The 72,089-nt window shown below is 36.6% G+C and overlaps 1 protein-coding gene across 2 annotated transcripts; it reads right to left on the minus strand.

The window, feature by feature from the left end:
• Positions 1-7,031: 7,031 nt before the first annotated feature.
• Positions 7,032-52,277, minus strand: LOC140168460 (uncharacterized). 2 transcript variants are annotated; one of them, XM_072191857.1, is made up of 8 exons: positions 20,926-21,059; positions 17,325-17,600; positions 11,728-11,838; positions 10,892-11,128; positions 10,068-10,175; positions 9,532-9,780; positions 8,708-8,834; positions 7,032-8,323 (listed from the first exon to the last, which is right to left on the minus strand). In XM_072191857.1, the coding sequence occupies exons 2-8, from the start codon at positions 17,557-17,559 to the stop codon at positions 8,065-8,067; spliced, it is 1,326 nt and encodes a 441-aa protein (XP_072047958.1). In that variant the 5' UTR covers positions 17,560-17,600; positions 20,926-21,059; the 3' UTR covers positions 7,032-8,064. The 2 variants fall into 2 exon arrangements, with proteins under 2 accessions (XP_072047958.1, XP_072047959.1); XM_072191858.1 differs by lacking the exons at positions 7,032-8,323; positions 8,708-8,834; positions 9,532-9,780; ... (1 more) ...; positions 10,892-11,128; positions 11,728-11,838 and adding exons at positions 30,138-30,368; positions 32,500-32,604; positions 34,723-34,845; ... (1 more) ...; positions 39,544-39,741; positions 52,090-52,277 and having other exon boundaries at positions 17,490-17,600; positions 20,926-21,071.
• Positions 52,278-72,089: the final 19,812 nt, after the last annotated feature.

The raw sequence follows: 72,089 nt of genomic DNA on the forward strand, positions 1-72,089 counted from the left end.
GTTAATCGGTGATGAACAACGGTGAAACATGATTGAATCCCTAAATTGTGTAGTAGGAAGCAGGTTTCAAATACGTTACATCCCTGACATCATTTTGCAGCTACGTTAGGGTGTTCAACATTTTACGATGGGGTGTTTAACATTTGAATCAAATATTGCTCCTTACCCTTCGTTATAAATTCGCAAAGTGTCGAATTGAGATTTTTTTTAAATAAATTTAGTTAAATAATCTGATTATGATTTACGTGATATCTCATTTCCACCAAAAATGAATGCTCATGAATGTTTTCAATTTTAGAAAGACCGATGGAATAGTTCCAACCTTTTCAAACGTCGTTTACTCAAAACAGCGATTTAGCGTATTCGTCACTCGACCGTGTTCATAATAATAACAATAATAATAATAATAGCGACAAGGCACATATCCACTCAATTAACAGCGCTCAAGGCACTAAAACAAAAAACAAAAATTACATTAACAAGACAAAGAAAACTGGAACTAAATTAAGAAACATATACCGTAACTTAAGAATTACAGAATGTCTCTGACATAAGATGATAAGTGATATATTGAAATACAAATATTGACAATGTACGTGGTTAAAGCTTTTAATAATTGGTACAAAGTCTGTATATTAATGAATAATAGAGAGCTTGCGATTTCCAAACGTACGTATCATACGCCCTTGCAACTATTCAAAATCACTCTCATGTGACGGGATTTTGAATAGATGCACTGAGCGTATGATACGTTCCTTTGAAATCGCAAGCTCTTTATCACCTTAAATGTTACGTCTAACGCAGTTCCTGTATTCTTTAGAAGCCATGACTTTATGTTATGGTAAATTTATATCCCAAGCCGCTTTTTATTAACGTGTATTGGTCTACTGTATTGCCCTTCTTAGATAATTCGTCAACGATCATAATAGCAGTTGGTGTAGGAGTAGCAGTTGGAGTCGTTGTGACAATAGCTATAGGGGCTATTGTGGTATATTATAAAAGGTATGGAAAGCATAATGTTATATTGGACATAATATCATAAAGTGTGTTAATAGAGGGAGCAGGTGGACTTCACATTTAAGAAGAAAATACTAGTCATTATGACATACTGTATATACATACTACATAAAACGACTAGTAAATCCTGTCATCATGGCGTCAGGTCAATGTTTTATTATATCACGTATATTTCTCCAAATGCATTAATATTTGAGACCAATATCTATTCCACAAAAGAGTTACTTCCGGGTTAAAACCGATTGTTTATGTAAACAGACTGTAAGGCAACCGCTCAATCCTCACTATTTTATGTTCCAGTATTATGGTATGACGATCAACTGTACTATCTGGCGATTTGGAATCATAGGGTTCTCATTGTAAAATGTTGTTCTTTTTTTTTTGCTTAACTATTACACATGTGTTTTCGCATGTATATTGATTTGCAATACAATGCATTGATATGTATTAATTAATCAACTTGTTTATTTGTTTTAATATCTATTTATTTACTCTTTTTTATCTATTTGTTTATTTACATAGGAAAAGGAAACCAGAACCACAAGGGATATCGGCCTACTCTACTCACATACCACCCAACGTACAAAATCCAAATAATCCTGAAGAAGAACAATACGACGATACTGGGGTTGAAATACCTCTTGACAATATGGGTTATGAATCTATAGGAGCTGACAGAGATATTCAAAGCTACCAGGGGCTGTACGCAGATATTCCTAACTAACACTAATGGAAATTTATAATGAAAATTCTTTCAAAAGCGATGAGAATTGGACAAAACTAGTGAGAATTTAAAATATTCTCAAACTTTCTCTTACAAATGAATGAGAAATACTAGTTAATGCGTTAACCTGTCACAATGTTTTAAACGATAAAATTGAGCACGATAATTAGTATAGGATACCCCGATCAGTCCCAGAGGGTTTAACGTTTCATAGAAATGAGAAACATTTCAATTCTCCAAGTTTGGTCCAATTCTCACCGCTTTTGAAAGAACTGTCATTTTAAATTCCCACTAGTGTAAGGTGTACCTAATGGAACAGAAACACATGGATACCCTTTGTTTTTTCACAACATGGGTTTTAGAATCAGAGAACTACGAGTAGGGATGACCATGAAAATTTGAAGTTTTTCCTGTATTGTAGAATCATACCTTCTATTAAAGAGCTCATTAAATGGAGCATTTCAGTCTTTAAATGACCTCAATAGGATAAATGGTTCTGAAGTTATGGCCAATTTTATATGCGTGTTTTGAATAGGCAGTTTGGACAGATTATGGACACCAAGGAAAAATGGCACAAATTTAATAATTTCCAGTTTCAAATTCAGTATTTTCAAAAACACCTTTTCAGTAACCCTTGAAAATGGATTACATGATTTATACAAATACTCACAAGAAGAAATCATTTATAAGTACGGGTTTTCATAAATGCATTCGGAGATCTGGACTTGTGAAATTGCCTTTGTGTTCTACATTTCTTTGTACAAGTCCAATATGGCAGTCATGGAAGAAAATTATGAACAAATTTGACCAACAATGTATCACAAAATTTTAACAACTTGTTATTTAAGTCACAAAACATGTCATAAAGTTGATTTGTAGTGACAATTTTGTGTGCGAGGTTTCCGAATTTTGCATCCAAGGCCCAAAAATGATCAAAGTCCAAAAAAGTGCAAAATTCGGAAACCTTGCATAAAAATTCGTCACTACAGATCAACTTAATTACATGGTTTTTTTTTACTTAAATAACAAGTTGTCAAAATTTGGTGCTACATTTTTTACACATGAGACTCATCCATGCGCTCAGTTTCTCATTGAGTGTTAGACATATGAACTATACTGTTAATGACCGCTAGCTGAAGTGAAATCTACAGTATATCTGCATCAAAATTTGATTTTACTGCAAATTTTCTCTAAATTCCAAGTTATATTGGATGAGTCAAGTTTTGTATATTATAATAATAATATTGATTGTTCCCAGTGATTTCTCTCCCTATGGATAATATAGGTACACGGTCTGTAACACAGACTAGATGTAATGGGTGTTGACCTTGTTCATATTCGCTCTCTAGCTCATTAGCCATTCATCATAGAGATATGCGACCATTGACTTATTTGTAATTCAACTATATATTCCCCTAACCCCATCAGAAATATTGGCAGCATGGTTCATAAGTCACATCTACGATCCTCTTTTAAAGTCTGGAGAAGAGATTAAGAAATACCGGAAACTAGTTTCCCAGGAAATTAGATCAGATGACCATATCAGTCATACCTGATGAAGTCCTCCGATGTGAAGGACGAAATATTGTAGTGAGTAAAAAGATTTATAGTTCATTTGATAGAGTGGTCCGTGTAGAAGTATATCAGTTTAATACAAAATTAACATGAAATCATGCCACAAGGCCAAAGACTATAAAATAATAGTCTATTATGGTTATTTGATGTGAATATGTATTAATGTTTCTAACAAAATATTATATAATGTTAAATTCTAGACCTGTAGCTGAAGCTGTTGGTATTAGCTGTTGGCAAATACCAACAGCTACCACGCTTACATACATTTATGTGGTGCGATCAAGCAAAATAAGTCGGAACTCGGAAATATAGATTTTGAGATATAGCTAAACAAAAGCTTTGTAAATGCTTTTTATTATCCTATAAGAAACTGAAAATTTAATATTTCCGAGTTCCGACTGATTTTGCTTGATCGCATCACGTATATGTAGTTTTAACATAGATTAAAATGTTCATTTTTTTCTGTTTCTTTGTGATAATTTTTATTCGATTAACTGTTCACTTGTGAGCAAATTGAGGGCGCTATGTACATATATTTTTAATTTAGATTAGTCAAATAATATGCAAACAACGGACGAGGCGTACGCATCATACACTTGAACATTGAAACATTAAAACATTACAAACTAGCGCATAAGATCAAATTAATGATGCTTAACCGGTATTAACATATCAATACAGAGGAAAATAATTTGAGTTATTCCTTACATTTCATGATAAAATGTTTTAATGTCCTTGCCATTTGTTAATTTGTTTGTACGATTTTCCAATACCATTATACAGGGTGTCCCAAAAAAAAGAGGCCCCTCATTGCACCCTCTTTGTCTCCTATTTCTGGAAACTTAATCAAATATATTTTGGTATGTAAAAAAACCTTGAGTCGTTAGCTTTAATAAACCAAAACAATTTTATCAATCGGTTCACAACTTTTGAAGATATGCTCTTTTAAAGAAATGTACCCGTTTTTCACTCTGTCCACGGAGAAAGTTTGGCTACTTCAAAGATTGAAAAGGAGTACACATACCATGCATGAATATCAAACATTCCTCAATGATAACGTTATAAAATAACTTTATTTATGGAATGGGCTTACCCAGTGGGTTTATGGGCAATGGAATTTGTTAATAGTGTCATTAATTTGTGGGTAAAATGGATGCCGAATGGGACTTCTTTTGCTTTACTTTACTTACTTTTGTTTTATTATGTTTCTTACTTTCTTACTTTGTTGTTTCTTGATTTCTTTTTTTATTTACAACACAAGTCATTTCTCTTTTTCCCTAAAAGGCTGTTTGGTTTGTCTTTGGTTCTTCTGAACTGAGTTTACTGTGCTGCTCTGCCCTCTACCTGGTTGCCTCCTTGGCGAATACAGGTTTCAGCCCTGGTCCTCATTGCATCAATTGCGTTGCGTTCCATACTTTTGCGCCGGATACTTGTGAATGCATTCAGTAATACGTTTGTGAAGATCTTAGATTTTGCCACAAAGGAAAAAAAGTGGTGTGAGGTCTGGTGATCGTGCAGGCCACTCCACAGCATGAGCCAACCCAACCAATACTATGTTTGCTATCCGTGGACAGAGTGAAAAACGGGTGCTTTTATTCAAAAGGGCATATCTTCAGAAGTTGTCAGCCGATTGAAATAATTGTTTTGGTTTATTAAAGCTAACGATTAAAGGTTTCTTTACATACCAAAATATATTTAATCAACTTTTCAGAAATAGGAGAAAAAGAGGGCGCAATGAGGGGCCTCTTTTTTGGGACACCCTGTACAAGTGACTACCCCATGTAAAGAGGCAAACTAGATTCAAAGATAAATAGCGCCACCATTGTTCAAATTTACTTTTAAATGACTACAGTTTTACATGCCGCTTGTTCGGCATTCCACTTGTTGGACACGCAATCAACAACATATACGGAATTACGGTATTTTAATAGGGTTAGAGTTACGACAGGAGTGATATTCTTAGGGTTTTAATAAACGGAGGGCACGTCTAGTTCGGTTCTATATATGTGATGCGATCAAGCAAAATCAGTCGGAACTCGGAAATATTGATTTTGAGATATAGCCACACAAAGGAAATATTTCGCTTTGATTCCTATTATTTCGGAAACTATTTAATTGCTCATATCTTTGGAACTGGTTGCTCAATTTCATTGGGGGTTTTCTGCAAAATCCAGCTTTGTAAATGCATTTTACTATCCTATAAGAAACTGAAAATTTAATATTTCCGCGTTTCGACTGATTTTGCTTGATCGCATCACATATAATGTTATAATCATATTATTATTCAACTGCCACCTTAATTAAAAATTACAGCCACTAGTAGTTTAAAATCTGCTCCGATCTCCAATTTATTTTTCATTTTATTTACATGAACAGCTTCATAAGCATTGGTGCTGCTCTCACTTGTTTAATATTAATATTGAGAGGTTAATGAATGCGCATTAGTTGTTTTGAGGGTATTGTTAAATATCTAAACACTGTGCTTTGTAACCGAGGAATAGCTCCGAGGGATATTCCGAGGTCTTGAAGTACAAAGTTTATATTTGATTTTTACAATGCCAGATGTGAAGCAATTAACCTCATTTCATAACCGTCCCATTTTCTCCTTTTAAATTTGAAAACTACAATTCTATCTACATCTTTCGTTTTCCCTGTAAAATGGGATAGCCTGGTAAGGAAATACCGATACGACACTCGCAAGCAATCACGGGCTGTCTGAATACGGGGACCAGCGTCCGCGTAAATTGTTCGAATCCATGACACGTCACTCAATGCGGTCATTGTAACGCGTAATCTTAGTTACGTCACGAGACGCGGTCATTACACTTTTTCAATAACCTGCATTTGCGTCCGCGTATGATTAGATTAAACACACCGCGTATATTCATGAGGTTATGAATTTAGAATTAAAACATATATTTTACAAAAGATATAAACACATTTTGCTAAGTACATAATATTTACATCAATGAAAGAGAGCAAATTGTGCAATGAAAAGAAAGTTACAAACGAGACTTAATATTCTGTTTAAAACGTTCATTGGCATGGAACACATTACATGTGATGCGATCAAGCAAAATCAGTCGGAACTCGGAAATATTGATTTTGAGATATAGCCAAACAAAGGAAATATTTCCTTTTGTTTTCTTTTGTTTTGGAAACTCTTTAGTTGCTCATATCTTTGGAACCGGTTGAATGTTCAATTTCAATGGGGATTTCTACGAAATGCAGCTTTGTAAATGCTCTTTACTCTCCTGTAAGAAACCGACAATTTAATATTTCCGAGTTCCGACTGATTTTGCTTGATCAAATCACATATATGTATCTAAGATTTACTTTTTTAACAAAACACGTTTAGCTTGACAATTGGCATCCCTTTTGAAAACCTTATTTTATTTTATTTTATTTTCCAAAGGGATGCCAACTGTCACTGTCAACCCAAACGTGATTTTGTTAACAAATTTCAAAATATATATAATGTGTTATGGATAAACTTTTATATTCTAAAATCTTCATGTAGATTATTACATGTTTTTAATAGTTTAGTTATATTGATAATATCTATAACCACCTTAATTAGAGGACTGTCATTTTCTTTGAAAGAGGATCCCAAATATGTCTCATGCTGAATTATTTTTGACCCCGTCCTCACACCAAAAACGAGTTATTCAAAAATTGGTCCCATAACTCATTTTGGTTGTAACATTAGTAGATAACTTTATGACCCTCTTTTATTTGTGACCCTGCTCTTCCGAGGACAATGACAGCCCTTGGAAATATCTGCGTATATTTTTTTTAGATTTGTGTGTGTGTGTGTGTGGGGGGTAATTTGAAAGAAAAAAATCCTTCTCTAAACAAGTTTTCTGAAAATTGCTACACAGTGTAATACCAAAGAGTCTTATAATGCACCCCAGACCTGCCGCACATCCCGTACCCACCATTTTAGTATAGTATAGAAGTAAGAGGCCTCCATCTATATCTGACCAACTAGATACTAAGAGATAATCGAGTTCATGTTTAATCACTGCTGCCTAGTTGGGCCCATTTCTTCCATAACTCAATTGTCAATTGTCAATTTTTGTTGGGGGTTGATTTACATGTAAAGGTGTTACAGGTACGTGCGGGCCCTATTCTTAGATATTCCAGTAGCTCCGTAGACACCCCCCCCCCCCCCACGTTGAGGATCATGCTCCAGTTCATTAGCTCAACTTCCAAAAGTGTAAAACTATAGCAACATTTTGAGATCAATTTAATTTTATAGCTTGCTGTACAACCTGTTTTTCTTAGTTCACTCACTAGGCCAAAATATTTAATTCACAAGCCTAATTTTTGCCGAAAATCATCCGTTCTCAGTTCCCAATGTTCCTAAATTCATATCCAAAATGTAGGTTGATTCCCAGATTATTGTCAACAGCAGTGTGGCCTTTGCCGTGGGTTCCTCAAAAGAAAAGAACCAACCCCACTCGAAAATAAAATTTCACTCCTGTTAGGGTGTAAAATTGACCTGGTAAACACAAAATGTAACCTTTATTTGTGGCTAAGAAAGTACACAATTGAACAGTTTTGAGCGCTTCGCACGGTATTGTCGCGGTAACACACGGCTAAAATGCTGCCCATCGGATTTATATGTATTTGCCCTCTCAGACAACTGAACACAAATGAACATGTAAATTACTTAGATATTCCCCCATGAGTTTTATATAAAAATGGTCAATTGATATCGCCATGGTCCATATTTGTTAGAAACATCAGCGTACAGAGCTGTACAGCCCCTGGTAACTGTTTGGCACACCTCTGTCAGCGCCTAGACTTTCATATCCCATGTTGTCAAGAGGTATTTCAATTCCTGTATCGTCGTAGTGTCCCTCCACTGGGTTACTAGTATTTGAATATTGAGCCGTGGATTGCACCGTGGAACTCTGTGGTATAATAATTGAACCTTGCGTCGTGGACGGGGATGCTACGTAGGTGGAGTATGAGGATATACCTTCTTCTGGTTTCGTTTTTCTAAAATAAAAAACAAATACACATTTTATGGAGTATTTTGATACTGCTGTGTGTTCAAACAACACCCTAGACCCATTATCGATCTGATTTGTTTAAAGCATTATTTATTCATTAATCATGTCAGTTACATTACTAAATAAAAGGTATTACATGGTTGAAAACATCTTATACTGAGAGCACTATAGCCTGGGAGCCCAGATATTTATATAAAAACGTTTTCTGTAAAACTGCTGGAGTAATGGATGGACTGGCCAATATTTTGAGTAGTGGGTGACTGCGTAGCCCTTAAGCGATATTGATAGGCAAAGGACAAATTCGTATCTTATATTCTTATTCAGTGTAAGTACAGGTGCCCCCCCCCCATAAAAAATGAGTTTTCCATACCTTTTACAGTATATCCCAATAGCTACAAGAATAATGGTCGCAATAATTCCAACTGCAAAGGCAACTGCTGCTGCAATGACTATAGTGATTGTTGAAACCTCGGTCGCGACATTGGTCGAAGAATTACCTAAAAAGGTCAAACAACCAAAAGGATACAGAAGTTTGAAGATCGTAATTAAGAGTTGGACAGTAGTAACTCAAAACGATTTAACGGAAGGTGACCTGGTATATTTTGAAAATCAAATTCTTCAAAAATTACGTATACAACAACAAATGTCGTTCCTTTCAAGCATACATGAAAGAGGACATGTAAATGCTCACAATAACTCACAATTACACAGCCCCCGAAGATGTTGACATTTACAGAAGCTGAGATACAGAAATGTTGACAAAGTTTGTCCCGTACTGTGATAGGAATTAAAACATAGTTTTGGCAAAATGATTTGTTCATGATGAATCATTCCAACTTCAACATTGAAAAAGAGAATATCTTCAATTCGGGGGCCCTAGGACTAGGCCCATCTTGGTCAATGGTAAATCCGACCCTGCATAAACCAATGCTAGCGCCCACAAAAACACTGCCCCGAAAAAATATGTGTCTGATGTTTGCGAATAATACACATGAGAATAGGGAGATGGAAGAAAATGTCACATAGCTATAATTGAAGACCGAATTAAAAGACTAGTTCGCGTATGACGTCCTGTCAAGTAGACTAAAAATGCTGTACTGCGCAGGTCAGCAATCAATCACGTTGCGCCTTTCCTCTGACGTCAGACGCAAACTAGTCTTTTTAATTCGGTCTTTAATTATACAAAATAATTACCATGATTGTCAGCAATGGAGATGATCAATGAATAGGGATCTGCACGATTTCCTTTCGGATAAAGAGGATCCCGAAGAGTTAATGTAAAGGTTTCACTGCCTTCAAACTCCTCATCGTCCTCCGTGGCAATAGTAATAGTCGCATCATCATCGCCTGCAGGGAATACTACTGATGAAACACTTCCTACAGGTGCTGGAGAAATGGTATAATCATCTCCCAAATCAGCTGTCCCTTCATTGATAACAATTTCTGCATAATTTAAGACAATGCGTATTTTCCTTTATTTTATTATCTGGAAGGTTTATATAAACCTAAACCGCGAATTCTCAAAAGGTTAACATTATTTGATTACATTTAATGTATCCATCAAGACATGCATTAAACAAAACAATTACACATACATAAAGTCCGCACAAAAGTAAACACGCCTATCAGAACTAATAATTGTTTCCACAATATTTCTACATTAGAAAGAAGTATGATTTATTTACGCGCATAATCTGAATATTGTCTAGTATTAATCACAAATCACTCACCTACAGTTTTGCTTTGTACAGTTCCTACTCGGCTTATTTCAAATAGTCTGGAACCTCCTTCTGGTATGATAATACTGGCGCCACTTTCAACGACAAACCGAAAGCGTGCTGTTTGATTAAACAGACGAAAACGATTCACCTCTTCGATAAATCCCATAAGCCTTGCGGGTAGACCTCTGATGCTTTATATCTTCGATTAATAACACGCGCGAAGTATCTTTTGTGTACACTCGCGCTATTTGCGCTATTTTTGAGTTTCCTCACGCGGTACCTGACTTTGCGTCGATCCCCATAGGCAGCACGCCCTAGGCAGCACGCCATGATTCCGCGGTATGCTTTATACACACATTGGTTCACGCTCGGAAGTGACGTACTGTGTGTATTTCGCTGATCTCGCGCATTGCGCAGAGGGTACTTGCACGTATACAAGGGCGGTTTGTTGACACGCTTGCTGTACAACCACAAAAAGGCTCTGACGTCAGTAACAAACTTGAGGTTAACTTTAAGGCTTTTAAATTCGCACTACTTAAACGATGTGCATATCGGCATGGCGTGACGTCAAATGACGACATATCAGATCTACTAACAAAGGCTTATGTGATTTACAGAAAAAGTGAATTATCTGGTTAACATTTTGACTTGAACAACCACGCATGAAATCCGGTAATAATCCGCTCACTAAAGAAAGAAATAATCGTATCGGATACGATATAAAATCTCGGAAGTTCAGGGCATCCGGTGATCAGATCGAACCTAGCAACGGTTATTTATTGGGGAGGCTGGGAGAGTGTCATGTATTAGTCGTACTCATTATTTTGACTTACAATCATCATCGGTTATTACAACTACGGCCGATTCATATTGTCCATATGAACTGCATCCGTCAGGTGTAAGTGTACCAAGATTTACGTTGAATGATTCGGTCTCTTCATACCGTTCGTCATTTTTGATCTCCACGGCCCCGCTTTCGGTATTTGCGCTGTTAGAGACATCGAAGTTGACAGTAAATTGCAGATTGTTATAATCTGCCGAAGTAGCTGTTTTGTCCGTGAAAGTCAGCTCTGAAAAAACATGAACAGATGTGTTTTTGATGATGCTTGTAAGCCCAGGGATTTAAGTATCATGACTTTATGAAATAAAGTGTAGATGTAGTAGGCAGGACCAAGGGTCGGGAGCAGAGTGCCCCTCTGATATTTTTCAGGCTGGCCAGCTACATCTATTGGACAGAAATTGATCAGAATTTCCCTGTGAATATTCTTTTAGCCTGGTAGGCACTCTGACATAAAATAGTGTTGAATTTAACATTTGCTAACATTAACATGGGACACATTTCTATTACAACTAGTAATCACTGAGGTAATTTGATCTCTAATCGCGAATTAATGAACTCAGAGCTATCATCGATCACATTTTCTTTATAATGATCGATTTTTTTACTGAACTCAGAGCTATCATCGATCACATTTTCTTTATAATGATCGCATTTTGTAATCGATGAGTTTCCATCGACAAAATGTAACTGATAATTGCATCAAATTTTCGTGATAATTTCATGGAATAAATTGTATCAAATATTTTTTTTTAAATTTCATCGAATGAATTCTACAACTGACCCTGATTGATACACAAGTGTGTACATGATCAATGTATTTCTTATCACCTGCGCTTCCTGGTTGCATGGTGCCTGCTCCTGAACGTAGAATCTCTATAGCAACAGATCCACCTCCTTCAATCGTAGTAAACGTATCTTGGGCCAATGAAAACGACACAGCTACATGTAAGGAAGTAAAATACATCATCAAGAACGGATTCACATGACTACTAAAAGTAAAAAGGGGTCTGCTTGCCATTCGTGAAAAAAAACGTGAAAAAAAGTTATTTTTGCTGCAAGCAGTTGATTTTATTATCCCGAAATAATCTCGAGGAATCGCGGTACATTGTGATAATGATTATTAAAGTTTGTTTATCGTTATTGACTATACAAGCCTAATTACAACCAACAATACTGCTCACAGGTTGCACCTAACATTCCCATTAACATTGCAGCATAAATTGTTCACTATAAATATGCATTTCCTAGATATCCCCTGAACATCATGCTAAAAGTATGCCAAAATATTGATGGAATGGTAGTTCTTTTGGCGCCAAAAAAGCCACATGGGGTCAAATTTTAAAATTGTTCCAATCTTTTTAAAAACCATATGAAAGTATATATTTCTCTAGTCATTAGGATTCAGAAATGGTATAGTTATCTATGATCTACTATCATGGCCATCCACGAGTTATAAGCAAAAATGTTATAAAAAGACCCTATTTTGGGCTCTACAAAGGTCAATATAAAAAAAATGTGCCGATCTTTTTAAATATACTCTCAATTTGTTCATCCTTGGAAAACACACCAAAAAGAATAGTTTGCCATATCTTGGATGTTTCGTTACATAAACGGGGTAAAAGAGGTCAGTGACCTTTGAACTCGGTTGACCATGACCAAATTGTTGGTGTTCCCTTTGCAATTAAACATCCTAGACAGTGCAAACTATTATTTGAATAAATTATATTTGCAACCGAATAATGAGAGACCATTGGTTAAAATCAGATATTTATTTTTGCATTATGAAGCTCATATTCGACCTTTGACTTTTCAGCTGATACCTCAAGATACGTACATCACAAATAGTAGGCATATCACCCCAAAAATAAGCGCAGCAGAAACACGTTATTTAATGTTTCTACATGAATGAGCTTTATTAAAGAATCAAAAATCAAAAAACGGAATTGAAATCGGTCAATGCATTGTGATGTAGTGTCAATTTTAAGATGCTCGTAAATGGAATTAAAACCTGCCACAAATGGCTATAATGACAAAATTGGCACATTTCGAGATTTTGAAGGTTTATTTGGACCCTTGCTTGAAAAAGCAGCGTTAATTTAAGTATCACATGTTAAATGCCTATCTTTCTGTACTTCGTTAAAGAAAACAAAATTTAAAAATCTATCATTGAATAATTATAATTAATTAACCAAATATACTATTTTAGCTATTTCAGCCAATCTACAGACAAATTAAAGGTGAAAAAATGACTAAGTTCAGCTAATTAATATGCAAAATTGATGCCAATAGAAAACCGTACATGATATCAGGGTGCGTTTTTTTTGCACACATATCTATACAAAGTTATTTCAATTGATAACAAAAAATACACAAAAAGTAATTAATTATGCAAATTAGCTAATTACAGCTAATTATGCATTCATGATATTATTATGTAAATTAGGCATGAGTGGTTTTGGGTTTTTCAATATTTAATGAAAGTCTATCCATTCACCATAAATTTGTCAAGTATGAACCTGTTATGATGTTGAATAAAGAAACTGCAGTTAATTACTTAAATATAATACAAAAAAATACAAAGTTTGACATTTTGACGATGTCTGGAATAGAATTTTCATTTTTTCTGTAAACATGGTATGTGTCACCATTGCTCAAAGCTAAATCCGAAAAGTAAAAATAAAAATTCATTTGCAATGAGACTTTAAATTAACATTTTGTTATCTGGATTAACACGGGGAGACAAATGGTAAAAAGAACAGCCATTCTACTGTATCGCGTATACAAAAATAGTATGGCCTTGGGCACACACAATGGCTTAGAGCTATTGTGGTTTGGAAAATTACTCCCTAAAAATTTCTTTGATAATGTTTTGTTTTTAATTAGTTTACTCAAGGCAAGGGAAGAGTGTCATTCGTTGTCGACGGAAATAATTTACATGCTAAGAAAGATTAATATTTCAGCTAAATGGTGGTAGGTCCATTTATATCAATAGGCCTTTACTGATTTATGAGCGATCTTCAAAAGTCCATAAAAACAGGCAGTAGCTCTTAAACAAAACACTATTTAATTTTTGCGGACCCGATGGTAGCCTCGGAAAGGCTTCACACACCATATATTAAAAATTCAAACATTTTGGATAAATGAAGCATTGCGAGGAAATTCATTTTTTGACATGATGTTTTCTAAAATTGGTCAACTTTGAAGCGCGCGCTTTTCAATTCACTGTTATGCTTGCATGCACAGTGTGGCAGAATTATTGTGCAGCCACTGTGACATACCTACATTAAATTCTTATGAATAAGAGGAATATTTTGATATTTAAACAGATTAGAACGATTTTAAAAATTGACCCCTGTGTGCCCCTTTTCCGCCAAAAACTACTAAGTATTTCTTGGCCAAACACACGCACCCATAGCGCGGTACAAGAGAAAGCATACACGCGCCTTACATTGGACGTAACACGCATGTTCCAGTTTGGCCAAGAAATACTTAATTTTACTGTAGTAAACTTTTACTATTGTTCATGGGACATTTCTGAAATGCACAGCAGTGACAACCAATCTTCTCCAATTAGCTGATAGTCAAAATCCATTTTGACTGGATTTATTGAAGTCCAAAATCAGCGAAGGTTCTTGCATTTTTCGCGCAGTGTCGACCAAAGAATGAGACATATAAAAAGCACCACTGAAAATTAGCATGTTTCCTATTAGAGACATTGCGATTTTCCAAACGCAGAACGTAGCATGTACGTTTTCGCGTACGTTTTCGCGTACGTTTTCGCGTACGTTAATACGGTGTTGAATATTGCTAGTCTCGGTTCCAGACTGGATTGTGCTCATTCGTCACGAAGGAGAACAAGAAAGCCAGAATAAAGACTATAATATTTGATCTAATCTAACAGCTTCTAATCTAGGTCGATAGAGGGCATAGTGATGGAAATATAACAGTCCCGATCAGACGATGGTGGACTACATTATTCACTGTGGCAACAGCCAATATCGTAAACAAAACAGACAATATGACGGCAACACTGCCTGGACATTGGACGCCCCGTGTTGAGTTGTGTTTTTAGCTCTATTGGCCCCGTTACAGAAAAAAAATGCACAAAATATATTTCTCAGTGAATGTATAAATTTTCACATAAAAATAAATATTTTTGGATTCAAAATAAATGTGAAAAAAAAAAAATTATAGCCGGTAGTGAGCGGGACTCGATCTCGGGACCCTATGCACCGCAGGCGAGACCCATTAGGCCGTATAAAATTAATGTTTTGGTTCTCGTCCAGAGGATTTTCATGAATTGATGAGGGAGGGAGGTGTTTTTTTTGTTTTTGTTTTTTTTCAATGTAAAATTAGCATTGTCAGTAGTTTTCGGTCTTCTCCAACAGTGCTCGAGGAAACGATGAGGCCCTTTTTTTTTTTTTTCAAATGTGAGATTCTGAGGATAAACCCCTAGAGTACCACAAAAAGACTTGGAAGTGATGCTTGTTCTCTAATAAACTTATTTATATGTATGAAGATTTCATAAATCATTCCAAAGTCTAAAAAATTGAAAAATCTATAAAAAAAAAAAAAAATCTGACAAATCCCAGAAATTGAGGAGGGAGGGGACGAGAACCAAAATATTAATTTTACACGGCCTTACCATTAGACCACGCGAACCGTGATACACAATGGGGGAAATTTTAGGTATATATCATAAACATACCGTGCGTTATTCATACAAAACATTCAAAAAACAGTACTTACAATGAGGTTCACTGGCGAACCTCAACGGACTTAGACTGATAAAATAGTGCTTAATAACATACGTACAGTTTTGGAATAATTTGAGACATTTTTGTGTTTACGTGTAAAACCAATGACAACGTCAAAATTCAGCCAATCTTGGCCGGCCCCCCCTGAGTCCCTAAAATTTTGACCAACATGCTGATTAAACTTAATTATTTTTTTGTGCTCCCAAAATATTATAGTTGCCCAAAAACATATATTTTGGTAGATTAAAGATCACTACATACATACATCATGACTTTACTTTCAAAATGAGACTTTTTCGTCCTGAAAATTGGGCGCGTTGCATGGACTTAGACATGAGGTAAAATCAGCATATTTCAACGTAGCATCTGCGTTTTGTATTCTACGTTGGATCCAAAATGGGAAATCGCAATGTAATTTTTATAACGCAAAGTATCACATACATTTCAATGGGTAATTTCTGCGTGTGAATATTGCGTTTAAATTTAGTCCATTTTTAACACATCGCTGTACCTTTATTATAATGATTTGTTACAAACAAAAAGGATGATAATAATAATTAGACTTTCCTTCATATGTTCATTATCTTTGACTGTCTTTAATATATTGTAAAATGGACAAATGTTGTGCATTTTCAACGATGTATCTACGTCGATTTCGCACGTGGAATATCTTCAAAAATAGCTAAATACGTGACCTCGCTTCGATACAGGAGAGTGGTTTTGAATAGATCAACGTACGTCCGCTGTCAACGTTTGGAAATCGCAATGTCTCTATTATTATTAAAATAACGTATTGTACTGGTTGCAAACATTACTTATATCGGCCTATATGTTTTGTATAGTTTTTTTGGATTTCCCTATTTTGCGAGGACACACAAACATTATTACGTCATAACGATATCACGTGATTATGATAGCTATCCATGGGCATCAAATATATCCATATAGAGCATTTAATATAGAAATATGGTTTCAAACAGTCCTACGATGACACAAGTGTTCGAACTATTTATGACCGGGATTGTAGTTTGTACAACTTTTATGTCTTTGACAAATTCATTAATCGCAATAGGTGTGATTCGTCCATATCAAAATTTCAATATGTACGTCGAGGAGTAAGATTTACAATTAATTGTTGGTGGACATGAAAGATCACCAGAAATGTAAGAAGTATGCATCAACTCAATTTGATCAACATTATCAATTCGGCACTCGCTCGAATTCATACCGATACATAACACACAAATAAACATAATATCACAGTCACACAATTGAATTTGGTGATGAATTGTATTATTGAACTAATGTCAAAATCTCAGAAAGCGGTGGTCGTGTTCAGCCCATGCGCAATTGAGTCCAAAGTCTACTACATCTACAGCAACCGTCATCTGCGCATGACAACTTACTCAACGCTCCACATATAATTGAAGACCAAATTAAGAAGACTAGTTTGCGTCTGACGTCAGGGCAAAGGCGCGGCATGATTGGTTGCTGACCTGGGCAATACGGCATTTTTGGTCTGGTTGACAGGACGTCATACGCAAACTAGTCTTTTTAATTCGGTCTTCAATTATAGCTCCTAATTAGTACATAAACCTTTAAATTGTCTACATGATTTATATATTTCATGGATTTCAAATATTACGAAAAATGGGGAAAGAATCTTACTATCATCGTCAATTATTTTCACCCGAGTCGATGATCGTTCGCCAGGAATTCCGCCAATTATATTGCCAAGGTACACATTGAATGTCTTAATAGCTTCGCACACGCCTGGGTTATCGTCTTTTATGTTGATCGTACTCCATCGTTGGAAGTTTTGTATATTATGTTCGTTATAATAAAACGAAGGGGCAGTCAAAGGGTCGTTGAGAACTGGAACAAAGTCATTCAAGTCAGCCATGTTAGCGGGTGTAGGTAAAGCACCACTATCTGTGTAATAACCTGTGTACAAAAGGAAGGGATATATAATGAAAGAGAGTGATAAAAAGACTAGTTTGAGTCTGACGTTATCTGTCAATCAAACTGGAGCACGGTTTGTTTACAAGTGTTGTGATGATATTAGTTGCTGAATGCGGCGGTAAAACAGGGCGCCTTATTGTTGTTATTTTGCAAATTAAAATATACAAACCAACTCAAAAGTTAGGTCTTTATAGTACAAAAACTTTCTTTCGCGAAGGCACCATGTCAACAATGCCTTGAAAAGTTGCTGTTTGCCTTGTAAAACGTAATTTTTTGCCATTTTCTGCTATTCTTTTTATCTCTGTTTTCAATTACAGTGTGCTGGAGTAATTGTGAAATGGTCGAATCATGGTATAACCTCTACTGGAAATGGTCGTGGTTATATTTTCAGATGGGCTTGAAGAAGAATTTAAATATCACAGTAACTTTTTGTAGCTCTCGTGGTTCTTGCGTTATGATGTAAAGAGTATCGAAACGAAACATTCTCATAAAACGACCATTATACACGACGTCCATCCTGAGTTTTACTCCGATCACCACATAATTACTTGCACTGTTAAGTATGCCAAACCACCTCCATGGAAGATTGTTACAAGTTCTCGTCCTTATGGGAAACTGGACCCTGATTTGTTTAATCAACTACTTATTGATCGCTTGGTTGATTTCCCCTACGAATCTGATGACCCCAATGTCTTGGCAGAAGATTATGAGACTATAACGTCATCTGTCCTCGATGAAGTGTGTCCAGTCGTTACTAAAGAACGTACCATTACTCCGCAGTTATCTTGGTACCATGAGAATGTCCATATCCAGAGACGCGAGGGCAGAAGACTTGAACGAAAGTGGCGGAAAAGTCGGAAAGACGATTATGAAGCTTTTCAGATTCAGAAAGAACTTGTTAATAAATCAATCGTCACAGCTAAAACTGAGTACTTTTCGGATATGTATGCAACAATCAATGGACTTCTGAATAAATCAACAAAAGCTCTTCCTGCTTTGGAATCCAAATCTGAAACTGGTGGATGACTTTCTATCATTTTTTATATCTAAGGTTGAGAAAATCAGAGCTAATGTTGATTTTGTTGATCAGGGAAAGATCACTTGATCCTAATCAAGTTATTTGTGCAAATATGCATGGCTTTGAATCCCTAGAAACAGGTGATGTTGAGAAGATCGTTATGAAGTTCCCCTGTAAGGCCTGCTCTTTGGACACACTGCCCACCTGGCTAGTCAAGGACAACTTGGCTATTTTACTACCTATAATAACCAAGGTTGTTAACAGTTCTCTGTTTTCTGGAACATTCCCTGACACTCTTAAGCAATCTATAATAACACCTGTTCTAAAGAAATCAAACCTTGATCATAACATTCTTAAGCACTACAGGCCGATGGCCAATATCAAGTTCTTGTCAAAGGTCATCGAGAAAGCGGCGTCATGTCAAGTAGGTAGCCATATAGACAGGAATGACCTGGGCGAAAGAAATCAGTCTTCCTACAAAAAGTTTCATAGCACGGAAACTGCTCTGCTAAAGGTGAAGAACGACTTTCTCCAGTTCGTTGAGGACAGCAAGACTGTACTGTTTGGAATGTGTGATTCTGTTGTTTCCTGGTTTCGATCTTATTTTGAAAACCGTACCACCAAGGTTTTCATAAAGAATGCCTTATCCAATGAACATGTGCTCACTTATTCTCAAAGGTCTATCATAGGTCCTCAAGGTTTTATATTGTATATTTCATCAATTGCTGATATCATTTGCCGTCATAATATTAGTTTTCACTGCTACGCAGATGACATCCGATTTAATGCTGCTTTTGATCATAAAGTCCCCGGGGAGTGTGAGCGGACAATGGATCGTATTACCAATTGCATATCTGATCTTAATATGTGGAGGTTGCAAAACAAACTGCATTTGAATCTAGAAAAAACATATTTTTGTTGTTGTTGCTGGCCCATGAGTGTTAAATTTGGTGTCCAACTGATGCTTGATGGTAAAACAATTCAGCCTTCAATCTCTGTTAAGAACCTGGGTGTAACTTTTGATTGTTCAATGAACATGGCCATCCATATTAGTACCCTTTGTAAAGCTATCAATTTCCACATTCGCAATCTGTGGCGCATACGCCGTTTTATTTCTCAGGAAGCCTGCCATCATGCCGTATAGACTATGCTAATTCTCTTTTGTTTGGTGCTCGTGAAGCCGGCCTCAAACGGCTACAACGTGTCCAAAATAAGGCGGCCAGGCTAGGTTTTGCTTGTGGACGGGACAGGTGCTCTGCGGATCTCCTGAACTCCTTGCATTGGCTTCAAGTGAAGGACAGAATACAGTTTAAAATATTGTTGTATGTCTATAAGTGTTTGATGAATGTCGCTCCAACATATTTATGTGACCTGCTTACCTTGCTCAGCGACACGGTAACGCACGAAAATAGGCCCAGACTCCGCTCCTCGTCAGATACAACAAGGTTCCACGATCAAATAAGAGAGCTGGTGATCATTCGTTTGCTGTTGCCTCTCCACGGCTCTGGAATGAGTTGCCTATCCAGTTGACGGAGGCGGTGTCTGTGCCTGCTTTCAAGCGTTTGCTTATACAACACATTTGTATTAATGTTGGTTGTATTTGTTTCTTGCTTCGTTTTTGCCTGTAAATGTTGTATGGCGCTGTGCTCATTGTTTAGAGCGCCATAATAAGTGTTGATTAATAACACAATAATAATAATAATAATATACATCTATTCAAATCTTCAATGGTTTCATTAATCCCCTAATCGAGACATATTGAAAGTTTATAGCGACGATTACTATGGGCACAATACATACGGGAATTAAGCGTATATTTTCCGGCTTATGTTCAACATTTTGTTACATCATCGCAAAGTTTACGCCGGTAAAAATACCGAAAGTTGCCGTTATTGTGTGATTGGTAGTCAATCAGGGAGACTATTCGATTGATTTATCTAAAACAGGTGAGCGGTAAATAACTGTACATCGACTTCTAAAGGCTCCTCTGTGCGTATGAGACCACTCAACCCACCTCTGGGTTACCTCGGAACAAAAGGTGCCAGTTTCTCAAAACATAAAACTTCCTTTTATTTACATGTACATTTTGATATTCGCGTGCCGGGTTCAGCGGTTGTTGGTGCAGTTACCAATTTAATGACGGAACTCTTTTGTTCGAAACAAGAGGTATCACCTTGTCAGTAAATGAATTTGGTATCAAAGGAACCATCTGTCACGTAATCTATTAATTCTCCATGTTATATAACCTCCTTGCTCAAACTCTTTTTTTTATAATAAAAACATGCCCACCTGCCGATGTACAAGGTGCTAATCCAGCTGGGAGGTCTATTCCATTTGGGAAAGTTCGACGGTGCTAATCGTTACACCCCCATCATTTTCATTCACAACATACTCGTCTTGCCAGAACTGAACGGTAGTTTCACTGCCGTATGGAACTACAAAACCAAGAATCAAAAAGAAGCAATGATTAATATGGTAAGAGCCCTTTTATTCGGTATGCTGAAAAGGAGATGTTATGAAACAAGTGAAATATCGTATCCATTCCATCTGCATATCGTTGACCCTGTTTGCAATACTTGCAACAAATATCACATAATTTCACTGACTTCTGATGAAACGGATTCATAGTGATTACCGATCTAAAACACCCAAAACTCAGATGTGCGTATTTTAGAACAAGCATAGCTGTTGTAGTGGAGTAGACAAATAGGAAAGGTGAACGCAATCTGATAAGGGTCAAAATTGAGATCATAGTGAAGATGTAATACGACTACTTCCCCGAGTAGTCCTACTTCGATAGCCCCTTTTGCACGGTTGTTTGGTGTGATCATTATTAGATTTTCTAAGAAAAAAATTATATAATGTTCAATTCTAGACCTGGACAATACCAACAACTATCACACTAATCTATGCATATATTTTTAGCTATTTTTAACATATATTTCGGCTTTTTTGTGGTAATATTTGTTCTATGAACTGAACTGTATATTTGGGTGCAAATTGAGGGCGCAGTTATTCCTTACATTTCACGGTGAAAAGATTTTTTTTCAAAATCCCCTTGCTATTTGTTACTCCTTTTCCGATATTTCCAATTTAAGATAGCTAGCGCCATCAGAGTTCACCTTTTCTTAAAAATTACGTACGTAGTTTAACATATCATCAAACAACCGCCTGTTTGAAATTCACATTTCAATATCAACTCATCTCACAATGATCAAGAACCACTCTAATTCGAAAACCGTCGGACAGAGCGACCACTGGGGATGTATTGTGTTTTATGTATTAAAAAGCATAGCTGGGGTAAATTGTTTAATATCAAAAGCGATTGCAAAGCAGTCTATTCCGCGAGGCTGTCGGAATTGGAAACCACTATTTATAAATGTTAATAAATTTAGCAAAAATACAAAAGAATAATACTGCAAGATACCATTCACCAGCAAGCAACACAACAAATGGATGTAAATTGGTAAATTAAAAGAAACAATAACGCCAAGCACACTATTGAACATGTTGTTTTTTTCTAAAGAAAACAAATAACGCAGATAAAAGATGGTTAAGTAAATAATTTCATAGTAAAGACTTACAACTAATGGATTTTTGATATATATATGGCAAGAAAAGAGGCGAATGGGATGGGTAACGGACTGTCTCTGATTATGAAATCGGTTACGGGCTGTCTGTAGCGAAATTGCAATTCCGTTTTAGACAACCAGTCAGCAATTTCATACTTAAAGAGACATACTTTTACCCTCTTAATATTTACCCATTGATTACCCCATGCTTCAGGACTTGCCCTCTTTTGGGGGCTATTTGTGATGGACTTGCCAGCCCTGTGGGGCAACATTGCTTTTGAGCACTATGGACTTCTCACCCTAACTTATAAACTATGCCATAATCCTAACCCTAAACATAACCCCTAAACATATTCATATTCATATTCATATCTTATTATCAAAAGGTGACCCGAAGGTCAAATTACATTATAAATTTACAAAGATAAAAACAACAAACATTCAAAAATATTTTTTTTAAGAATTGCATCTATAAAACACATAAAATGGTATAAAATTTAATTTACAGAAACTAATATTGCACTTTTAAAATAGTATCATTAAATGTTAATAAAAAAAGGAAAGAAACACATTGCATAATACACTTCAGAAAAGGGGGTGATTGCACGGCCACTGTGCATGCAGGATACAATGAGCACATGAATAAAAAAGAAAAATTACACATTACTTGTTTAGCAGGTCCACAAAGAATAGTATGGGACTATTTTGGAAGCGGGAGGTTCTGAATCGCAGTTGGGTGAATTTATGCACATTGCGAAGGTTGCGACCATGAGCACTTTGTCTAGATGGAGGAAGAAGATCTTTGGTACGGTCTGAATCGGCAAGCCCTTCGGCTAAGCTTCGACAATGATCTTCTCTTCTATCTGACAAGCGCTCCGCCTCATCATATGAGGTAAATCTCTGGCCTAAAATGACCCTGCATGTACGTCTTTGGAGTTGTTCAAGTGACTTTGTCTGATTTGTTGTTAACGAGGAGTGCCAGGTGACATCTGCGCGTACTCAAGAATAGGGCGCACATAACCTTTGTACACAGTAATTAGTTCCTCGTCATTGAAACCAAAATTTTTCAGCAATTTTAGCATATTTTGTAATTTGTAATTTCATTAACATTTTTGTCCAGTTTCAAGTAATTTTGAAGGTAAACCCCTAGTAGCTTAGCCTCAGTTACATAGTTCAAGGGCTTACCAGTTATCTTAAGCTCAATAGGGCGGTGGTACATTTTTGAAACAGACCTGGATGGCCTGACACTTGTTAGGGTTCAAGCTAAGCTTGTTTTTGTTTTTCCACTCAGTGAACTCGTCCAGTGTATCTTGAAGCTTGCTTGGTTGGGAATACGGACGATTTTCAACAAGTGTCAGGTCATCCACGTACTTCCAACAGTTGATGCTTGCATCTTTGGTCTTTAAACTGCATCATTAACGATAACCTGGAAGCCAATTTGACTGAGTTTAGTCCCCTGTGGAGGGCACCATTGAGAACTTTGAACTCAGAGAGTGACTGATTGTAGCGGACACATTGCATACGGTTGCTGACAAAGTCACACAATCAGGGAACGATGGATCTGCGGACTCCTAAGTGGATAAATTTCTCAATGATGATGATATGGTCTATCATATCGAACGCTTTGGAGAAGTCCGTCAGAACCACCATTCCCACGCTTTACTGGCTTTAACTTTACTGAGTTCAGCATACACATCCCATGGGTAGAGCAATGGAGGGGAATCAATGGCCGGTAAGTAGGTCTCAAGATTGCAAAGATCCAAAGGTGTCATATGGGAGGAGACCTGCACAAACTGATCATTGATTTTATTCGCTTCACTGTCCACTCCTGGGACAGGTATGCTGACTTCAGATTTTGTATTTCCCGTCATGGTCTTGATCTGCTGATGCCACTTCCGTGGATTGGTAGCCTGAAGAATATGAACCCTGTTAGCATAATAGAATTGCTTAGCCCTCTTAATTTCACGTTGTACCTTGTTACGCAGCTTCTTGTACACCTCATTGTTACCTGTTGAAAAGGCAAGCTGTCTTTTTTGACAAGTTTTTTGATTTGATCAGACATCCAGGGCTTATTATTATTATGAACCTTTACTGTGGTTAGAGGGAAGAATGAATCTACAGCAACATGGGGAGACTCATAGAGAGCATCAGCTTTTTGCTGAGTGTTGCTCCTGTTAAGGACATTTATTTATTTATTTATTTATTTATTCTTTCTTTAACCAGGGTAGCCCCTTCAGTAACTGGTACTGATCTCCAAGGGGGCCCTGAGTGACAATTTACAGCACACAATATAATAAAAGAAGTTGATAACAATTAAAAGCAATGCATGGAAGCAAAAGTTACTTAAATACAGTATTTACATTGTACATCAGGTCAAGTAATAATTACATTATACAGAATAGATAACATTGTACAAGTTTTACAATCAAATAGTGAGTAAAAGACAAAAAAAATTATATAAATTTGTGGAATTCAATAAATCAAATAATTAAGTCAAATCACAATTTTGAAATACAGTTTTTAAAAGTATGAACGGTCATAGAATCAAAGTTTCCACGGATGTCTTGGGGGAGTCTATTCCAAGCATAACATGATCTGTAGTGAAAAGTCCTCTTACCAGGATTTATGTTCCATTTTGGAATGACAAGAGAATTGAAAGTTTGGCTTCTAGTACCATGAGTATGAAGAGATTGCATATAAGAAAATTGAGAAAATAAATATGATGGTGCATTATGGGTAAGACACTTGAACACAATAATCAGAAGTTGTTTCTCCCATCTTGTATGAAGTTTATCCCAGTTAAGAGAATCCATCATGTCTTTAATAGGTGTTCTTATATCCGCTGATAAAAGAATACGAGCAAGTCTATTATGATGTACTTGAAGTGAAGTTGAAAGAGAGTTTATGCAATTTGTCCAAACAGGACTACAATAGTCAAAGTGTGGCATGACAAGGGCATTGGCAAGCATTTTAAGGGTATCATTTGGGAGATAATATTTGAGTCTACGAATAATGCCAATTCGTTTTGAGATATTAGAAGAGAGATGGTTTACATGTTCATGCCAAGATAATAATTGATCAAATGCAACACCAAGATACTTAAATTTATCAACTCTCTCAATATTATTACCATTGTATGAAACATCAATGTCATCAAATGTATTCAGCATATAACTAGTACCAAAAATCATGAGTTTTGTTTTCTTGATATTCAAGGTGAGATTATTTTCATTCAACCAAGATGCAACATTTGACAAATTTTCATTTAATTCTGCTTGAAGAGTTGCTGCATCATTAGAACTACAAATAAGAGTTGTGTCATCTGCATACATTATAGTTTTACAGTTTACAGAGTTTGGAAGTGAATTTACAAAAATGATAAATAATAAAGGCCCAAGATTGTACCTTGCGGAATACCAATATTCACATCTTTAAAGTCAGACATAATAGAGGAAATGTTAACAGCTTGAGACCTATTACTGAGATAAGAAATAAACCATTTTAGACATGAGCCAGAAATACCACATTGCTTTAATTTGTTAATTAAAAGACTATGGTTGATGGTATCAAAAGCCTTCTTGAGATCCAGGAAAATTGCACCAGTTAATTTTCTATCATTCATGTTTTTAAGAATGTAGTCAGAGGTATCAAGAAGGGTTGTAGTGGTTGAGTGGTTACTCCTAAAACCAGATTGAGATGGGTGAAGAATACCTTGTTTAGATAAATAAGAATACAATTGGTCATGGACAGCACGTTCCAGAATCTTAGAAATTATACATAATACAGAGATAGGTCTATAGTTACTTACATCTGATTTGTCACCATCTTTATAAATAGGTGTGACTTTTTCTATTTTTTAATCAGAAGGAAATATAGAAGTGTACAATGAAAGATTACATATATAGGCAAGAGAGTCACAAATAATTGGTGCAGAAAGTTTCAAGAGTTTCACATTGAAATTATCAAGACCAGAGGACTTCTTATTTGAAAAATTACAAATTTCGTCAAATACAAAAGAAGGAGTAATAAAACCAAAATTAAAATTACTAGATACATCATCATCATTACATTCATCATTAGTAACATTTTTACATGAATCATCATCACTATTATTTACATTGTCAAATTTTTGAGCCAGAGTAATTCCAATTGATGTAAAGAATGAGTTGAATTCATTAGCAATATCTTTATTACATGTTGTAAACCCATCATCTGTTTGAATAGATCTGACACTTGCATTATTTCTTGGAATTAGTTTCTTTATTGTTTTCCATAATTTAGTATTATTATTTACATTTTCTTCAATGGCATCAGTACAATATTTCTTTTTAAGTATCTATTTAAGTTATTTGCTTTGTTTCTTAAAGACTTAGCCATCTTCCAATCTTCTGGATCATTAGTTTTATGTGCTTTTGAAAAGAAGTAATCTCTATCTTTAGTCAGTTTAATGTAGTCCCCATTAATCCACTCAGGAAGATGACCTTTAATCCTTTTCTCTTTAAGTGGGGCATGTTTGTCACAAACATCATTAAATGTCTTCTTCCAAACATCCCAAGCATTATTTACATCATTATAATTCATTATATCATTCCAGTTTATGTTCTTCATGTCGTCAATAAAATCATCAGCATTAAATTTTTTGAATGAACGAGTTTTAATTGTTTTTGGAGGCAGTTTAATTTGTTTATTTTTACGTATTACATAAATCATGCAATGATCACTAAGACCAAGATTATGAACTCCTGAAGATGATACCTTATCTGGTTTGGTAACAAATGCTAAATCAATTTTAGTTTTACTTGTTTCAGTTATTCTTGTATAATCTTTAATAAGTTGTTTCATGTTACTGTGAGTGGCAAGAGTATTTACTTTACTTGCTTCATACCTTTTACATAAGTCTAAATTAAAGTCACCTACAATTATTACATCATCATATAAGGAGGTGTAGTTTTGAAATACTTGATCTAATTTGTCAATGTAATCGACCTTCGAGTTGGGTACTCTGTAAACTGTACCAAGAAGGAGAGGCTTTGTATGTGGCAAATTGATCTCGATCCAGAGTGCCTCAATATTATCATCATGCAAATTAGACTTTTCTTTAAAAACAACACCATCTTTCACATAACATAAAATACCACCATGCTGCATTCCTATTCTATCAAGTCTGCATAAATTGTAACCTGGCCCATTCCATGTCAACTCCAGGGATGTGCACCGCAGCACCTCTTCAATTTTTTTCTTTTTCTGTGTGGTGGTAGATATTGATAAGAAAAGTAAAATCCCGAAAATTTGAGAGTTCATACTCATTTCATCCGAAATCAAAATGTGTAAACTCTATGGAGAATGCAAACCTAAAATGTGTTGAAGCCATCGAGTCCCAAAGCCAATATCTCTCAGAAATGTTGTCCAAGGACATATCTTCAACATACCTGAAGTTGATGGTGGGGCAAAATGTCTGACATTGGTTTTCAGGGGGGTCAAAATGTACAAAAACTGTACAATTGGGGCTTTGCATGGGTAATATCTCAGCTAAAAGTATTCTAATAGGCTCAATATTGGATAAGAGTAATGTCCTACCAAAGGGCTCTGACTGGCAAAAAATGGACAATAAAATAATTTTACTTTTGGAGTTTTGACCCCCCAAAGTTAGTCCTGGATGGACGAAGTTGCATTTTGAGGTCCCTATCTCTTTTAAAGTAAAGGGGTCACAAGTTTTCTGATGCCAGATTTGAATTCTACATAAATAAGTACCCCAGAATACATAATTTTCAAAGTTGTAAATGGTTCCCTTTATACATTTATGGACCTCCAAACATCGTCTTTCGCGTTGCGACACATTTTTTACGCTGATCCCTCTAAATTTCAAATTGATGCCACGGGAAAACGAAATGGAGTATGAAGCTCAAATTTTCAGAATTTTACTTTCTCATCAATATCTACCACCACACAGAAAAAGAAAAAAATTGAAGAGCTGCTGCGGTGCACATCCCTGGAGTTGAAATGGAATGGGTCACCTTCAATAATTAGTTCATTATCAGTTTCATCATTTGTTAACCAAGTCTCTGTCAAACATAAAATATCAATATTATTCTGATAAAGCAGAATTCTTAAGTGATCAACTTTGTAGCGCAGGCATTGAATATTGAGGTGAGCAATTTTGAAACCTTTAGTTACATTACAATTAAAATCAATAAATGGTTCTTCACAAAAAGGAAGTTCATATAGACAAGTTCTAAAGAAGCAAGAATTACACCAATAAGAGGCACTAGAGTTGTAATCAGTAGGTAAACAATTAATATGAAAATGAAGAGAACATTGTATACAAGAAACTATAGGCTGAGATGCTATAATTTTTCGAGAACAGGTGCCACAAAAATTCTCAGCTTTGGACAAATTAATATTTGAATGATTGTTATGAATATTATTTTGTATATTTTTTACATCACGAGAATAATTATTTGGAACATGGTGAATAACATTATTTGTTTGATGACAAGAAACATGTTTGTCATCAGTACAAGTAAACTTTACCTGCTCAGACCCTTTGTCAATTATAGTATTAGTACAATGGTCAATAGTTATTGATGGAGATTGAATAGATGGAGTGGTTTGTTGAGATGAATTGTTAGTAGCACTTGAAACTGCATGGTTATTAACAGTGATAGTTGAGACAGGATGATGGGATTGAGAACTCAAATCTGTATCACCATTATTTGAAATATTTTCAGTGATATTATGATCATCAGTAGTTGACAAATTGGCATCTAAAGTTATGTTATGCACATTTTTATCATTACCAGAACTAGAACAATTTGTGTTAAGAAGAGTCATATCATAATTATGTGCTGGATCCAGTTACCAAATTCAAATTTGGTGCTCTTTCATGGAGCGATATGTCATTTTGACATTGGAATGTTTGGCAACATGCTCTAAAGGTTTCCACATGATACTTATGGTCACTCTTCCCAACAGCAGATAAGGGAACTCAGTACAAGGTCCAGAGTGGCTTGGCCACGGGTGGGAAACTTGATCAATTGTTTCAAATTATAGTTATAAAGAATGTTGTTGATTTGTATTCTATTAAAGTCGCCCATGATTACAAAGCCTACATCAGGATACTTGGTATGAAGTAAGTCAATTGATTCAAGTAAATGAAGTCTGAGAAGTTCTTGATTTGGTGAGTCGCGCGGAATGTAAACTGCACAAACCACAATGACGGAGACGTCTCTTGGTAGTCGCTTTGGCTGCAGTTGTACCCATACGCATTCCAATTCATGAGGCACTGACACTTCGGAAATTTCTCTGGCTGGGATCTGTGAGTTTACATAAATAGCACCCCCTCCTCCTCTTGAGTGAGTACGGGAATTTGAAAAAAGTTCGTATCCATCAATATTGCACATAAAGTCAGGATAGTGAGGGCGAAACCAGGATTCCGTAACGAATTTGTTCATAAGCGATTGTGCATTTGTGAGCACAAAAGATGGAGCGTCATTATGGCGGCGCTTAGTACTTAGTAAACATAACCCAAACACCAAACCTAATCATTATTATAATTATAATCATAATCCTAACGATAACCCTAACATAACACTAACCCTAATCCCAACGTTACCAGTAACCCTAATAATAACCTAAAATGCCCTAAACAATATGACTCTTTTCGAACTAGTGACCATTCGGACTAATGTATATTCTACTGGCTTATGATATATGGTTATGTGTTGTGTTTTATATAATATTTTTATGAATGAATGTATCTTTTAATAATGGCTATGATTTGTCAATTGTATAATTATATTCTTTGTAATTCTCTATAATTATATTCCTTTCATGCATTTTGCAGGGCCCCATGTTAGACCAGCTTCGAATAAATCGGGCTACCCTGGGTAAACATGTTGTAAATAAATAGGGTGTTCATATTGGTCTTACCATCAGTTCCATATACTTCAATCTCGCATACGGAAAACTGTGTCCTATCAGTGTTGGTTGTCGGTTGGTAAATATAAACGTATTGTCCGTAGGTAGGAGCGGGGCATTCACCCTCAATTGGATTGGCATTGTCAACCACTCCAGTATCAGCATGGAAGCATAATGTGTTACCCGCTACCCTGTCTAGAAAACATGATCCTACAAACACCTGCGCTCCGTCGATATCCGCACCTTTGGAAGAGAAATTAAAATATAAATATCGTTATGAATTCGGCAGACGGCCGAATCCGGATTCGGCTTTTGGTAAATTCATTTTAGGCATGCATTACTTTTGAATTAGAGAACAAGGGATCAATGCTTTACCTATAGAGGGCAGCATATCGATTTTAACGGTTATCGTCTTTTGCCGTACTGCGAGTCACCGTTAGCTAACCCTGTATGCCGCCCTCTTTTGAATACTTACTACGCTGTTATCATCTGATCTCCGTTAAAAAAATTGATATGCTGCCCTCTATTACGTACAGCATTGATCCCTTATTCTCAAATTTAAAAGTAATGAATTTACCAAAAGCCGAATCCGGATTCGGCCGTCTGCCGAATTTATAACGATATGTATCGTTAACCTATTATAATGGGTGACTTCACAGCAAACAGGGATCCACATTAACACATTTCAATGCGATCTCCTGGGATGCGCATCCATAATAGAAAGTGTCTACACGGCACTCTAATTCACATTTGGCAAATGATCGCTTTCGCGTTTCTTGTAAGTGCTATGCGTATACGTGTATGGTGCTCATATCGGAATTGCGTGTACATGTAGAGTTCTCGTGACGCGATGCCGTCTGCGCACAAAGATTGAGATCATAGACATACCACTTATCGTCTGAATACCTTTTCCGAATCAGTTATTTTTTAATGTATCTGTAAATGAAGACCCGAGCGCAAGAACCCAGCAAACACAAAACGTTTTCGATATCATTCGCAAAAGGTTATAAAAGGTTGTCAGAAAACGTTTAAATATCGGGTTATATAAAGGGTATATTAAGAGTATAAAACGTTTTCATAACCTTAAAAAACATTTTTTTATAATCTACTGCTCAGCAAACAAAAATGTTTTACAGAAAACGTTTAAATGTCGGGTTATTTAAAGGGTATAAAAACGTTTTAATAACATTCCAAAAACATTCTTGAAAACTTGATACAAAACATTCTAAAGAGAATGTTATTTTGGGGTTGAAAAAATATTTTGCGAAAAATGTTTGCCAAAAATATTTTCAATAACGTTTTAAAAACGTTTTCATGACCTTTATATAACCCGACATTTAAATGTTATTAAAATGTTTTGAAAAAAGACATTTTAAGAACATTTACGTGTTTGCTGGGTTCAAATATTTTAACATAATGTTATTTAAGTATTGACACAATATTTGGTAAAAATGTTTGCAAATAATAGTTTACAATAACATTTTTTGAAAACATTTAAAAATATTGTCGTAGTGTGTTTTCATACAAAACGTTTTAAAACGTTATCATAACCTATATATAACCCGACATTTTAATGTTATTAAAACGTTTTTACCTAAACCAAAAGCCAAAATATAACTTATTTAAAACGTTTTTAAAACGTTTTTGTGTTTACTGGGAAGATTGTAATTCCACTTGGCCCTCAACATGTATACATTAAAGTTGCGTATAGTTTCGAATAATTTGGTAATGTTTTATACATGTTCAGGGGCCAAAACAAATCTTTCATAACCTTTCGTGATGTTTTCACCCTGGAACATGTATTAAACATTATAAAACCCTAAGAAACTATACGTAACTTTAGTGCATACATGTTGAGGGGCCAAGTGGACTTACGGTCTTCTTGCGCTCAGGTCTTCAAATGTAATGATGAGGAGAATAATACATTTTTAGAAAGGAAATAATGCAAGGAATCCAACTACAATAACATATCTCTGCAACAATTAACATTTTTTGAGAATTTGATTTTACTTTACTGACTCTAGGAAGCTACGTGTCCATAGTGATTCGACATATTGACGGAGTTACAACGCGCGGCGAAATATCACGTACACGTATGGAAAGAAAGAGACGCGCTCGTATTTAACAACAACCTGAACATAATGTGAAGGTGTGAAGAATTTAAGCAACATTTTTATTTATTTTGTCAATATAAGCCTTTATAAAAGTTTGAGAAAAACACCTTTTTGGAATTTATTTCCCTAAAATCTGACTATTAAACCCCTCATTTTTATTTAAAATTGTTTTATCAGCTCATATGAAAATACTATATATCAAAATGTCAAGATATTCTATGGATAAATTCTTCTCACGCTTGAGTACGCATAATCCTTACCATTTATACCAAAGGCGAAGTTATCCCTCACAGGCCAAATAAGGACATATCGTACATCGTAGACTTGACCGAGATCGATTCGTATCCATGGATCGTCGACTGTACCTAAAAATCACACAAACACCAAAACATACAAACACAAGTGAAAGTTTAAAATTTAACTTCATCAATCAATCACATAAGCTTTCTAATGTTAGATAAATACCGCAGAATTCAATTTACAGGCATATATGCCTCTAAACGAGTTTTTTTATTGACGAAAGAAACAAAACACTAGGCATTCACCCTTCACAAAACATAATAGATTGGTCTAAAATAGTACATTTTTATACAGCCGCCCGTATCAGTCATATACAGTTCGTATAAGAATTATGTTACCGTTTCTACTCACCCGTGTATATCCTAAACAGCGTCAAGGATGTCAAAATTAATACAAGCGTACACTTAAGCTAAATGTAATACCTCATTTTGTTGCAGTTGGTTGCAAATTAAAGAAATGATGATCTAAAAATCTAAAAACCTCGAAAAACGAAATAAAAATTGCTCTTTTATGGTCTAATCGATGAAAGCACGATGTTAGTTTTAATGTGCCAATCAATGGAAAGTACGCCGATAGTTCTCTTGTCCGAGAATGCTTCGTGTACAAATCAACTGATAAGGGATGTAATGGAGCAAACAGCAACTTTGGACTTTACATTTTCCTTGGCATTTTGGACCATCGTGTCTTTAATTCACGATTGATTTCAAAATATGAGGTTTAAAATCCGAGTTAAAAGATGCAGTTGTTTGCTGCTGGTTCCAATTATGACATATCTGTTTTTGATTTAGAATATACAGAGGTGAACATTTATCTGCGCACTGTAGTTGCTCAAACTCCATATAATGCTTTTTGTGGACGGTGTGTGCCTTCCGACTCTGTCGTCTATATAAACCCTACTTTACAATTGTACAGTATATAGTAAGTAGAACGTCGATGATTTAAGGCTGAGATGATTAAGTGGTTTAAGGCACTGCGCTATTGGCCGGAGGAAGACAATCTGTGAGGGTTCGAGCTTTGGGCTGTAAAAAGTATCTTCTTCTCCCAAAATGTTCCTAAAGGGTCAAAAATCCTGCAATTAATTATAGTTATTTGCGACAATATAATTTCTTATCACTCCATACACTCCATACACTGTTTAGCATGTGTAGGTATAGGCAGTGTATGTGCATCATCTCGTGGTTCGACAGTCACGGAAAGTTAGTGATTCCAGGAACAGGTAGAGTCACCACTCTACACGTCAAGTGCAAGAGTAGAACTATCGCACTTTTGAATAACAAATTCTGTTGGTTTGCATCGGGGCCTGAGATTGGAATTCCAGTTTCCTTTCTCACGAAGTAAGGGCTAAGAGTAAAATTGTACAATTGTGTTTGGGAGTGGCCTTCTCTCTTTTCTCTTTTTCCTAGCTATTTTCTTCCATTTCTTGCTTTGTTTATCAAAGCTATCTAGGCCAACATGCATATATTAGCCTACACTGGCTATCCAGGCTTGTGCATTTGTATGAGCTTGGAACGGTCCATGGTTTTCCATGGATTAGCATGTGTTCCTCACGAACCAACCTGGGTAAACAAACAAGACTTTCTCATATTTGTGTTCAGTGAGACACATATCGAGGTACGCTAGTTCGCAATCTTTTCTATGAAAGAACTGACTCGCTTTGTATGGAGTCGTTTGCATTTCAGTTCAACGTCGTCACAGAAAACAAAATATGGCGCTGCTCATAGGATGAAATGTTGAAATAAATTGCTTGGTTTCTTCGGTACATGTAATTGAGATTTACTATATTATACAGGGGGTAGTCTCCATAAAAACACTACTCAACTTTCACCGCCTTTGTCTCAAATTTGTTTTCATGGTAAGTTTGTTTACTCTTTTTAGTTCTATTTAATATTTGACGACAATATGGGGAAATTGACAGCTTGCGTCGTTGATTGGCGTATAATCTCAAAAACGCAAGGTTCTGATATCACCTATTTTCGGCAATCATAGTTAAGACAAGGATATTTAAGACTATAAACTTTGTTGAATTTCTGGCAATTGATTGTTTAAAAAATGGGCAAAGTTGGGTTATGTTTTTATTGAGACACCCTGCAATGTGTTTTGGAAATAGTTTGTGATAGAAGAAGAAATAATTAGTTAAGTAGAAGAACAAGGAGACAAAGAATTTCATTTAATTTGCAACCTACTTGACACGAAGCACGAATCTGACTCAAAAATTGGATTTCTGTTCCCGTCGATTGCTTTATCAGGACGACCCCCTCGTCGGTATCCAACAGAATTGACACCAATCGGATATATCTTTTTCGGACCTATCACAGAATAAATAAAACCATAATTAATAATAATAATAATAATAATAATAATAATAATAATAATAATAATAATAATAATAATAATAATAATAATAATAATAATAATAATTACACATTTGGCTTGCCATAGACTTTTCAGATTTTTATATAAAGCAATGTGAATCTTGGCATTAAACACCGTCATCGTCCCTGTATATTCGTGTCAGAAATTGCCATGATAGTAGGGCGAATCCATCCACTAGTTCTGCAACAGCTACGCATGGCGATTTTGTTCCACCGTGTTTAATATTTTCGAGATAGAGGCCGAGGGCGAAGGCAAAATAACAAAAATACGATTGCCGCACATCACCCGTATGGAAGACAGATACGTTTCTTTCCTATTACGCATGCGCCGCTACCACTCATCAGCTGGATGAACTAATTTTTGCGATCTGCGCAGGCTAATTACGCTAATCGGCCAATGAGATAGATTTCCAAATAGCAATCGCTCATCGCTCAACGACGCTCAATCGGGCGCTCAATATTCCGCTTATTTTGTAAGTGGCGCTAACAGGGCGTATTTCTTTCGGTAAACGTCCATCTGTACAAAATAATTATTTGGCTGATGATGACGCTCTGCATTATATTTATATATTGAACGCATTTTGTTTTTCATATAATAATTCTTTAGCGTCTTAATCCGTTCATTTCTTGTCTATTGTTGTCTTTATTTACTCGTTTGTAGAATAATATTTTTTTTTCTATTCGTTCAGGTCATAAAGTCATTTTCATTTATCTGCAACTGCAAAATTAAATGGGATAAATATGGTACATCGTCACTGGGCGGGAAAAACCACATATGTACTTTTGGCCCTTGAACATGGATAAAGCCTTGTAGGTGTAGACTTTATATTGAAGAGGTTGCTTCATCCATGTTCAAAGGCCAAAATTACATGCAGGAAACACCTTATATTTACTTTTGCCCCTTAAAAATGGATAAAGCCTTGTAGGTGTAGACTTTATATTGAAGGGTTTACTCCATCCATGTTCAAGGCTAAAAGGTACATAGGAGGTTTTCCCGCCCAGTGACGGCATGATTTTTTTAATCCACTTACCAGCTGGAAGACAGATTTTGAAAGAAGCAGAATCCGAAGTGGAACTTTTAACAAAAATATGTTTGACATCCAACGCATTGGTTGGTCCATCTGAGTAGGCAGTCAGTGTTACGGTACGATCAGATGGATCACCCATGCTTATGCTTCCACTGGATTCTTCGTACCTCAACCAAAAACTATATGATTGATCATCTTTAAGAAGACCCGCAGGGCCATCATTGGGTACAATATCATCCAAAAACGTACCGCCAGTACCATCACGGAATAGGAGTGTGTCGCCATTAGTAGCACTACCATGAAAATTAGCATTAGAGTCATCAAGGACTATAGTTAAAAACAAAATGCAAAATGGCAAAAATAACCGATAAAATAGTGGATGAGCTAGCTCTCAAAATTACCTTTCACTACTTAATATAAGTCATTTTTTTCTGAATCCATATGACCAGAGGAATACTTTGATTCCTGTATAATACAGATACCTCTTTTATCAGTGCAGTTTTACCCATCCGTGATAAGGAGATTCACGTCGACGATAGTAAGCGTGATAGGCACAGTACTGCCATTATAGCATTCCAGGTCATTGTTTACGTTCTGAACCGCCAAGACTTGGATGGGCTATTCAGTTGAAATCCACAGACCCTCTATAGAAGACTTGATCTTAATCTCCCACATATGAGTGGTGATTTCAAATGGAGTAGTCCCTTTAGGTACCCATTTGAAATTCATACACCATGTTTGGAAATTTAAAGTCATGTATTTCCACGGCCAATTTAGAGCTTTTGGCAGCAAATGCGGTACCAAAGTAGAGCTAACAAGATTCTACACACGATCGTAACAATCAAATTGCAGTAACTTACGCGGGCTTAGATTCATGACAAGTAACATAAATGAGACCTTCTGCTTGTGTTGTGCTTATAAGAGTTTGAAAGAGCAATCAGTGTATGGTGTTTAGAGATGGCCGGACAAGGGACCTCCAGTTTCAGTTCAACAACTCTTCCTATACCTTTGTACAGGAGCCAACCGTTGTTAATCCGTGATGAACCCACACTTTTACTGTAGCGTATACGCGAACGCGAGCAAGACTACGCGTTACGCGAGAGCGCGTAAAATTCGTCATGCCTGGAACCTTTGAGCGTATGCAAGCTTACAAATTTGAATTCAGTATTTTACAGGTAGCGGCTAAACATTGCCGTTTTATTCTGTAGTTTTATTGCTGATATCAACAGAGAAATCATCGAAGTTTTTGTAAGGCTGAGTGGCAATGATTAACAGACATTCCTCGTAAAATAATCGTGAATTATACGATCACCGGTACGATCTTTAGCTTCTTTTCGTTGTTGAAAGGATTCAATCATGTTTCACCGTTGTTCATCACCGATTAACAACTCGCGTCCGGCGCGTCTGCGTGGTTTACTTCGCTCGGTTTAGCTGCCCTCGCGAAGTAAACCACGCAGACGACGTGAACGCATCGTTGTTAATCGGTGATGAACAACGGTGAAACATGATTGAATCCTATTGAAAGTGTTTGTATTGACCGTCTATGAAGTAAAGGGTTGCAGAAAGGGTAGCTAGCTTCATTCACGAAAAATAATATATCGACTGATTCGATTCGTTATTTCATCTGCAATGGTTTTTATATCTTCTTTCAACCGCACACCAAACACAAAAATATTTTACACAAACTCGTAAATATATCAGGTTCCTACGCCATGAAGTCAAAGTTTTGACGCCTATTTGATTACTTCCTTCTGACTATATTAGGGTCCCACGCCAAGAAGATAAAGTTTTGACATCTATTTAAATTGCACCCTGTAATTAATTCATTCCTACTATTTTCAAACACACACAACAATATTTCAAAAACCTCTAAACACGATTTTTTTTAAACGTCACCGCAACACGTAAAATATTTTAACTTCCTCCAACACGAACAAATATTACAAACTATACCTCAAACACGAAAATAGATTTCAAACGTCCTCAAAACGAAAAAGGATTTCAAACTTCCTCATTAATATTCATGAGCACGTAAATATGCTAATTAATGACGATACCATCACTCATGAATATGCAAATTAATTTAGTCACGCCGACCTCATTAATACGCAAACAGGAAGCGACCTCTGACCTCATTAATATCCATGAGCTCATGAATATTCATAACACTTGCATGTAGGTGGCGCCAAACCCCAATATTTACCGTGGGATGATTGTGTTCCTGTAACTGTATTTGTAAGCTGGGTAAGCGGTAAGTTCTCTCCTCTTTTTCTGATAATTATCTTCTATGAATTGTGCATGCTCACTTCAGAGTAGAGTTTGCCAAATCTGTCTGAACTATACTTAGAAGCACCTATCGGGGCTTTTTGATAACCTCTTAAGATACAGGTTAGGTAACAGGTCATACCACAATCAAATGGAATATGATATTACACGTATAAACAATAACGTACAGGGTGTCCCAAAATAATTTATACCGAGAAAGATGGAATTTAGGTATGAACGGCATTTCTATTGGTCATATCATTTTGCATTTTCAGTTCTACATAATATTTAACTTTCTCAGATTTTTTAGATTTTAAAAATTGGACGTTTCTAGTAGAAGTTAGAGAGGATTGCGTAAAAATGATGAATTACAAGTTTTAACAAAACAACCTATTTTGAAAATCTATAAAATTACTATTCGTTCAGCACAAAGTAATGTTATGCAGTATATTGCTGTTTCCTGTTCTTACTTCTACTAAATAGTCGATATCTATCGTTTATTTATGATGTTACGAAGCAATCATTGTATGGAATAAAGGATTTGCTACGCTTGAGTGACCTTAAACTATTCTTTCTTTGGCGGCAGTTTTGAAGATAATTATTGAGGTGTGTGAGTTTTATCATTTGAAATGCCGGCAGAGATGGATTTTTCATAAAAGTATAGAGAAGGTTCGCCCTTAGTGTCACAGCATGCATTTATGTCCACAGTATTGGCAAACCCACAGCTACGTAACAAAGAAGATTAAAATTTACTGCGGAGGATCGTTGAGGAAGGTATATCCTTTGTAATAATGACATTTTTGGTTAAAAATTGAAGTAAAAATCACGTAAAAAGTATGTTTTTCAACCTAAATATCTGATGTCATATTGAAATGTTTCACTTAATCCCATATCAAGAATTATTTAGCATTGTAAGCTCTACATCTGTGCCAAATTTGGTGTATTTCCTATCAAAGAATGTAGGATTTCTCTTATATATTGCACAGTGCGGCTGGACGATGGTGATAAAGGATCCATGCGTTATGATGCCTTTGCTCTGTAAATTAATACACACATGCAGTTTTCGTCCATTTTCAGTAATAGCAATGTCACGCCAAAACGAATCAAGCTATTTCCATGAAAGTCACAGAATAAGTAGGAGACATGTGTGGCATTGTATTGCACATATTAAAATTAGATACACTGTTGACTATATATTTTTGATATTTTGTTCAAACACGGTATAAATCATTCTGGGACACCCAACAGCTGTTAACATTCATTAAGCCACGAAATCCGTCCATTGAGGCTTGTGGCTTTAGTTTGCTTTAAACAAGCTTTATTGGAACAAAGTACTTACTTATTTGATAATAATGCAGATTCTCAGAGTTTAGATTTGCAACAGTCGAGAGAAAAATACTTATATCGCTCCCCGTCACTGTTGATATTTCAAAGTCTATAACGTTGGATATACTGGTTATCCATGGACCGACATATTGACTGCCACTATCCAATGTGTAATCATTATTATCACCGGTAGTGCTTAATTCGTAACAAACTGTAAAATGAATTGAAAACAGGTGGAAGTAAAAAGTACATTACTATAGTGACTATGCAACCGAGATGAATATTTGTAAGGGATGATGATCACCTGACCGTGGGGGCTTTAAGAAGCAAAATACACGATGATGATATAATGATGAACTTGGGGACAAAATGAAGAAGAAAACATATGACACAGATATATTTGTTGATTATAATGAGTCCAAGTATAGCATTTGATGGAGATACGTATACATGGAGGTTGTGTTGGTGGTCAAGTAAGGATGCTGGTATGATGGAGACCAGTGCTTGACTAAAGAAACATGTGGGATGGCCTGGGGTTTTATACCAGGTCAAGAACAAAGGGTAGCATTATGCTAATTACATGCTAATTACAATCTCTACTACGAATTTAATTATACCCAAAAACGTACAATAACCATAGACACTGAGTGGCATTGACCTTGTTTATAAAGAGATGGAGAGAGAGAGGGAGCTACCTATGCAAATGAGAGCAAACATTAGGTAGGAAATTGGGAAAGTCAACTCACATTACATAATCAGTTACTGGGCAAGAAAAATATGGGATGGCCACAAGCATGATCATAATAAAGTGAGAAGTAAACAAACTTTGACTGAACTTGGAATAACTGATGCATTGAAGAAAGAAAAACAAATAATTTGCAATACAAGTAAACTTCTGAATACGTTTTGATGGGAAACTCATCAGGTTGGAAATTACAAATTGACAAAAATGATGGAATTAAACACAAACATAAAAATACATTTGGACAATATGGACAATCAATAGTTTAGTTTGGTAAACAATTAACAGATCAACATTTTGTTGTGAGCTTCAAGTCTAAAATGAAAACAACATTGTCACTTGAAACACATCTATGAGGAAGTATACCTTAAGGGGTATAGTCCATACAAGATCCCGTCCAACAATTTTTCTTAAACTTCGTACCAATTAACTTTCATCGATATACTTCCAATATCTAAAATAAAAAAGAGGGGTCACCGAGCTCGTTTTCGAGAAATAACCATTTTAAAAAGGCTGTTTTTGGGAAAAATGAGTACAGGCGTCTATGGGAAAATGAAAATTTCAGACATATTTTCGATTATAACAACAAATCTACCCCAACAATTTTGCTGATTTTTTGATATAATATGCGCACTGATAGGATGTTTCATTAAAGCTAATAAAAAATGGGGGTCACCGAGTTACTTTTTTCACAATTTGAGCAGAAATGGCATATTTTTTGGTTCAAAATACCAGTGCGATATCACAGCGCGTCACTCGCAAAAACTTGTCGCAGCTCATACGCGCTAAATTGTCCGCGTATGCAGGTGATATCGCAAACATCTGCAACATGACAGGGGTGATTTTCTTTGGTTTTATTAACCCTCTTGATTCCAATTAGTTTCACCCAATATTAAGTTCTTCAAAAATCGAAAACTAAAAGTGGTTAAGCTAACAAACAAAATGAGATATTTTACATTTGAAATTGAATTGAATTTGAACTTTGTCAATACTGCCGTTTTTTCTCGTTGTTATGCATATAGCAAAAATACTTGTAGGCCTACCTATATGACAACTTTAATGACTTTATCCTTCACTCCTATGCAATTTATAAAGAATGTTAATTTTTTGCAGGCTATCACTGAATAGGTCTTTAATTATTAACTTAAATATTAGCGGATCCCGTTATTTATCATGTTTAGAATGATATTAATATTACTCAAATATCATCTCATTTTAGGCATGTCCCCAGCAAACACAAAACATTTCGACATCATTCGCAAAGGTTATAGAAAAGGTTAAAAGGTTGCAAACGTTTAAATGTCGGGTTATTTAAAGGGTTATAAAGGGTATAAAACGTTTTCAAAACACTCAAAAAAGTTATACTGCAAATATTCTAACATAATGTTATTTCAGTGTTGACAAAATATTTGGCAAAAACTATTTGCAAAACATATTTTTTACAATAACACTTTGAAAACATTTTAGAAATATTATTGTAGTGTGTTTTCATACAAAACGTATTAAAACGTTTTCATAACCTTTATATAACCCGACATTTAATTTACTTCAATCAAAACCCAAATATTTAAAACGTTTTTACGTTTTGTGTGTTTGCTGGGACAACTTGGTTCGATCTCATTCTCGTTTTATCATTAAGTTATAAAGTCAGTTGCACGCTAAGTAAGTCAGATGTGAAAATAGACATTTTATTAAAAAAATAAAATTGACTTCATGTGATATATATATTTCAAATTACAGAATTTTACCTTAAAGGAGGATTTCGTGATCCTAGCATCCTCTTTTATGACATTTTCAGTACATATCCACGAAAAAAGCCTATTCCCAAAATTTCAGTTGATTCCGATTTTGCGTTTGCGAGTTATGCATGATTATGTGTATTACACTGCTCCATAGACAATGCGTTGTAATTTCGTTCTGGTGCACCAGAACGAAATTCATGTTTCACGATATCTTTGCAAAACGAATTAATCTGCAAGAAATATTTTGTACATAAACATTATGTAGCCAGAGGTTTCCAGTGATATAAAAATCTCAACTTTTTTTGAGAAAAGTGGGGGGGGGATGAGGCTGTGGATCACGAAATGCCCCTTTAAAATACTATTGAAATAATTTCATGATATTAATTATCAGTAAAATAAGAAACTACTTTATAATAAATAAGTTATATAATACTAGTTAATAAGACAAATAAAAAAGGCAGTTTGATATCACCCCTTTTATATATTTTTTCGTAGGCCTACTGTGCCTGTTTAAATGGACAGTAGCCTATGCCTAAGAAACAAAATATAGACTTATTTTTATTTGTATAATATATAAACCTATTATCCTATATTATTTTTACATATTATTGATTTCTTCTTTCTGTCGTTGTTATTTATTTGATTGATTACATTAATTTTTTTCAGTTTCCTTTATTCTTAAATTTTCTGTTATTTCACTCTGTCTTTCTTCATTTATCTTCCTTTTATTCCTTCTCTTTTCTTTCTTTCTTCCTTTTATTAGTTTTCTTTCTTTCTTTCTTTTCTTTCTTTCTTTCTTTCACTCCTGAACTTTTTCTTTCTTTGGTTATTTCTTTAGTTATTTCTTTCCTTCTTTTATTCTTTGTTTATCTTTCTTTCTTTTACAACAATCATTAATGGCGATGAAAACACGGTACTCTCACGTAGCTGAACTTCTTACCAGCGTCTGGCGCACACTCCACGCAGTTTTTAGTTTGACGCGCGCGTGGCGGCAAGAACTGCGCGGACAAGATTTCACAGAAATTTCAGTTAGAAACGAGTGCGTACTAGACGCGTGGATTATACCCCTTAAAAGTAATTAAACATAGGCATCTAAAATTGTTTTTGTAACACTTAAATCACAATCATGTAAAATCAAGTAACTTCAATTAAGAGACATGGTATACATGAGCACTTACGTTAAAATTCCTATGCGAGCCTATTTTGTCTTACACTACACATAATATCTTAAAACTACAATATTTATATAAAAGTTTCATGGGGTGGTATTCTCACACTGGTTACAACTATAATGTAGCAACAATACGTACATCGATTCGTGTATGTACCGCCTGCTCTTTCAAACTGCTGTAATCATGACCTGTTTTGAATCCCTTTTCCAAACCCATCTCTCAAAACGTAAATGTCCTACCGTCGTTATATCTTTTCAGTTTCTGTTTCCGTATCCGTATCCGTTTTCGTAAGTCATTGTTATTCTAAAGTAGTAGCCTCCCAGGTGTGACCAATCTTTTATTCTAGCCTTTTGTCACTTACTAATAATTTGAAGAAAGTTATGTTAATTTCTGACTTCAAAACTCCAGGTAAGTGGGTACGTGCTCATTTAGACAAAAGAAGTATCTAAATTTAACGGTCCAAAATTCACGAGAAATTCATTACGAGTGGGTTTTGGAAAAAGAACATTCTGTTAAATCATGCCTATTCATCTAACTACTCAATTAAAAATCTCTAAATCCCTTTCTTCTTGTCTATTGATATTTTGAATAGTGTTTATCTTTCCCTAATAGATTATGATACTAAATGAACAATCAGCTTGAGCAGTTCGCACTACATCTCATAGGGCAATAAACCCTGATCGATTCTTCTTGAATATCAATATGCTTCATTTACAGAGATCGGACACTAATCCCAACCAAAACAAACCATGTAAACATCACCTGGTCTATATTACAGGATTTTTTTTTAATGATGATGACATGGACGTACTGATCAGTATGTATGATGCAAACTCATAGGTGTTTGGCAATTTGGGAGGGGTGGGGGTTCAAAATGACCCCATAGGATTATACGGGGGTCAACATTTCAAATTGCTCAAATACCCCTTTTAGACTATAAGCCATGCATAGTGCAGTTACGTCCACGGCAAATTCACCGTGACCTTTCCAGCCATAAACTCGCTTATTGAAGATTAAACCGATATATTCAGTACTAAACCATTATATAGTAATCTATTGTCCAATGCAAATTTATTACCACCTGATAGTATTAATCCAATGAGCGACCGAATTGTCCGCTACGGACGACTAATCCAATCGATAATGACGCTATTGATATGTACGAGCGGAGCTCCACTGACCGAGTTTTGGGGTATTTTTCACTGGTTTGCAGCTGTTTGCTGTCATTTACTCATCAAGGCGGACCACCGTTATTATAAGGACTATGCCAATTATTTAAAGATTGACATGTAGAGAATAAGCCATACTTGATTGACAGAAAGTACTAAATTTGTACCTATGACGGTTTTATGACATCTTCAAAATACGACCAAGCCATGGCTGTCCGGTGAAGCAAAATGTGCATTGGAATAACACGGCGAGTTTGGATAGATGGTAGGATTTCTTTTTAATAAAAATGTATGTTGCCCCGTTATTAAAGCTTGTACCGGGTTGTAGATTGAGATATTTGGAAAAAAAATAAGTAATTGAAACATAGAGCAAGTACTAAAATCATAGCTTTTATACTTTTTGATATATGATGCTAACTAGTTCATCCTCTATAGCTACAACACAGCGCTACCAGTAGGGTTCAATTGCCTATTGTGAGTGCCCCTGTGTTGTGTGCATACATGTAGTTAACAATAACTGCATGATGGCGTCTCTACGGCCCTTGGTTTTCCACTTTCGTAGTCCCCTCTTGCAGAACATGAAAACACAACAAATCAAGAGTTAAGATATGTCTGAATTAATATCCAAAAAGTTCCCACGTTTTACTTTACTCATTTAGGAGTTATTTAGTGTTAAAAATGTGTTTTTCGTGACTTTTTTCCATTTTTGCCCAAAAATGTCAAATATTAAAATAGCTGTAACTTAAAAAATAAATTGAGTAGAAATTTCATTTCTATTGTAGATGCTACAGTCATGTCACATGGATTTCCAACACTGGTGAATAAAAATGTCACAGCACAACTCTAATTTTTTTTTTAATGGCAAAAATCATATTTTTGTGCTATTTTTGCCAGTTTTGACCTAAAAATGTAATTTCGATGCTAGAATATTTTCGCGAGCAAGTTACGCCTAGGCGTAAGTACACACAAGTAAATGAAGCCGTACACATTTGGAACTGGGTTTGGAAGATACCTTCCCCAAAATAACAGTATTGCGAACCACCAGCATCCATAGTTCGATGTAGAAAGTCTTTCCTATTCAGAGGAAATATTGCAATTACACACCTTATTGCCAAAAAGTTTTAGGTATTATATTACAATAGGCCCGACTTGTGCGTGTAATCGCGAAAGAATCAGTCCTATTATTATCTACAGAGATAAGACGGGAAATGAATTTCGCCCAAACAGCTTAAGACTTGCGTGTGCGGTAATAATATACAACACAAAAGAATTGCATTCAAGCGGAACTCTTGATTTCATTTATTGATGTAACAATAATGTAATTGGTAATCTCATAAATGCTTTAGGCAGATTGCAGACTCGAATCTATTTGAAATTTATATTATTTTTATTCATTGACCAGCCTGATAAAGATTGCAAATTGCGAAGTAGGAGAGAGGGGGGAAGAGAGGATGAGATGATCGGATGGAGGGGAGGGGATATAGGAGAGGAGAGGAGAGGAGAGGAGAGGAGAGGAGGGAGAGGAGGGAGAGGAGGAGGAGAGGAGGAGGAGAGGAGAGAGAGAGGGAGGAGGGCGAGTAGAGGAGGGAGGAATTCAGTTTATTATGTTCAGTTTATTTAAATTTTTCCATAAAGTTGATCATAGGCCTAGGCCCATTGCTAAAATTGGCAAATTATAACGATAACAGGCATGAGTAAGAGGGGCGCTTGACCACTTGAAGCATCAGTGTTCCATATAATTGACTTATCCAGCCTTTATTGATAGATAAGATTGTGAGTGACAGCGCTCATTATTACCACCACTCTATTACACCAAACGTAACAATAAAGTCAGATTACAGTAAACTTACTTAATCCCTTGTGTTTTCGTATCTGAACAATAGACTTACGGAAACTGAAAAGATAAAACGACCCTTAAGGGTATTTTTATCTTTTAGTTTCTGTAAGTCTATTGTTCAGATACTAAACGCAAGAATTCAATAAGTTACTGTAATCTGACTTCATTGTTAACTCTGAAGTACCAATCAGCTTATTTCAATAGAGGTGATTGCCTGTGTCAATATTAAAAGGCCGGAGATCACAGATGCCTGACCGGTTTTTTAATGGTCTAGCGCCCTCTCGTGTTTGACATTGATAAATTGATTCACATTTATATTATCATGATTATGACAAAATGCCAATCCGAATGAAAAGGTCTACCTTTTTTGTAAAAACGTTGAAAATCACAAAGGGTCCGCTTATGAGCATGTCGCACCCCAATGCACATGTGCAGGGCCGTCCAGGCCGTCTGTTGATCTGTCGGCAATTGGTCATCTTTGTGACCACTGGCGAGATAGTGTTGGCAGGGGTCGTTGGCAGGGGCTTACAATTCTGTAGTCAGGAACATTCGCAAGAAGTTTGACTCTAAATCAACAACCTTTGGCAACACTATCTCACCAGTGGCCACCAGATCAACAGATGGCCTAAAGATGCACCTGGGATATAAGGTGCGATACCGTAGCATCTCAAAAAAACGTAAGTCCAATAATTATTGAATGGTTTTAAGAGTTTAATTTTATAAATGAAATAATGCATTTATTCATTCGTTGTCTTTCCATATTGCACACAACAAGTTAGATAAAGGTCTTACATTAGACCTGGTCTAAATGATGGTTAGTCCTACCATGGAGACGCTTTTGATATTTAAACACCATCATCGTTCTATGATATAAAACGAGTTGTAGTCAATTTAGTAGGACTAATCACCAGTCAAAGGGGTTAGAGAGATTTCAGAATAGAGGGTGCTCTGTTTTATCCTTAAAAAGCATTTTTTTACATGAACACTTGTTGTCACATCCTAAACACAATAATTATTCCGATTTAGAAACACCAAAATCATCCAAGTGTGAAGAAGACAGTCAGCCAGTCATTACTGCCTGAGGATGGTAACAGTTAGTTACCGAAAATATTAGCAGGTAAATATTTATTTATTTGCCTTCAGTTTCCGTTGAAAGTTTTAAAATTTTCTTGGTTAATTATTGTGATCACAAAAATGGTTACAGCTGTTATAACTACAACAAACAAGCCGTGGGAAGGTCATTGAGCTTGTTTTCTAGTCCAAATATTTCCGTTACCAAATGATATCACCAACAAATATTTAGGTTCATGGGATAAGAAGCCTACCATGGCTTTGTATGAACAAACGCTATAGTTCGTATGCCTTCCTCGAGTCAGTAAAGAAAAATCAAATTTTGAGATTTTCTAAGATTTGACCCCAGATAACCTTTGACCTGACACCAGCAAGGTCATTAAGTTTGTTGTCACAGACTTTGAGCCCCGTACCCCTTACAGATCTCCAGAAAATGTATTTCTAAAATTTGACCTCTGCATGACCTTTGACATGACCCCTGCAAAATGTTCCCCTGGTCATGAGATTTGTTGTCACTGAGTTTGAGCCCATACTCCTTACAGATATCCAGATAATGCAATTGAAAGATTTTACCCCTTTAATGACCTTTGATCCCAATTCTGTGTACAAGTTATAGGCACTGGATATAGCCGATGCCTATGTGCAAGTAACGTTATTGTGCTATGTAATTTGTGGCAGAAGAAGCATTTTGAAGGTATTTGGTTATATACCGGAAATACCCTCTTAATGACCTTTGACCTCAATTCTTTTTACACAATTTGGGCACTGGATATAGCCAATGCTTATGTGCAAGTGACGTCACTGTAGAACGTTATATGTAGGAGAAGAAGCATTTTTAGTTGAAATCACATTTTTGGCCTATTTGACCCCTCTGTGACCTTTGACAACTTCAGTGCCATGTGACATGTATGATCATGGTCAGTGGTGGTTATGACCAAGTTAGGTTAAAATCGGTCAAAGCATGCCTGAGCTAGAGCAAGTGCCAGAAAATTGCCAGAATGAAAGATCGGATAGCATTACAGTACCTAGCTGGGGTGTAACCCCAGCTAGGTAATAAGTTTAAATTTGGCAATACAGTGGTAAACTGGGTTATTACTTTTTCAAAGAAATTGCGCGCTCCACGAGAAAAAATTGTTTTTTTTATTACTAATTTTGGTCTTAATGGAAATGAATTTTGGCCATAATGCTTGCTAATTTCCTGGTTAAAGTTCGCGCGCTAAAATGTCCAATTTCAGACAATTTTAGCCCAAAATGAAGGTAAATTTTACGTAAAGGCCATTTTGCAATGTTACCATAATTATTTCGGTCCAAAACATGGTGTTTTGGGGAACATACCTTAGGCTATTTTAGGGGCCTGGACCCGTACCCATCTGGTCTAATGGTAAATCCGGCCCTAAGTTTGAAATAGCTCAATGGTAAATGACTAAATCGGCCAAATTTTGTGTCGATACTGAAAATGTTCGGTTGGGGCATGCAATACAAGAAACATGTCGGACACGGCCTTCTTGACCACCTTATTCGACTTTTCTTTTTGGGTTGGCCCTATTGTTTTATTTGTTTTTAGTCAATATACTGCTCCTATAGGTGCTTTTGTGCAATTAGCATTTCAAAAGATATCTATTTCTTTGTCTTCAAGAAGTCAAGTATATTGTCGAGTATATTAATAATAATCGTATGGCACTACATATCGTACTTTCTCTTTCCCTCCCCTAGACTATTTTTGCCAAGCTTGTTGATAATAATCGTATGGTATTGCATATCGTATATTCCCCATCTCTTTTCACCTCCTCTCCCTCTCTCCCCCTCTCTTTTCCCTTCCACTCCCTCTCTCCTCCTCTCTTTTTTCCTCTCTCTCTCTCTCTCCTTTTTCCTCTCTTTTCCTTGCGCTAGGGGGCGGGGGCCCAAATAGGCCATTTTGCCAGGGGCGATCCTCCTGCCCCTCCCCCGGTAACTACGCCACTGCGCTTAAGGGGTTTTCTGATTAGGTGGTCGTCTGGTTAACGGGTCGTTTTAAATGAAAACAAGCCCGCTATTCAGAAATTGACGCGTTTTTTGAATAGTGGGCCTTCTGAGTAACGGGTCTTCTGAGTGACGGTTGCCCCACGGATAAACCCATCCAATATTTTGAAAAAGGTGGATGGTCCATGAAATCCACCCCCACCATCCCACCCCATGTTGACGCATGTATGTTGGTTTCTGTCTAAATTGTTTGGCCTCAAACAATCGAATATGAATACAAAACTGTTTTGTTTATGATTGTCAATAAATTAAAAAAAATACAATCATGAAAACTCGCGCTTTAGGCCTGTAATTGCTTAAGACGTGTTAGAGGAACAAGTCTTGTGTGAAGAATCTTGTGTGATTTACTTTGAAACAATATCCGTAGTATAAAATACAGGCCTCTTCTTTGAACATGTTGAATGTGAAGAGAATGAGGATGGACTTATATATGGGTTAGGGATAGGGCTGATAAAGGATCATACTGCAGTTACTGTCCATTTTCCTATACATAATACACAGTCCTCTTACCATTGACGCGTGAGATCTACAAACAGTGCGTGTTATAGGTATACGGGCATTGCCTAGTTAACATCACTGTGTGAAAATAACTGGCCAACATTTAAAGTACTCTCTGAAATTCTAGAAAATATAATTTTGCAACATGTCCTAAATTTTTAGCTAATTTTAGGCGTTTGGAAATATTCGCACTTTGGTGTTTTAGTGTATGTTATAGGTAATAGGGCATTGCCTAGTTAACGTCACTGTGTGAAAAATAACCGGCCAAGATTTAAAGTTCTCTCTGAAATTCTAGAAAATATAGTTTTGTAACATGTCCTAAATTTTGAGCTAATTTAGGTGTTTGGAAATATTCGCACTTTTGGTGTTTTCGAAATTTGGTGACTTGTGTTTGGCAGGTGTGAAAAATATTTTCTTGTTTTATTTTTGTAATGAAAATTAATGATGGGTCTAGGTTCGTGCAATTATATTGATTAAAGGGTTCATATTTTAGTGATAGTTATAGGTTTGATACGTTTTCCATTTGTAGTATCATTACAAATTAACATTTTCTGCGGTTATAGCGGGTGCGGAAAGACATTCCAACGGGGGGAGTACTAGTACTTTATAGCATAAGCCCCACGTAACACACATTTCGTTCAGACGCTTCAATTTGTAAACAAATTTAATATTGATTTTTAACCAAAAACTTGACTATGCTTCTTTATTGGTTTGATATCACAACAGCCTTTGTTTCATAACCAAAAGCCCGAACAAACTCCCGCACAGTGTCATCGCCCCGATATCTTCATGGCAGATATCGCCATGGTAGTATGAATCCACAGCCACGCATGGCCATTTTGTTCCGACCTAATGAGCCGAGGGCATCCGACTAAGGCTACTGACAATAGCCTGGTAATTGACCTCTCGGTGTGTGAGTGAGCACGTATACGCCATTGAGGTCAATGGTCATCGACTTTTATACTGCCTCCACGGGAGTGTGTGCAGCTAGCCTACGCTATACGTTATAGTTCGGCACATATAAAATCAGAATATTTTGTCATTTTGAGTTCAAGACGCACGCTTCTTTCTCATGACGCTAGCTAACGACTATCATATCCGTTGAACAGATATATTCAAGTGCAAGGAACCAAATCTGGTTTCTTTAGACTAAATTATTTACGGGAGATATTCATCATTTTCTACCCCGTTATGCAAAGATTTATCGTCTGAATATCAAATCGTGCATAACACATTCACGTGTATCGATCCCGGGTACTGATTTTAGTATCTCTGCTATACCAAGTAATTATTAGCCAGGCGATGTCGGTGTGTCCCGCTTGTGTGTATAACAGGCATTCTTAAACACTTGAGAATGTTCCTGCAATCTTATTGGTTCTTACCCGTGTGATATGATACGATATCACACACCTTAGCCCGTGCGTGTCGACGCCATACTCGTACGCGATATTTGAACCAATCGGAGGCATATAGCAACAACGGGACGGATTCTAAGTCCTAGGTAATTCCTTGTAAAATTTAGGATTTAATTTGATTAAAATTTGGTATACCTATGATTAACACATTTATTTGAATTGAAGTGTTAAAGAATGAGAATAAAGGTATTGTTTTTAGCCGCTGTGGTGCATCTATCGTCTCATTATTTTTGGCGTATTTTAATTAAAATAATGATGTCGCCCGTGTTATATGAGACGATAGATGCACTCCAGCGGCTAAAAACAATACCTTTATTCTCTAAGTATTTTATTAAGGAGTACGTAGGAACCCATAAGTTAAATATCGGCTTAATGGATTTCGCTTTTTATGTCAAAAGAAGTGGCATTTAAACATTTAAACAACAAGTACACAACATGCTGGTTAATGTCAAGGCCACTATTGTATGGTTCTCTACCATAATTGTATACACTTAAGGTTAGCAACAATTTTAAATTGTTGCGATTTGGTAGTTCACAGCATCTTGCAAATGGTAGTGAGCTTTGGCAAAATTTGAATTACTCAATTCATAGCGAGCGTGTAGAAGAATCCAAATATCACAGATATTTTTGTAGGTCCTGTGGTTCTTGAGTTATGTTGCTGAAAGAGCTGAAACAACAACACTTTTGTAAAACGTACATAACTCATTTATAGCAATAATAAATTAAGCACGTTTTCAAAGTATATGATTTGTAGAATGAACATTTTGCAAAACATCAAAGTGTTAGTTTTGAATAATATATATATTGATTTAGATAATGACAATCGATTTTTTGGTTGCTTCGACCAACAATACCTCGTCAACCCTTAAAGATAGTAATATATAATTCACTTACCCGCTGATGAATAGTGCGGCATAAAGACAGCAACCAACGCAACAATAAGGATTTCCTTCATCATAGCTGGTTCCATCCCTACATTTTTCTGTTCCCTTTTTCTACCTGGGTCAAACCTTATCTAACCCAAATTACTTTTGCCTTTCCATGAATATGACTAGCAAAAAATGGCTGCCAAGTTTACGTCCTGTAACTGATTTGGTTCACTTTTTATGCACAATAAGCATAGTAATGGATCAATGATTTACTTTACAATTAGCACAATAAGTTTGGTAACCACATTTCTTCAGGAAAATATGCAGGTTAAAATCAAAGGACACGGTAATAGTGTTATGATGTGTATAGATTTTTTGATAGTATAAAACGTTATTTTATTATTTTAAGCACACAAAAGTGAACTTTAGGAACTAAGTTGTTTTTTGCAATGCCACTAATTGTATTTAACGTGGCTGTAAACTTTACACTTTGTTACTTTCGACGAAATGGACCTTTTTGATATGTATGTACTTATTTATTGTTATAAAGTTAGCATTAAGGGGGAAAATGGTCATTTCGTTGATCTAAATCCGGGGGGGATTTTAACAGTGACGGGCATGTGCCTACCGGCGTCGCGAAGTACAAAGTTTTTGGGTCATTGGGCACAAATAAAATGAAAAAGGGGGTCATTGGGTATAATATTGTGGAAAAAAATGGGGTCATTGGGTATAAGATTTCAAAAAAGGGGTCATCGGGTAGAAAAAATAATGGACCAAAATTATATTTCTTGTTCCGAATTTTCCAAATTCCCAATACAAATTTGCTGAAATAAGAGAATTTGAAGGTTTCCGTATTATTTTGTGGCTTTTGATGATGCCATTCTAGAAAAAGGGGGGTAATCGGGTATGACTTTAAAAAACCCCAATTCTCTCACCTTCATTGTCTTCATCATCATCATCTTCCAATACTGTGCAGAAACCTCCGCTGGAGTATACTCGCACATTAGTTGTAGTGCATTCAAGCAAGTGCAGACAAGGACTGGTGCTGATCCAAAACTATATGGCCTTCTCTGATAAAGTGTTCAAGTTTGGTCTCAGGAATGACAAAATGCCAACCACGAAGAATTCATGAAAATCATTCAGAATCGTAAACTTGAATACTTTCAGAACACAAAACAATGCATGTATGATTTTTCAACAATACTCCATTTTTGAGCAATATTACTTGCACGTATGGGGGGTAACGTATATGTGGTAACGTATCTGTGAAGCCCTTTCCCACCTTTGTCTTAACAGTGCAAGTGTAAAAACTTACCGACTTTTAAGACTGATCAAGTATGGGTATTAAAATACCCATAATTGATCAGTCATCACCAATGTCCTAAAGTCTCGTATGGTATTTGGCTTCAATTATCGCAGCGTTTTTTTCCTAGGGGAGTAGAATTTAGGTAACGTATCTGTGACGACATGAACGTAACGTTAGAACGTTTTGCCATTAATAGACCTGATTTCTTTTTTACTTTGAAACCATTGTGTTATATTCATATGGAGGAAAACAATGGATATGCATAATCAGTTTTGTTGTTTTATACTTTCTAGGCATGTCACAACCTCTAGCCCCACACATTTTAGAAAGCAACTCCTAAGTATAAGTTATATTAATAAAAGTTGTTTCTTTCTGACGAAACAAGTCATGATGCAGTCATGTCTACAGTAGAATTCATCTCGACCTTTGCAGGACTTAAACCCCATTAAAAGCTATTAAACCAAGATAACACTCATTGAAGCAGCTCAACTGATTAAATCAGATCTTCTCTGGTTGTGCACAAGTGTCTGTTTTACATGTGCGACATCGCAATAAAGCTGGTATTATAGCTTCAGTTGGGTCACCGATTATAATGGAAACGAAAGGAAACAATGGTATGTGTACCTTTGTTCACGAAATGAGACAATGTTGACTTAACACGGTTTGGAAATAATTTCTTCATATTTTTGGTGTTATCTGTCGTTTACATATCCTTCCTAAAACACAAAAGTGCGACCCTCTCCAAACATCTAAAGTAGCTAAAAATTTAGGACATTGTTACAAAACTATATTTTCTAGAACCTATTTAGAATAGTTTAAATGTAGCTTGTACCGTTTTCAGAACGATGCGGTCCGTTACCAATATAGCTCAATATTTTCGGTCAAATCTCCATTCAATTAACACGGGGAGTTGGCTAGCTATGGGCTAGCTATGCTTTGCCCTCACTCATATTTTACAAAAGTGCGACCATTTCTGAACATCTAACCTAGCTGTACTTTTAGGTCATGTTAGAGAAATATATTTGCTAGAAGTTTGGAGAATAAATTAAATATTGGCTGGTTATTTTTCACACAGTGATGTTAACTAGGCAAGTGTCCATTCTTCCAACATACATCATTTGTAGAGGTCACGCGTCGATGGTGAGAGCACTGTGTATTGTGTATAGGAAAACGGACAGTAACTGCAGTATGTCTGAATGCGACTTGAAACTATGGGCGACACAGATTTGGCATTTTAAACATTTTAGTGTGGATAGTGTGTTACGAGTCGTACTGACTTTCAAGGCCAAATTCACCTTTTACCCGAACTCACACGAATGCACAACACAAATACACTGCTTGATTAAGCTAACAAAATATAAGTCTTTAATTAAAAACAAAGTATGATTGGTACATATAACAACAATATTGCATACAATAAAATCACACAATCAGTACTTAACCAGCGGTCTTCTTGTTGGTGATCCTAGAGTTCTTGCAATGTTCTGGACGACTGATGTAATATGTGACTCCTCGCCACAACTGAGCCCGGATGTCGCCAATCATCATTTTGAGATATTCAACCAAAATATTCTGCTTGAAATTAGCTTTAAAATGATGTATATCATGTCTATAGTACTTGACATTTAAGTAGTGAAAAATCAATAAAACAGTCAATAAATCCTTTCTTTCCTATTGTTTATTGTTAAGTTCGATGGAGCATATCTCAATAGTGGCACTGGCGACATCCGGGCTCAGTTGTGGCGAGGAGTCACATATATCCTTATTCACTTGTCCTGCTAAAATCAGCGATTCCAAGATTTGTCTTGCATGAAGTGACACAATCGCCGGTCATTTCTAAAGATGCATTATACCCAATCGCTTTTGCAGAAACCTTAATCGCACGCATGATCAGTGTTTTAAATCGCTGTCGTATTTGCATGCTGAGCATGCGCATGATTCGCTGTTTTTCAAAAGCGACACATAGGCCTATATTGACACCCTCTGTCGGTCAACGTTCTCTAAAATTACACACATAACTTGTGCAGTTGTAATGCGCCTGTCACACTACACCGAATAGGTCTTCCGTACAAGAAACGGATGGTATTTTAGTAAATCCGTTGTTGTTCGTCAATGATCGTTTTATGTTCTTTTTATGTCCTGCTATCATCCGCCAAATGCGTTTCGTGTTAGGTGATGTTCGTTAAGTCCGTCGGCAAGTTTTGTGCATGCACACAACTTGAAACGGAGTGTACCGAATACACATGTTCGGTATTTATCCGATGTGTGTTCGTATGGTGCTGCATATTGCCGGAGTTTGTTCGCTCTCCTTTCGTTCATGTTCGTTCTTTGTTCGTTGCACTCGGCCCGTGTTCGTTGCAAATACGTTCCTGTGAGGCCTTCACCCCCAAATATTCTTCCGAACTGGTGATTTCGCCACCGGATAACATATTTTTTCATTCGGTGATGTACGTTGACCAAGACCGTCTTAGTGTCACACTACACCGGATCGGTCTTCCGTATAAGAAACGGATGGTATTTTAGCAACTTTTAGCAAATCCGTTAGTGTTCGTCAATGTTCGTTTTATGTTCTTCATATGTCCTGCTATTATCCGCCAAATGCGTTTCGTGTTAGGTGATGTTTGTTTCGTCCGTCGACAATTCAGTATCGAAGTTACGTAAGGTTACTATGCCAACGGGATCACGCGCCAGAGTATTGAACTACGATCGAAACAATCACCACACAAAGTATATGGTACTCGAAGGATATCAAAATAGCGTGATCCGGTAACCAAGAGAATTACGTAACCACTTCGATGCTGAATACGTTTCAAGTTTTGTGCATGCACAAAACTTGAAACGGAGTGTGCCGAATACACATGTTCGGAAGTTGTCCGATGTGTGTTCGTACTGTTCTGTATATACCCTGGGTTTGTTCGTTATTCTTTCGTTTATATACCGCAGGTGTTTGGAAGGTTTCGCAGGCGCTTGTGCCGGATGTAGGCCTATGCCCGGGGGGGGGGGGGCACTCCCTATCTGAAATGGCAGGGATGTGCCTCGGCCATGTTAAAAGTAGGGGGCATTCAGGTCAAATGTACAATTACAAACATATGGGGTCATTCAGTACACAACCTTAAAAAATGGGGTCATTCGGTATGAAACTTTGAAAAAAGGGTGGTCATTGGGGTAACAAATTGTAAAATGGGAGTCATTGGGTACAGGATTGCCAAAAGAGTATCATTAAGTACACATAAATAAGTGCCAAACTGCGAAAAAACAACTTGGCCACCTTGGAAATTTGAGAAATCTCATTATTTCTGGAGGAGAACACAAATACCACCTAAATTGGGGAATTAAAAGGGGGTCATTGGGTAGCAGGAAATAGAACAAAGGGGGTCATTTAGTACATGAATTTTTTTATAGGGGGTCATTGGGTAATAGGTAGGACCATAACACAAAAAGGGGGGTCATTGGGTACATGCCGGGTTGAAAAAGGGGTGTTATGGCGAGGCACATGATGCATATCTGTTATGGAAGTGCCCCCCCCCCGGGGCCTATGGCGAACATGTGCATCGATCATGGGGGTGGGGGCTTTCTGAAGGGTGTGGGACGCAATATCATATTCCCCCAGTACTTTAGTGACTGACAAGTAGAAAAAAAGGGGGAAAGGAGAGAAAAAAAGAAAAGAAAGTGAGAAAAATTGAAGAGAGAAGAGAAGAGAAAAAGTTAAATTGCACGTAATTTAGTAGGCCTATGCATGTAAGTAGTATTGAGGGAGGGGCACTTTCTGAAGGGTAGAGGACGCAATATCAAATTCCTACCAGTTTTAGTGATTGACAAGAAAGAAAAAAGAAGAGAAAACATGGAAAAGGTTAACTTGTACGTTATTGAGTAGGCCCAGGATAGTAGTAGCCCAGCAAACACAAAACGTTTTCAAAACGTTTTAAATTGGTTTTAGTTTGGTTTCGGTTTTGTGAAACGTCTATAAAACGTTTTAAAAACGCTACCATGTGACATGATGTAACAGTTCAATTCTTGATTGCTGAATGTTTGCACCAAAACGTTTTAATAACGAAATAATAACGTATACAACGGCTCTTAAGACAATCATGATGGAACGCAATCATAGCGTTTATAAAACGTTCTAATATAACCAATTAGTATAAAGCATAATTTGTCATCATTAAATCGTGTGTCGTCTTCTTTAACATCATCATCTTCATATCAACATCATCATCATCATGCACCATTATCAGCATCATCATTCCATCATATCAAAGAACACATTTTCATAACATGTTTTATAAAAGTTCGGGGAAATGGTTCATGTTAAAATTAATTTCTGATGATATTTTTGGTAATTTGTAATTATTTCCTCAACCACTATTTTTTAATGTTGCGTAAATATTTACATCACATGTATGCCTACCTTGAAAAGACTTTCTTTTTAGCTCTTTTTATTAGGAAAAACATATACTGCATTATATTGTACTCCATGCAAAATGAACTTTTGAACCTTTGGCCGTAAACGAACATAAATTCAAAATATTCAGCCTCATACCATATGCTGCTTTGACCTCTGTCTATGACTGCGCAGTGCAAGGTGATACTATAGTATGCAGACAGTTAGCGTACTGGAAATGAGATTGCGTACTTGACCTGTGGTATGCCAGGGCAGTTATTATTTTAACGGTCATTATACATCATGTACATGTTTTTGCCGAGCCGGACAATGTTGATTTTAGTACATGAATATAGCATTTTTAAAATCAACAAGCCACCAATCCAATGCAGGTATATGGAGAAATGACTATGCAGACCTACACCATGGGACCTACACATCGGCCAAGTATATCGTTTTGGAATATAATTTATGTATACACTCTCATGACTGTAGGATAGCTGTTGGGATATTATTTCAATATTTTCCAAAAGGTGACATTTGCGGTTGAGTTTTCTTCCATCGGTAATTTGCTATAGGATTATATTGAACGGTGTCTTTACAAAATGCGAGTGTATGGATATGGATAGTATTCTATGCGGTCGCATAATCCAAACAGGTAGGCCTAGATGTTTGATACTGCAGCCAGTAAGAAGAAACATGGAAACTAACACAACGGCTAAAAGCTATATTTTGGTTGATCCGAATCATTCCTGCCGGCAAGAAGAACTGTCAAGAGCATGAAGCATAGAAGCCTTTGAGATATGCATTATCTCATGATGTGAGCTTAATCAATCATAGTTAATGTATCTCTTTATCGGCCATGTCTAGTACTACACAAGAGACCGAGAAGTTTTAACGTCATAATGATTCTATGGAAACGTTATTAAAACGGTTACGAAACGGTTTATGAAGGTGAGAAAAACGTTATGATAACGTTCTTCAAACGTTTCATGCAAACGTTATTTAAGCGTAATCAAAACTCCACAAAATTGCGTTTTTTTTTTTTTTAGTGAAACGTTTTAAAACAAAACTGAAACGTATTATTAACGTTAAAAAAACGTGAAATGGCTAGCTGGGAGGGGAGACCGGGCGTGTCCGCCCTATTTTCTTCAATCTCGCCTAGAGAGGACAATTCTCATGTTAGAAGGCTATAGTTTTTACATTTTTAAGCTGTATACTACAGCTAAATACTACCACATTTGTAAGGACATTGAGCTTTCAGTAACGGCAGGAGAATGGAAAATAAAAATCACGATGACAGGGCGGACTTGCCCCGTGTTGGGGCAAGTCCGCCCCTATGGTGGGGTAAGTTCGCCCTGATAAAAAGAAAAGGTTATAATATTGCATAACAATTATACATTTAATGCAAACGTTTAGTAAAGGGTATATTAGGCACTCACTCTCTTCCAAAGAGTCTACTAAATTTATTGGAGGGGTATAATGTAAGCGAATAAATGTAGGGTCCAAAATGAGCAAAACCTTTATTTACAACTTCGGCATTTATGGTTTTAGGGCATAAACGGTGGTATGAGTAATACTGATACCACTTAACTTTAAAAAACATGCTTGCATGTAGTTTTACTCTTCTTAAAGGTATTATTATCAATATTTTGCATAATACGCCGATGGCGCGAATCCGCCCCGGGAGTCAGCCTGGGGAAAACACAGGGCGGACTTGCCCCTTCACATACAGGGCGGACTTGCCCCAACACTACTTTTTTTTCTTTACCTCGTGTTATGCCTATAAAACACAATATGTCGATCTTTTAATTGCATAATATGTTGGGCAAAACGTTCACCTTCCAAATAAATATAACGAAAACCGTCTCTGCAAGGTCTTGAGATTATTACAATATTACTAATTTCAAAAATGTAAACTTCCTTGACTCAAAAACGTTTTTTGACGATAATTTCTGTGGCGAAATGTGTCGGACTGTCTTGTTTTCTTGGGTACTTAGCTATGACGTGTGCCAGCTAATTACATCATCATTGTACTTTTCCAGCAGTCACGAGATCAGAAACATGGGTGGGCGGACTTGCCCCGAGGGCGGACTTGCCCCGGTCTCCCCTAAGCCTAACTATAGGCCTGTGATTAGGCAGTGCTTAAATGTGGTTCCTTGGCCCAAAAGCCTGTCCGGCCAGTCCATATGCAGGGCCCGTGATATTTTGTCACCAAAGTCAGTATTTAAGACGGACTTAGGTCTATTCCTGACTTTAACGTATCAATCCATGCATGCTTTACCTGAAATTACGAGTCTGAAGTCTTATATCGAATTTTGCAAATTCAATTCGGGCCTTCTTTGTTTATTGTTTAAGGCAATAACAGTGTAAAAATGATGCACCAAAAACAATTTTCCAAATTTTCCATTTTAAAACTAAATTTTTTTTACACAATAGGCCTAATAATGTAAATACAGTCCCCATGCAAATGGCTTCAATTGGACCTTCATTTTGAAAAATGGACAAGTCTGTCTTTTTGCTTCTGCTTTGGACATCCACGTGTTATGTTTAGAACAATTGTTTATATTATACAATAATGGTGTAAACTATTTCTTCAATTAGGCTTTCGTTTCACCAATTTGCGGCTTTTTCAAACTAAAATAGTATCCAATATGAGTGCTAAAATTGATCCACAAATGGCTTCAATTGGGCCTTCATTGTTCAAAGGTTTCTCACCTCTATTGCCCCCCCCCCCCGGACGCTGGTTGAACTGATATGTAATATTTGTAGTACTTTTTACCCCATTTTTGACCATTTTCGTTTTCCCCTTAAAAGTTCCCCCACTTTGTCCACCCTCTGAAAACGTGCTTGCTACGCCACTGCCTCTGAGGGGCCTCAAACCCTCTCAAACACCCTCCCATCCCCCACTTTTCTGATAGGGTCGACGTCCCTGCTGGTGCCACATGGGACGGATTCACCGGTCATTTATCAGACGTTGAACGATCGGATATAAGACGCCTGCAGGATTATTAGCGGCCACAACGCATAGAGAGACGAACGAGAATCGGACCCCAAATCCGGTCATTTGTCGAACGTTGAACGATCGTATATAAAACGCCTGCAGGATTATTAGCGGCCACAACGAATAGAGAGACGAACGAGAATCGGACCCCCGAATCCGGTCATTTGTCGGACGTTGAACGATCGTATATAAGACGCCTGCAGGATTATTAGCGGCCACAACGCATAGAGAGACGAACGGGAATCGGACCACAAATCCTACCGAATCTCCTGCCGGACTAGTGATTTTTCCAACGGATAAAATATTTTTGTATACGGTGATGTTCGTTAACCCAGTCCGTCGTAGTGTGACAGACCTATAAAGTCTGATAATGAGTAACCCATGGGTATAAACACAGCTTTACACAATGACTAATTTACATAGACACAAAAGACCATGTGTTCATGTACCGTTACTCAGCCAAACATGGCAGAGTAGGTCCCGGATGTTCCTATCTCCACAACGTTATTCCTTTTCAACAAGGAAAGAGATTAAGCGAACGTCTAGTAGCAATTAGTCGGGTATCTACCAGGGTTTAATGTGCATCCCCCAGGACTCTACCAAACCAACTTTTTTAGCTTCCTTTTATGGTCCTATAACACATTCAAGATGTTAACAAAAAATATTTCCCGGCACTCCGGCCATATTCAAGGTTAAAGGTCAACACAGGGGTCAAATTTCAAAGTTGCTCAAATCTGCGACATACCGTTCTTGAGTTATAAGCAAAAAGGTCAAATTTTGGGCGGTGATCAGTTTTTTTGGCCACACAGGGGCCAAAAATTAAAAATGCTCCAATTTGAACGAAATTGGTCTCAAATTGCTTGTTATGTAAAAATATGTCAAATAAGGAATAGTTGTAACCATGTAGGATGTTTCGTTACCTAGGAAACGTCACAACATAGGTTGTGGTCAATAGGCTGTAATGGGGGATTGACCTTTATGGCCAATTTTGTCAATAACGAAGCATTTTAGACAATGCAAACAATTCCATTTTTGACTTGCTTTTGCATGACAAGCAATTTGAGACCATTTGCGTTGAAATCGGAGCATTTTTAATTTTTGGCCCCTGTGTGGCCAAAAAAACTGACCACGGCTCAAAATTTGAACCTTTTGCTTATAACTCAAGAACGGTAAGTCGCAGGTAGGTCAAACTATACTTTTTCTGAATCCTTGCAATGAGAGGAATAATTTGGTGTGCTGGTTAACCAGATTTGAGCAACTTTGAAATTTGACCCCTGTGTTGACCTTAAACCTTGAATATGGCCGGAGTGCCGGGAAATATTTTTTGTTAACATCTTGAATGTGTTATAGGACCATAAAAGGAAGCTAAACAAGTTGGTTTGGTAAAGTCCTGGGGGGATGCACATTAAAACCTGGTAGATACCCGACTATTTTTTAAATATATCGCGATCTGCAATAATAGATTGAAACCAATACCGCTCTTTTCAAAGATACTAATCTTACAGGTGCACATGATCAACATGATATGGTTCAATGCATAGTACCACGTGAACCATACTAGTGATGAAGTGCGATATATCAAAAAATAGATACCCTATTACTATAAAAGTTAATCTACTAAAAAACGTTTCAAAACGTAAAAAGGGGCCAACGTTTACAAAATCTTTCCTGTGTGGCTTTTCACCCTTTTTTAAACTTGGTCCCATTTAGTAAAGTCGTAATAACATGAAGGTATTTCGTTTTTTACCGGAAGTGTCTCCTTAATGACCTTTGACCCCAAATAAAAAAAATACCACATATACACTAGGTGACAACAATTCATGTGTGAACATACCGTAACTGTAATCATAGCTAAAACAATTTTCGAAGGTATTTGGTTTTACACCGGAAGTGATCCCTTAATGTCCTTTGACTCTAAAACTGACTTTTAGACAGACACTGGGTTATAGCAATGCTTGTGTAAGTGGCGCCACTGTCCTACGTAATTTGTGGGAAATGTAGCATTTTAAGTTGACATATATGACGTTTTTGACCCATATGACCCCTGCGGGACCTTAGACCCCACAAGTTCAATGTAATGGTCATGGTCAGTGACGGTTGCGATCAAGTAATAGTTTGATCAGCTCGTTATCGGCGGGCCTTATAACATCGCGGATTAATATCAATCTTTTATTTGGAGAATTGTCTTGTGACACTTTGCCAGAATTATAAGAATAAATATTAATTCAAGTCCTATACTTTGTATATTTTCTTTAACACAAAACAATATAGACCAGACAGGTCAAATATCTTCATGTCCGTTTTTTCGGCGTAGTAATTTCCGCCGATTATACGAGCTTAACATAACAGACTTCACAAATGTAAAGGTCGACATAACTAGAGCTACTGTGGCGCGAGACTCGCAAATATCAGGTAGCGGCTTCTAATTGACCTCATTTGACCTTTGACATCGAGTAAACTCATGTTGATTTTTTATGATCCCTCATTACACCAAGTTTAAGCTCAATCAGGAGAATTTCAACATTTGGCTTCATTTAACCTTTGTCCTCTGGTGACCTCAGGTTGACTTTCACGATTCCCTCATATCACGGATGCCTATCATTCATGCCTTGCACCAAGTTTAAGCCCAATCTGCAAAAGTTTACCATGTGGCCTCATTTGACCTTTGACCTCAGGTTGATATTTTCATGCTTCCCTCATATTCAACCCAATCAGGCCAAGTTTCACATTTGACCTCGTTTGACCTTTGATTTGGGTTCAGAGGTCATTCAGGGGTCACACATTTTTATTTAAGAAAAACGAAGGACAGTGACAGTATGTTCATAAATGAATTGTGGTATTTTTTATTTGGGGTCAAAGGTTATTAAGGGGTCACTTCCGGTACAAAGAAATATCTTCAAAATGCCTTTTCTGGCATCGACATTGACCAATGTCTATGGGTGATCAGATATTTTGTGGTCAAAGGTCATTAAGCCTTCACACTACGGCTGTGTTTGTGGTCTTTGACCAGTTATCTAAATGCCTAGTTTTTAGACAATTAACATCATTTTACCAAATTGGATTTGTTCACATGAAATTTTATAAATGACTAGTGTACCTGTAGCTGTAAGAGCACCTGTAGCCGTGATATGGAGAATTACTGGATGACCTTTGACCTCGGATGACCTTGATTTCAAGTTTTACGTGTTCCCCTCATATCAAGGATTCCATCCCCCAAGTTTGAGCTCAATCAGACAAAATTTGAAATTTAAGGCTCCGTATCCTTTGACCTCGGTTGGCTTCAATTGTATCTCAGGCATGCATTCCCCTCGTATTAAGGATTCAATCAACCAAGTTTGAGCCCGAAGTTTGAAATTTGACCCCTCCAATATGACCTTTGACCTCGGTTGACCTCAATTTTTATTTCAGGCTTATATTCCCCTCGTATCAAGGATTCCACCCACCAAATTTGAGGCCGATCGGACAAAGTTTGAAATTTGACCCCCTCCGATATGACCTTTGACCTCGGTTGACCTCAATTGTATTACAGGCATGCATTCCCCTCGTATTAAGGATTCAATCAACCAAGTTTGAGCCCGATCGGACAAAGTTTAAAATTTGACCCCTCCAATATGACCTCGGTTGACCTCAATTTTATTTCAGGCCTATATTCCCCTCGTATCAAGGATTCCACCCACCAAATTTGAGGCCGATCGGACAAAGTTAGAAATTTGACCGCTCCGATATGACCTTTGACCTCGGTTGACCTCAATTGTATTTCAGACCTATATTCCCCTTGTATCAAGGATTCCACCCACCAAATTTGAGCCCGATTGGACAAAGTTTAAAATTTGACCCCTCCGTAATAACCTTTGACCTATGTTGACCTCGATTTCATTTTGGGCATATATTCGCCTCGTATCAAGGATTCCACCCGGGGATTCCACCCACCAAGTTTGGGCCCGATTGGACAAAGTTTGAAATTTTGACCTTCGAGCTTGACCTCCGATGACCTTTCAAACCACCCCATAAACAGGGAATGCCCGATACCTAAATATTCCGAAAATATCGGAACGATGTGTCAAAGGGCGGCGAAACGCATAGCCGGACAGACAGACAGACAGAGCTCATTATTTTATTAGTATAGACTAGTGCACCTGCGGCTGTGAGAGCCCAGATGCTGTGAGAGCACTGGCATGATAGCGATACTGTTTGACCCCAGATGACCTTTGACCTATCAAGTTTTAGTCTGTGTTACAGACCGTGTACCTATATTATCCATAGGGAGAGAAACTACTGGGAACCACACACTCTCGGAATTGACTTCGCCATGAGCCGCTTTGCGGCTTTCGAATTTGCCGCTCAAGCGGCTCATCGCGCTTCGCCGCTCACCCCCCCCTGATCGCTGTCCCCACTATCGCGAGTCAGTCTTTAACAGATTAATCAAGTTTAAGCCCAATAGGGCAAAGTTTAAATTTAGCCCCTACATGACCTTTGACCTCGGTTGACCTCAATTTTGTTTTATGCGCATATATTCCCTCAGATCAAGGATTGCACCCACCACGTTTGAACCCGATAGGACAAAGTTTGAAATCCATGACCTTTGACCTCGGATGACCTCCATGTTTTTCATGCTTCCCTCATACGAAGGTTTCGACCCACCAAGTTTGAGCCCGATCGAACAAAGTTTGAAATTTGACCCCTCCGTAATGACCTTTGACCTCGGTTGACCTCGATTTTATTTCGCGCGTTATATTCCCCTCCTATCAAGGAGTCCACCCACCAAGATTGGGCCCGATCGGACAAAGTTTGAAATTTTGACCTTTGACCTTGACCTCCGATGACCTTCAAAACCACATGGCCAACATGCTTTTCCCGATACCTATCTATATGCGAAATTTCAGCGCGATGCGTCGAAGCACGTCGAAACGCATAGCCGGACAGACAGATAGACATATGGTCGAATCCAACCAAAAGTGTCCACGGGCCAAAAATAAAAGTCCGAAATAAAAAATGTCTCCACAATTTTTTCCTTTTGCCCATTGATTGATGACATATCGCTAATTCTACAAAATCGGGTGCCAATCCACTGTAAAAATTGAAAAAATAAAAGTTGTTCAAAAACACCTGCTTTTTGTGTTTTTTAATTAATGTATCACTACTTTCATATGTAAAAGATTGCCAACACCACTTGCATATTTTTCTTTCAGGAGGTCATGATGTTTTTTAACACTAAAACTCAATGTAATGTGAGCTACGTTACCGGCTACAAAATGGGCTGGTTTTACTCAATCCAAGGTCATAAAAAGCAAACTAAAGATCACTAATTGAGTGAAATGTAAACCCGAATTCACCATTTCATAGAAGTTTTAAAGATGCGTAAATGAGTGTGTAACGTAGCTCACAGTAACGTAGTTCACGGGTTTTTAATGTTTTTGATGTGATTTGCGAACGTTAGAACGTTATGTCGGTTAATTCTAATATAAATGGGGTTCCACCACTGGTAGCTTTCACATATTATTAGGAAGTACATGTAATACAAGTGCATACTATAGAATCCTGGTAACGTAGCTCACCAATCTTAACATGGTCGGTTGAAATTTCAATGTTGACAACATTTCTATGCCAAAAATGCTACAGCATCACGATTTTGACTGTGATTTTTAAAAACCTATGAGTGTTTCCTTTCAAAAACCGCAAATTACATTGATACCTCTGTTTTACTTCTTTCCAATAACGTGTGTTAAAAAGGTAACGTAGCTCACAGCGTTTTGGTGGAAAGTGCAATTTATTTTAGAATTACACAAAGACGCGTTTTAATCACTAAAAATAATGTTGATAAACAATATGATGGTGCGTTATCTAATTAAAAACAACAAATATGTAAAGAAATCGCATTTATTCAAAGAAAATATTCAGGGTTAGATGTGACACTTGAGCAGTGGAAACGCATTTTTAGCGATTTTTGAGCCTTTGCAAGGGTTAATCAGGCTGAAGAAAGCATTTAAAGTATGGAAAACTATATATGTCCATGTAGATCTCGTTGAGTTCTACCAGAAAAACAACATATTTGATGCCCTAAATGCTCAACAAAGTGTTTGTGGACCAAAGAATGGAAAAAAGGCTATTGGCACCGGATTTTGTAGAATGAGCGATATTGGCCTTATAGGAACCAAAAGTGCCATTACTAATCTTGAAAAATAAATCCAGGACGTGTGATAGTAAATGTGATATCAAAACCCAATGTTACCTACGAATACCACTAGGATGCTTTCACTATCGCAATACTAATCAACCTAAAACAAATGGAATATTCCCATTAACGCTTTTTTTCGTGTAATGTAGACCACAGGGTGTCAGGAAAATGCTAGCTCAACCAGAAAATATTTGTTTTTATTTTTATAACGCGATCAATATGATCTTTGTCAATTTTGCTAGTTTATTTTTGAAAATGGAAGTTTAGGTCAGTTTCTGTATTTTATTTATCAAATGAGTATGAATCAATTTACACATTGAATAAGAACGAGTAGGATATATGTTTTCAAGAATATTAGGAATTATACGCATACACATAACGCTGTATACTATGAAAGGGTGAAGAAACCCGGGTATTCGTGGGTAACATGAGCGATTTAACAATATTTATATTGAGTTTAGAGGTTTAAATTTTGCTATTATGGTACTGAATTAATAAAATGGTAGTTTTTAGATCTCTTTCAGATGGTACGTCCAAATGAATAAATGCTATTACCTTAGATCAACATTTTTTTGATGCTTTTAGCAAGGTTTTGACTACTTCATTTTGATATACAAGTAGTTAATCAGCAATTTTACATAATAAATAATTGTTGAATGAATCCGTATATGGGTAATAATAGTGTCCTGGGGTACCGCTTAAAGTTTTTGACAATTAATTTCCATAGGTAGGGACACTTCATTACACATGTCATGTATTATGCTGTATTCGTAAGTAACATTTCAGTATTTGTAGGTAAGAATTAGACTTTTGGTGGATATCGCAATCAAAACTTCATTTTATAAAGCACTTTGAATGTATTATTTTCTTTTATATGCGTTTATTGATACTTTAGACCCTATCATGTATTAATAATGTCGGTTCACAGCGGTTGAAAGAGGATTGAAGTAAGAAACAAAGGCACTAAAGTGACTTTAATTTGCTTAATTGCACACAAATCGCTTAAAACCGTTATTGCAGACTTGTGAAGTCCATCTTGGAGTCAGTTACGTCTTGTGGCCTTTCGTTTGAGGGCAACTACAATTAGCTTTATACCAGGGTCCATCACTGTGTTGTCTAGATCATGAGACAATGAGAACAGTCGTTTTTTTCCATGGTATTCGTAGGTAACCTTAGCGAAAACGTCAAAAGTTACCTTCGAATAAATCAATTTGGACACAAATTACTCAGAAACCAGAAGGTCGGGAAACATTTAAAATGAAGCACACATGACAGTTGACAAATCCAGGTATTTATCCCCTTCTCATCTTCTGTGAATCTGATTTTTCTTTCAAATGAGCAGACCGTCGTCTATTTCAGTACATATTTTTCAACAATTAAGCCGTATTCAGTTTTGCATGGTGGGCATGTATGTGAATTCGCAACTTTCATTGACATATGATTTGATAGCAAACATACAGGCCTTCGTTATGTACCAATATGGGCATTGGCATGAATGGCGGTGTTTCACAATACTGTCATGATGTCATATTGTATTCAGTAGGTAACATTCGGTTACCTAAATTTACCTACTGAATACTTGCTTTTATTGTTGACATCTGAGAAACATTTAAACGCAGGCTATTGAAACTTGGTAGAAATAAAGAGTGTATTACCCTGCACCTATTGCTTAACTATTGTTTACTATTCTCTCACTTTGTGGAAATGACACAGCTTTTAACATGTATTCGGAGGTAATGCATATTTGTTACCAAACCTACCTTTGTGCCATTTAGAATTTCTGGCAGCTAAACACAATAATAAAGATGTCCGAATGCAATGCATTTCAGTATTGGACATATCAAAGCTTGTATCAATTAAGCATTTATTAGTGATTTCCATTTTATAAAGATATATCAAGTGCTATGACAAATTGTATTCGTAGGTAATGTAAAAAAATACCACTCAAAAAATTATCACAAAAAATTCATAATTATATACAAAGTACAAATATGTGACAAATTGAACAGGCAATCTTTGAATACACACCTTTCAGGAAATCAATTTAGATTCAATCCAATGACTTCTTTTCATAACTGATTTAGATGTTTTTAAAAATACTGTAAGAAATATTTTGAAAAAATTGGTAAAAATAGCATGTTTTGGGGTCTCTGTGTCTAAGTTTTTCACAGAAGGGGTCTTATTATATATGGCGCGAAGCGTATGATCAAGGCGAATAAACACAATACAAAAAACGAATGCCAATTGAGTAATGCTTTTAAGTTATGGCTCTGAACATGCCGTGTACACTTTTCGTTGGATTCGACCATATAGAGACCGGCTATTATTTTAGTAGTATAGATATCTATTGACAATCCTGATGAACTTGTTAACAGGACTTTTTACTTAATTAACATCCTTCTTTGCTTCAAATTCATCGGCGTAAATTGAAATTGTAAACTTATATCTGTTAGCACAGTCAAATGATGTTATAAAGCTGTATTGTCCAAATTGTGTCCATTGTTTTTTCAAGATGTTACTGTAAAGCATGATATGAGTGCAGTTGATTCATTGTCATGCACGCAAACGATTTTTCTCTGTATTGCAGACCTGCCAACCTACTGAAGTTAGAATGATGGACATTGAGACCAAGACCTTGTACATGTACACCGACAAATTCAAAGACTTACAGTGTGCAATACTTTCAGAATTCAGAGGTTTTGCAGGTCTGAATTTATCACAATGGACTAATGAGAATGTATTATAGCAAATTTGAAAGAGATATATTCATTTTCTGTTGTTCTTACATTTAAATTTGCCATCACCAAAATTTTCAGAAAACAGGACTGTCCCTCATTTTTACTTTAGTAAACCCCAAATGAGGGATGGTCCCTCAAAATGAGGGACAGTTGGCAGGTCTGGTATTGTACAACTTCACATGCTTGCATGTATATTGATGGAAATAAATAAATATGTATGCAAGTATGTAAAAAAAATAAACCTAAGCAAAAAATGGTTTAAAAAAGGCCGATAATAACCCAATTGGGCTGAAAATAAAAGAAAACATGTAATGTGAACAACAAAAAAGTTGTTTCAAGTTCCTACATTTCATGAAAATCATTTATAAAATGTTGCGCATTTCCAATACCTTTACTGACCAACAATGTAAATGGGCTTTTGAATCAATATGCCACCAATGGAAGACATGGCCTAATTAGCCTATATAGCACGAAATTCCGTCATATGCGAGGAAAGCCTCGAACTGGCAATAGACATGAAAGGAAGTATTACGTAACTTTACGCAATGTTATATGACTGGTCAATTCCCATTCATGCATGCTGCCAGATCGAGGCTCTCCTCGCATATGGTGGAACCGTGCAATGGGTGATCAATAACCTTCCACATAGGGAGTGAATCTCAAATGGGATTACCTGGGCGACTCCATTTGAAATTTACACTCCCTGCATGAACTAGTATTAAGGTCATGCCTTCCACAGGGGGTGTATGTATTTCTACTGGAATAGCCAAATGTGTAGAGGGGAGTGAACCACTGAGCTGATTTTATACAGCATGGCGGGCACACAGTCACAGGACAGAACATACGCTGTGACTGTGTAATGCATGACTGGCGCACAATTTACAAAATTTACAAGTTGGGACTTAATGGCAAGCAACTATTGTTATTGGATTATCTTTTACGACATGCAATTGCCCTCAGGCGCAAGGTTTGATTTCTCGATTATGTTGCCCTTCAAAATGCCGAAAAATCATCAAGATATTCCGATATTTTCTAAAATTATGCAAATTGTGTAAAATCCCTGATTTTTTACACATAATATCTGTGTAACATTGAGCATCTTAAGGATTTTGGAGACAAAATGTGATCATTTTAGGGAAATATAGACGGCTAGAACAAACAAATTGAACATTTTCCTGGAATGTGTATGCCCGGCCCATACTATGTTGTTGGCATTTAAAGTCTCTAATATAGGCAAACCTGTAGGCTCCTTTTAGCATTGTGCAAGACAAGCAATGCGCCATCTTACAACTGTGCTGGGATTCGTACCAGGGTCTTTTGGTCAATGTATTATGCATGCTTGCTCGACTGAGGATAATTTGTAAACCAGCAACTCGCATGGTACAATGAGTGGAAGTCGTTTCGAGTCCCTTCATACAAAGTCCATGCAAAAACCAAATAATTTTTGCCATAGGCTGAAAAAATAGGAGTTTTTGAATAAAACACTTTTATTTGTGCATTATTACACAATACATGTATACACAAAGAAAAAACACATAAAACTGTTCAGAATTATTACATTACAAATCACTGTTTCACAATCTTGCCAATCAGGCATAGCATTTGACATTTTATATAAACACCTCAAATAAAGAAAGTCCGCAGTCATATAACTCGTCCTACACCAAAACCTAATCTTGTTATGACAATTTAATTTATGAGGTCGTGTGCAGAATCTTGTTAGCTGCAATTTGATACCAAATTTGCTACCGAAAACTCTAAATTCACAGAGATTGATACCAGTATATGAAATTTGGTGCATTTTCAAAAGTTGCAAATTAAAAACGGACCACGCGAACCTGCAGAGCACGACCATTGACATACTGAAATAGCCCGAAACAACCGCTAGGTCATATCGATAGCATCGTGCCCTAGTATTCATCAGTAAATCACTGTAGCAATCCATGCATTTTAAATTGACAATTGAATAAAGCGCGCACTTGGGATAGTCGACAGGGGCCCATCGTGGGCAAGCAAGCTTGACCATATTGCCACGCTAAGCCATTTCGACCGTGTGCTTCGTTTTGATTTGCAACTTTCGAAAATGCACCAAATGCCATAAACTTTTATCAACCTTCGTCACTTTTGAGTGTTTGGTAGCAAATTGGGTATCAAATTGGAGCTAACAAGATTCTGCATACGACCGTATCAATCAAATTGTCATAACAAGATCAGGTTTTGGTGTAGGACGGGGTTACATAACTGCAGACTTTCTTTATTTGAGCAGTTTATAACCTTCTCAAAATTGACATCAATTGAATTCAAACCATTGAATGGCATACATTTATATTAAAGCAATCTGTAAAAACAGTTGACAAGAGTTTTTAACCATGATTCATTCAAATAAACACAGAACATGTATTATATGTGATTATCACCCAC

This window comes from Amphiura filiformis, chromosome 13 (genome assembly GCF_039555335.1).
Source record: "Amphiura filiformis chromosome 13, Afil_fr2py, whole genome shotgun sequence".
Taxonomy (NCBI): Eukaryota; Metazoa; Echinodermata; class Ophiuroidea; order Amphilepidida; family Amphiuridae; genus Amphiura; species Amphiura filiformis.

Bases quoted from the DNA above. Each gene is read 5' to 3' on its own strand.
- LOC140168460 (XM_072191857.1), bottom strand. From the start codon at position 17,559: ATGGCTGACTTGAATGACTTTGTTCCAGTTCTCAACGACCCTTTGACT. The intron at 11,839-17,324 runs GTAAGATTCTTT...CCTTACATGTAG, and splicing joins GAAAATAATTGACGATGATA to CTGTGTCGTTTTCATTGGCC. The intron at 9,781-10,067 runs GTGAGTGATTTG...TAAATTATGCAG, and splicing joins TGTACAAAGCAAAACTGTAG to AAATTGTTATCAATGAAGGG.